The sequence below is a fragment of the Lepisma saccharinum genome, chromosome 14, assembly GCF_977018435.1.
Source record: "Lepisma saccharinum chromosome 14, izLepSacc3.1, whole genome shotgun sequence".
NCBI classification, from domain to species: domain Eukaryota; kingdom Metazoa; phylum Arthropoda; class Insecta; order Zygentoma; family Lepismatidae; genus Lepisma; species Lepisma saccharinum.
In genome coordinates, this window is record NC_139242.1 from 55228306 (window position 1) to 55288177 (window position 59872).

Below are 59872 nucleotides of genomic sequence, written 5' to 3' on the forward strand. Positions count from 1 at the left end.
CTTAGAAACCCACTTGGTGTAAAATTCTGACAGTTGGATACACTTATAGTAATTCTTATGGTAGGCGAGATGGGTAGAGAAAAAAGCAAAAGAAAAATCTCGGAGTTGTTAGGAAAGCAAATAAGGGAATGGGGAAATTCGTGCGGAGGAAAAAACAGCGTGGGTGTTGGCTGGATAAGAGCGCAGTTGACCTAAATGGGACGTTGCTCGTGCGTCTGCAGGATTTCTTATACTAGAGTTCTTACGGCAAAGCTTCTGAATAACACTGCGTGCTCTTCATGCTTTCTGGATTTTCTGTTTCGCTAAAATTCAGAACGGGACTCTAAGATTTGAAGGTCAAGTTTGAGTAGCTTTGACGAGCTTCGTCGTTGCGGGTGTTACTGAGATAAGTGAGTATGTAAGCTTATTGTTAAAGTCAACATTTCTGAACAATTACTTGTAATTTTATGTCAGTAAAGTAAAATTGAATTATAAAGGCAGTGGCGTTTGAACTAGGGAGTGCAGGGGTGCATTGCACCGCCTTAAATTTTGGAGTCCTAGGTGCTTAAATCCAAATCGTGCCTCTTGTACGTGAGGAGACCAAAAAATGTTTCTACCCTCACCATGATGTAGATGTGCTTGCTACAGCTCTGAAATTTTACAATTTTACAATGCAAGACTTTTCAGTCATGATTTTCAAGTCATTTCCTAAGTGAAGAACTGGTTTGCCGCCAATTATGCAGACTTCCACGAAGATGGTATAAAAGGACTGTTCAATAGATGTGAGAAATGCGTGGCAGTAGGAGGTGGATACGTGAAGAAAGCAGAGTCGTTGGACAAAAATTCAGCTCCTTAGCACAGTCATATCACAGTCAGAGTAAGAACTTCTTGGCCTTCCCTCGTATCCCCCACAAATAATTTGACAAACACAAGAGGCTACCGTTGAAATACTCACTCTAGAAAAACAAACTTTCATTTATCTCCGTTCTATTACTACCCAGAAGAAACCAAGCTACCATAAACGCACGTACTTACATTGTGGTACTGGATCTTAATTGATACTTGCTCTTGAAATGTTTTTAGAAGCAGTGAGGAATGGTTGAGTGCAAGGGGATAAAAAATGCTAAAGTTACATTTCTAAATTTTTAATTTTAAATTCTGATTTTTGTAATAGTAAGTTCAAAGGTTTTACAACATTATTTAAAAAGTGAAGTGATCCGAGGAGCATACATCTGCTGTTCAGATACGCAATGACTCATGAAATACAATAATCCTATAATCGTTCTCTCTCACACACACACGCATACACACATTTGTGTTTTGATTTGATTATTATTATTTAGTGCCGCTCTTCTGTCTAATCGCGACGGTGGGAATGAGTGATGATGAAATTGACGAAGAGACACTCACAAAGAACACTCATGCCTAAGCCTGGACTCGAACCCGGGATCCCTGGCGTCATAGCGAGCTGTGATAATCACTCCGCCAAGCACGTTGGTAGGTGTATGTGTGTGTGTAAGGTGAAATTTCTACCCTCAAAAAACAGAAGCGTTCCCGCGCCATTAATGAAGTTTCCTTTACGATTTCTTAGTTATCAAGGGGTCCCGGGTTCGACACCCAGTGGAGGCACATAGTGCTTCGGATTCCCCTTTCAGTTGGTTTAAACATGTCAGTGTTCGATTCCCCATTCATAAAACGGTAGGTCCACGGCTTATTAACATCTCTGCATGACGCTTTGGATCAAGCACTACTACAGGGTAATTTCATCGTTCAGATAAATCTAAGTTTATTCTCACTTTACAGGTTAATCGGACGGAACATGCTAAAATGGAAAAATAACAAGAAAGACATGCCTTCACAAACGGAACCAACATCCCTTGACTTAAACGCGATACCGTTAACCATCACTCCATCAAGCAATACGGATATTACGATGAAATTGTCGGTACGGACACGGTACGTGACAGACTGACTTTAAGGATGTCGTAAGTTCAAACCCCGTGCCCAGTCATCTTGTGTCGCTTTTTTCTGACAGTCCAGGCGTGTTTCCGAGGCGATGCCTTCATTCAAACCGCACTCTGTTTTCTTGTCCCTTCTTTGTATCCTTCGTTCTGTCGTATTCTCGTCGCGGATAATCATACGGTACAAATAGACTATGTTAAGTATGTCAGCCAACGAACCGGCAACAAGGACAGGAGGCAACGGGTCTTGAGTAAATAATTTGCTTCTTTATACACCCCCTTCTCCCCGATTCTCTCCGTTAACCTTTCCGAACAATGCTCCCTTATGAATGTTACCTATAGTAATGTTCAACTTACTGAACACTATCATCGAAATTCCACAAAAGTGTTCCCTTCCCCGATTTCTCTGTGTTTTTCTCGCTCTTGCCCTGTCTATGCTTCTCTTTTTCTCCCATTCTGTTGCCATTGTTCATTTTCTCTATTTCTCTTCGTATCTATATATCTCTTTCCCCTCCCTTTCTCTTCTCCCCCTCTGTATCTTCCCCTCTTTCTCTAACTCCCTAATGTTGTCTGTTTCAGTCTTTTACTAGTTCCATATTTTGCTTTCTCTCTTTATTGACCTCTCTATGTCTCTCTCTTCAACTTTAACTCTCGGTCTTCAAGTCTCTCTTTCTCTCCACCTCTCTAGAGCAGTGTCTTAGTCTTCTCTTTCTCTCTGCACGGACAAAAATGAAATGGTTTAGTTCAAGAATTATGATGAGGTCCTAACTTATGCCTCCAATATACAAGAAACGTTATTAACCCAAAAAGAATGCCATCATAATATTCCAGTGAATTAGTCACAAGCGTTAAAGAATGTGGATGTTGTGTTTGCACGTATGCAGCCACTCTATTGGCCACATATGAAGAATTAGGCACCATTTCAGTGTTACATTGCCATACAGGCCACGAATTAATTGTGGGTGCACGAGTAAAACAATGTATGTGTTCCAAAATATAGACTATATACATATAAAGTTTACGAAGCGAATCAACATGTTCATCTTACTACAAATCAATGTGCCCCTAGGGATACTCCTACACCCGGTTGAGAATGACTGCTGTGGAGTGGCAGTTTCCTCCCAAAATAGTTGGTACCTTATATCAAAGAGGCATTAATATTTGGAAATTAAAATCTTTTACCAAAGATATACTATTTCAAAATGTAACGCATCCTCCATTCAGAAAATATTTTCGTCCTCTGCTTCACCATTCACTTGTTGCTGGCCTCAATACTGCAACCAAGATTACCATCAACTTTGCAGAGGTGTAGTTCAAACATTGCCAAACTTATGATGTACCAATAATTTTTTGTCATGTTGTTACTGTCTTTTTAAATTACCTAATGTTATTGGAACGTCTAATGGGATTATTTTTACAATGTTCCTGTGTTTAATAAGAATTACAGCCCTAAAACTGCTTTGTTTCTTTCCAAGAAACTTGTAGGTTAGGTTTCGTTTCACAATGGTTTTTACCTGATAAGAAATGCTAAACAAGTGCAAGAAATCCGAACAATGAATAGCTTATGAGAAACGTGATTATGTTTTCAAATGGGAAGGGAAACGCAATAAAAACCGGGGGTCATCGAGCTCACACAGCACCGGGATGAGATTTCTGAATCTGTTATGAGGGCGTTCGTTGGTTGGTTCGTTAGAAATGCTTAACAAAGACGGTTAACCTTCAGTCCAAGTATTGGAAAGTTACAATTCGAATGTTTGACGTTTCATTCCAGCAGACGGTGCTCAACTTGCTGTAAAAGTAGCCGTAGAGAGAGAGAGCTTGCACGCCGCAACCAAGGTCGAACTTGACTGAGAGAGAGAGAGAAGGTTCCTTGCCATGGAGACGATAAGATGGCTGCAACTGTGCGTTTTCGCAACTGGTAAGTACCGTTTTCACGAATTATGTGATGTTTTCGTGTGTTTTCCGAATGCGAACGGTCGTGTTAAAGCGGATTAATGGAACGTCGCGGACCATAAGAGTGCGTAACTTCTTTTATTCCCCCACGAGAAATCAGGTTCGTGAAAACCTGTTGGAGTATGAAGCCATTCCGAGAAGAATACGAAATTGCTTCTCGGTCCGTTAGATGCTGATGAACCAAAAAGATCCTTTTGCAGGTTACTGTTATTTATGACAGTGATCTAGTTACTGGAATAAGGAAGCATTTTTGTCTTTGTGACATGTTATGTTGTTGCTCAGCGTAAAAATAATTAAGCATGCCTGCAATCTACTTCCATGCCATCATAGGGATTACTGCAATTTCTGAAACAGACCAGATCACTGTTAAGGAAGAAATAGTTTGTGCCTTTTTAACCCGTTCGTTCAGATGAGATTAAATATAAATTGATTCTTATTGATGGAAACATACGAAGCTAGTTTAGTTGGAAGATCTATCCTTAGATCATTCGAAATATTTACTAAACATTGCGGTTTTTATACAGTGTTCCAGTTTCTGAATAGTACCTGTGTTTTTCTAAGGTAATTTGGTTTCGAAAAACTGTTACTAATCTCATGCCAGACTTACTATTTTATCTTCCTTATTGTGCGTCTCTTTTCTGCCTCTTTTGGCTAATCGCGACGATGTAAATGAATAATAATTAAATGAATTGATGAATGAACACTCACACTCACGTACAGTCAACGGAAAAGATAATTGTGGGCAAAATGTTCATCGCTATTTTTCATTAATTTTTATTCTACGCATTGTGTTTCTTTAAGGAACAGAATTCTGTTGGTTCGAAGCAAATGTTGTCCTCTACTGCTTATGGACGTTCTAATTTCAATTCCTTATCATCACACTGTGGTAAACAGACTCGATGCATATGGTAATGGACAATTTACCTATTGTTTCTTTTGCCGTTGGGTGTACCAGACATGACGTACGGTGAGGAGAGTCGACCACTCAATGCGCTCGACCAGCGAGACAGTTCATATTAGTCCCACAGAATTCTTTCTAATAGTAACTATACATAAATATAAATGCTACGTTAATATTTTCGCATTTACCGAAAACCAAAACAAGTGTTTGTGAAGTCAAACAATGCAGTAAGAAGTAGTAAATATTAACCTCAGTAGAAACGAAAGTATTGCGGACGAAAATATTTTTCTCGACATAAGAAAACATTTCAAGCACGTAGGTATGATGTATTTTCTTATGCACCGAGTACGAAGGCGGGTCTTGGATGGGTGGGACATTGTTACAGTTCTTGCATTTGCTTCCGGGGTGTTTCCTGTGTCTGAAGGGAACGGCTAGTAGCGGAAGTGAAATCGTGAAAGGAATTTCCTTTTCTTTCATCAGGAGAAACGGGGAATGAACGTGTTCTAATTCAAACCACTAATAAACGGGTAACGGGATTTTTCTGAGATACTGTATTCTACGAGTTGATAATGGGATAATGGAAAGCGATATAATGATAATGTAATAATGTTAATAATTGTAATCTAGAAGTTGACGCATAAAGTTGGTTGGTTATGGAGAAATTAGAAGCTGTTTCCAGATCAAGCTGTAAGATATAGAAAGTGCATACTATACATATGCAGTGCAAATATGTTTAATATATCATATATCAACATTAGATTTGAAAACAAAGAACTATTATGTTAATATTCTTTTGAGTGTTCCTTTTCAGAACAGACACATATCTAAGAGTTTCTTAGTTGAATCAAAATAATACTATAAGTCTGTTTCGCTAGATAGACTACTTCTATCTTTGCACATAGTAACCGACGTACTATACAGAGGATCATACATTGTTTCAAGATTGTTTTTATTTTTAATATCCAAGCAAAAAAATGCTGAAGTTACAGTATTATTTGCATTTTCATTTGTCAAAATTGTTTGGTATTTTCATAGAGAGAAGAACTTCGTTCCCAAACTGGCTAGAAACTATTATTTTAAAAGTGTATTTAGGATCATGTAGTCAAGGTACTATCAAAGTTGCTAATGACATTCTATATCTCAAACGTACATATAGCAAGCTAACGTCGACCATTTTCCAAGGGTCAGTTTGATAAGAGATTCTATTGTATTCTATTTTGGACTAGACACATTATACAGAATGTTGCCGCACTACCTGGACAAACTTTCGTTTGCTCCCTGAGACCTTGTTCAGAACCCATGAGAAACGGCAGGTTTCTCCTGTGTTTATGCAACCACACATCATCATCAAGGGTTGCCACTATTTGTTCCGTCAGATTTGATTTGATTTGATTGTTGTTATTTAGCGTCTCTTTCTGCCACTATTGGCTAATCACGAAGGTGAGGATGACTGATTATATGATGAGATTAAATTGATGAAGGGACAATAACAAAGAACACCCATGATCAGGTCGGTATTCAAACCCGGGGCTACTGGCCTCTTAGCGCCACGGAGGATAACAGGGACGCTCTCATGTCAAAATCATGCATGCCTCACCATCTATCCATGTGCTACGTATCCCACTGTGTTTAAAGTGTCCAGAACTCTTCACATCCCAAAAGGCGGTCTTTATTGAATAAACAATTTAGTTAATTTTCCAATTGACAAAAATTCATGTAGGACTTAGGATAATTGTCTCCTATTGTAAATGTTAATCGATATTTCTTATTGCTTTTTGAATTTTTGTTTTAAGTCCACTTTATGCCCAGATAGGCTAATCGAGACTGAACCTACAGTTTGAACTGGGATCCTAACCATTATGTGCCTCTACCGGATATGAAACCCAGGACCTCTTAATTACAAAGCGACGGCGTTACCACTACTCCATCGTGGAGGCCCTCATATTTGCTTAAATTATATATTATGCTCAATCTATACTACGTCTACGTTAATATGTAGACCTTAAACATTTATTATTAAACTCTCTTAAGGTCGCACTAGTCAGAGGCTTTGGGGACATTTGTGTTTTGGAAAAAATTTTGTTATGGAAATGTTCTATTGTTTACACAGCTGGTACACATGACCTATTTTTGAGCTTCCTCCCCATTATCTCAAAGATTTCATGATTATTGGACAAGATATTTCGTGAAGGACATTTTACGACTTTTCCATGAAAATATTTTCCTTGGCTTCCATCAGTTTTCAGTTTGCCCTGTACCCATTTTATTTCATAATAAACAAATAATCTACGGTCAGTATTTGCTCCATTCTATTGTTTTTGACTTTGCGATCGGCACTTGTTTTCTTGAAAATCTGATTCTGGGTGGCAAATATTTGTCGAAAATGTTCTATTTCTAAACGATCGGGTGTTTTCTGTTCGTTTCACTAGCTCCGCCTGCGGCGAGGGGGGATGACATGTTAGAAGCAATATTTTCGGCCTTAATACGAGATTTGGATGGATTCCTGTGAAAAACAAAACATGTTGTCTATCGAGTAAATAACTTTCAAGTGTATCGAGTATAACTTTCAAATTTGTTCATTCTCACCTTTTTAATATCTGCAACGACCTCTTCACGGAATGTTCCGGGTTCGAGTCCCAGCTTGACATGTACGTTCCTCAGTTACCCTCTTCATCATTCATTCTCGTAGTCGCGATTATCCCAAAGAAGCATAAAAGCAACGTAAAATAGGAAAAATGCAACTACAAACAGCTTTTAGTCATCGGCACTCGACATGTAATCTGACATCTACTTTATGTTCGACGCTTAGTACATTTATTCAGTTTGGTCTTCATATTTAATAACCTTGCTCCAATAGAAAAAAAAAACCTTCGTGTGACCTTCAAGAAGGTCAACTGGTTCAAGCCTACATTACTTTCCTCCTCTCTTCTTGCCCCAGCAGTTCAATAACACAGAAACACGTCAGCAACAGAAATTTGAATTGTCCTCTGCCAGTGCAAGGTTAGAGGAAAGGCCAGTCTGCTTCTACCACATTCCAAGGGGCCAGAATTTCTGAACGAAATCTTGTTAGTTGAACGCATTACTGTCCTTACTAGAAAATGCTGCGAGTACCAATAAATACAGCAATGAAGTTATTTGTGTTGTGTAATTGATTGAATTAAAATTGTTGTGTACGTCGGCATATATGGCAATGTTGCACATTTCAATGTATACGGGGAAATACCTCCTTGCCTAATATTCTTACTTAAAAGTTTAAAAGAAGCCCATTGAGAGAAGTTTAAAGTGCTACGTTACAAAGGAACCTGCACAAGACAAGCACAAAACATTAAAAAGTAAGAATAAACAAAACAACTTCTTCACAGTCAGTGGAAGAGGCCAGCTCTTCGTAAAAAGCTAAATACATTTATTAAAACACTGGCGTCATCTCCCAACAGTGACAAACAGTTGGGAAGATAAAAAGTCTGCCTTGGGAGAGCAAAGTGGGCTTTTCAAGAATAATATGCCGAACACTTAAAACGACATCACAGGCATGGCACATTGGACGGTCTAGACCTTGCAGTAAGTGTCCAATACGCAGATGTTTGAGTTTTAAATCTATTTTACGCACAAGAAGGCTAATTGGGACTGGACCTACAGTTTAAAGTGGGATCCGAGCCACTTGTGCCTCCACCGTGTATCGAATCCGGGAGCCCTTGAATACGTTACCAATACTCCATCGGGCAGGCTCAATTCTCAGTAATATCGCACATATACAGAGCATTCCCTGACATTCGCTACGAGACTCGGCGGAAAGCGGCCCGGCGTCAGAGCTTGTCTTTCCCGGCGAACAGGGTTCGCGACACTCGATAGAGTCGGCTATTAAAATTACAGTTTTCATATTGTGTACTAACTTTGACTACAGAAGGTGTTGAAAATGATGTCCCTCTGCTTCAACACATTCCTCGCATCTCCGAAGGAAATTGGCATTTACACGTGCAAGTTCGTCTACTGTAATTCTCCCGATTTCTCGTACAATACTCTCTTTTAACTCACGGATGATGTGCAGATTGTCTTTGCATACTTTATTTTTTAGATTTCCCCATAAATAAAAATCGCAGGCTGACAAATCGGGGGACCTAGAGGGTTTATGAAACACCCGTTTCTTGTGAGAGGCGGCGGATAGATTTCCGAGGAGACTGTTCTAATCTTTGTCCTATCTCATCGAGTTTTTCCTAAGTACGTGGGTTTTTCTTTCCACTTTTATTCAGAACTGATCCTGTTACTCTAAACTTTTTACGAGGTTTAATATGGTGGTCCTATGTGGAACGGGAACACCAGGAAATTTCGTTGCAAAACGTCGTCGCACTTCTCCACAATTACTCTTTCCGAAGTAACGCTCGACAAGATGAATCCTTTGTTGTAAATGACATACTTTTTGTAGAATGCCTAAAAATAGGACAAGACTACAGGTTAGAAAGCTGATTTTATTGTAACCCATTATTACATTATTTATATATGCTCAACGAACAACTAGTAATAATCGTTTGAAATGCAAGATGCAATTTTTTCAAGTACGGAAATAGTACGCCTAAAATGACATAGTAAGTGATGGTAAAATAACATACTGTGTAATTTTGATTGAATTGTTGTTTAAGTCCACTTTATGCACAGAAAGGCTAATCGGGACTGGACCTACAGTTTAAAGTGGGATCTGAACCACTATGTGCCTCCACCGGGTATCGAACCCGGCACCCCTTGATTTCAAGGCGATGACGCTAAGTATAAGATAAATGTTTCCTCATTTTCTCTATTAGGGTAAAATGACATACTGTAATTTTAGACTGATCAGTAATGTGTCTTTTCACCCGACAACATGAAAAAAGTTATGAAGTGTTTTTCTCAGATGCCAATAGAACATTCCACGCAACAGTAAATTATCATTTAAGGCATTGAACACTATGCACAGCAATTCCTATTATTAATCCGATAGTGTACAGTTTAAGATGTGCAAATACATTTCCCGTTACTTGCAAGAGAAAACTTCACCACCTACATTTTCTCAAAATCACTTGCCAACAACAGCACACAGGATCCAATTTTTTTACATTGTGCATCGGAAAGATTGAATTGCCTTCGCCTGTAAACCTCTACATCCGAGAAACACGCACTATACCAATTTACCCGAGTATGTCATTTTAGGCCAGTCAATTTGTTCATTTGAAAAGCTTGGAATAAAATTCTGAACTGATAAGAATATTTTAATGAAATGCTAAGTATTTTTCAGTTCTTTCGCGATAAAATTATTGTGCATTAAAACGTTAAACAGTGAACAATATCGTACTTCTTATGGATTTTTATGACAAAATAAATTAATGTAGCCTTGTACGTCCATCTATGAAGCAAAAAAATAAGCTCGATATCTTAGCCGAGCTTTACAGAGTATAACAGTTGGGCTGAAAAGTTCGTAGGCTGACTCATAGATGGCGTTACTAGAATTAAATCCATGTGATTTTTACTTAGTACTAACCTTCAAAAGATACGTGTATAAATTTCACAGCTGCCGGGTTTGTGAGTGAAGCAGCTTTTGTTATTGTGAAAAAATGGATAAAAAAGAATTTCGTGTGTTAATAAAGCATTGCTTTTTGGCGAAAAAAATACTGTTGAAGCCAATGCTTGGCTTGATAAACATTATTCGGACTCTGCACCAGGAAAATCAACCGTTGAGAAGTGGTTTGCTAAATTTAAACGAGGCGAAATGAGCATCGAAAACGATGCACGCAGTGGACGCCCCAAAGAGGCTGTTACCGACGAAAACATAAAAAAAGTCCACAAAATAATTTTAAATGATCGTAAAGTGAAGTTGATCGAGATAGCTGAGACTTTAAAAATATCAAAGGAACGTGTTGGACATATTGTGCATGAATATTTGAAAGCTGTGTGCAAAATGGGTGCCGCGCGTGCTCACAATCGATCAAAAGCAACAATGTTTTGATGATTCGGAGCAATGTTTAGCGATATTCAACCGTAATAAAATTGCTTCCTCATCCACCATCCAGATCTGGCCCCCAGTGACTTTTTCCTGTTTGCAGACCTTAAAAGAATGCTCGCTGGAAAGAAATTTAGCACTGATGAAGAGGTAATCGCCGAAACTGAGGCCTATTTTGAGGCTAAAGAGAAATCGTACTATAAAAATGGCATCAAAAAATTGTATGACCGCTATAATCGTTGTATCGCCCTCGAAGGTAACTATATTGAATAATAAAATCGAATTTTGTCAAAAAAATATTTTTTACTATGTTAGCCTACGAACTTTTCAGCCCAACTGTTATTTATAATTGATTGTTAATTTCAGGAGGACTGATGGCGGGAATGAACGCCTGAAATTAACAGATCATGAATTATCATATTTTTTCCTGTTTCGGCTATTTTGCGTCGCATCAGGGGTGCCCACGGGAGGGGTGGGATTATGGTGCAGGTTGTGCCATCGAGATTTGGGGGGGGGGAGATTTTTTACCTTCAAATAATATAAATTTCAACATTTATATATTTTTCCAAAATATATGTAAAAATTGTACACCTTAAATGCACCATATTTAATCCATTATTAGATGAAGAAAAGAAAGTGTTCAAGGGTATTATCGAATGGGTGGGGGGAAGATATATCCAACTCTTACATATTAGGCCCTGGGGGTTGGGGGGTTCTGAATTAAACATTGGGGGGACAGTATCCAATTATTGGTCTTAGATTATGGCGGGTATTTTAGTTAGAGGGGATTGAGCATTAAATTGAGGTAGGGTATCCAATTCTTGTGTATTACTATTGTCTTATACTGTTGCGAAAATTCTGGTGTGGAGACTGTAAATTAATTTTTTGGAGGAGGCAATATTAACTCTTCAATATCAAAAGTAAGTCTAAAATTGGCATGGAAATTTTTGTCGGAGGAATGAGTATTAAATTTAAAGGGGGAGATAGGAAACCCTTGATAAAGTGTTAAATCTTAGATTGTCAAGGGATTTCTGTAGTGGAGAGAGAGTTCGAACATTACATTTTGGAGACTGTATTTAGTGACATGGTATCCACACGTTTTCGACCCCGAACGTGCCAAAAGAGAAGCTGAAAAAGACTAAATATTTCGAGATCCTAAGAAAGTATTGACTCCGCATTAAATTAATATTCTTGAAAGCCTGCAAAGAAATGGATGTAAAGAGTTTCTTGCCTGCTTCGCTGGCAATAGTGTGATGCGTGAATGCGTGTTTGGCGCATTACTGAAGTGAATGTGAAGTTTTATACTATAACTGCATTACAAGACATAAGCGACATTCTCGATGTTAATTAATAACATCACTTCTTAAGATATAATGCATTGGTTAGTACACTGCTTAGTTCAAAGCAGGTGCATCATTTGGAACAAAAATATATCGAATCCACATTTCTAACTTCATGTCACAGGAAAATTTTAATTTAACAAGTTACATTTGCACTGAAGATAAAATCCACTTAATTATTGTTATGAGTTACTAAAATATATGTACCCAAGAAAACTTGGCCGGGGAGGGGGGATGAGTTATTTGAAAGAAAAACCGTGTTATGTTATTTTGCTGAGCTTAAGAATTTCTAGCTAGGTTTCTGTAATGTCTAGCGAAACAGAATCGGTCATGAGGCTGGAGCATGTTATTTGGTTTGCCAAGGTTGAATTTTCTATCTTTATCTTAACTTGTGGAACGATTTCTGTTAAATAATCAAATTGTGAGTTTTATAAACCCACTCACAAACACTATTTATATGCATATTTACATAATTTAATTTACTATATTTAACCAATCAATGTGCTAGCTTTAAGTTTTTTCGAAAACCGAACAATAAAAAATCATGGACAGTTTAACATGGTATTTCATTCAAAAAGCATAATTTATTATGTAGCTATTCAACAAAAAATATTTTGGGGGGATTATGATGAACGATTTTAGGAGCTGTCTTGAGTGATGGGCACCCCTGTTTATGGAGCAGGGGCACATCAAGTGTGTTTAGTAAAGCTGAGAGAAAAGTTACTTTCGGTAGACACGCTGTCGTAATTAAATACTCTGTGGGGATTACGATGTGGTTTGAGGGCACGAATGATATGATTTTTGGGGTGGAGGGAGACATATGATATGATTTGCGGGGACGCATGACATGATTTTTGGGGGATGGCGCCATTGGCTTTGGGGGGGGGGGATGGGTACCCCTTCGTCGCTTTTCTACCTCTTGGGTCAACGATGAGAATAGATAATGAAATGGATGATGGAACGAACACAACGATGCACCCATCCATGCCTTAAACCTGAGCACTCTGGCTTCGCATCTTCAATTGACGAAGGGTAGTGTTACTTTGTGAAAGTGCGGCCCCCCACTCCCTGGTTTATTTCCGGCCCTCTGGATTACTTCCTTGTAAAATCCTTTCCAATCTCTCCTTCCACCTCACCCTGGGTGCCAAGAGAGCAGATTATAATAACGCCGGAATTACGAAAGGGGGGTTTCACATAACATTTATATTTTTTAGTCCCTGGTTCGTTACACATGTACAGAAAGTGAATAAATATTTGGTTTATAATGGACATTACTGTAATTCTTGGGAATTAATTCAGCAAATCATAACATTTGTAGTAGGATTATATAGGTTTATAATATGTTGCTATTATTTACATTTTTACAAAGTGTTTCCATATGTGCATTTACATAATCAACCAATTTCCTTAATTCAAGCAAAGGCGTAACTATGGCCTAACCATTGGTACTTTCATTAACACAGAGTTAGCCTCACTATCTCTGTGGCCTACCCTCGACTTACTTGATGTTCCGACCAGTCTTGTGTTTCCTTACGCAGCATCCTCATTCAGCCCGCAAGGCATGATGATGCGATTCGGCAATATCTTACAGATGCAACTCTTTTGCTAATTGGGAAACTTGGGGATTTCAAACAGGAGTTGGCTTTAACAAATGCTACATTTATTTTCCATCATTAGTTTAGCCACCATAAGTGGACTAAACTTTCGAAGTAGGTTCCTTAGCCAAAATGGTACATTAATTTCAGTCATGAGTCTAGCCACCAGTGGACCAGACTTTCGAAGAAGGTTCTTTGGCCAAATATTACATTTTGTTATCAATCTTCAGTCTAGCCACCCTGAGTGGACAAGACTCGAGGAAAGGTTCCTCGTTGTTTCGACGGCGTTAAAAAACTGTTTTTTCTAAAGCCCAAATGGCCTTTTTTTATAGTCGGGGTAAACGTCCGTGAACGTGGACTCCGTAGCACTGGAAAATTCCACGGCAACGGTCTTTTGAAAGACAGCTAGTTCCCCCAACCGGGAAGCTAAAAAACAGGGGAATCTAATATCCAGTAAAAATCACAATTCATTAAGCACATACACTTACATGCAATAATAACATAAAAGTACACTCATGGAAACATATTACTTAACTCTATACCTTGTAGCTGGCCAGCAATTAATTAATACAAAATACCAAAACCAGTAATGGTCAATCCGATAATCACTAGGGGTCTACCGACCGGGCAATCCTTGAATTACGGGAATCTTACCTGACATTCTGGCCTGCATTTGTGGGTCTTCAGACGTGTAAAATGACCATATTTAATTCAAAGCATAGTTTCACACTTTTGTTTTAGCAGTCGCCTTAGAACTTCATTGAAGTCTTATGTTATTCCTTTTATACGAAGTTGACAATAAAGGAAAATTAATAATTTACTTGGATGTTTTAAGGATAATCTGATAATTCTAAATGTGAAGGGGCAACTTTAAAAGTGGCAATCTGTATTAACACTTACATTAATTGACTATTTAATTTTGATTGTAGATAACTCACGTGAGGTAATTGCTTCAACGTCAAAAGGGGTGAAAAGTCGTCGATTGTCATATACTCTTAATTTCATTCATTTAATGACATTTATGAAACGACTTATTGTTAGTTTTTTAAGTTTTTTCACAATTAGTAATTCGCATATGTTTAATGTAAAATGCTAATACAAAATAATTTTATTGTAACAATTGCGCTTATTTTACACCTTGAATTTTTTTTAACATTCACCTTGAAGACCTGTAATTATAAGTGAATTTTATCTGTGTCATACAGTTGCCACACTACAATATGAAGTAGGATTTTCTTAGAAGTTCCGGTGCCTAGTAAATTAATCTTTTCACCTCTTCATTAAGGCGAGGCACCGAAGTCATAGGGTTCGCTTGTTTGTTTGAGTTTTTGTTTTAAGTACAGAAAGGCTAATCGAGACTTGACCTACAGTTTAAAGTGGAGTCTGAAACACACCGGGTGTGTAACCCAGGACCCTTTGTTTACAATTCAACGATGTTACCACTACGCCATCGAAGAGACCACAAAGTCACAGGGGAAACAGTATCGGCAGATCACGAAGTCCTAGTTAGAATCTGGAAGCAGTGAGTGATAAAATAAGTGGAAGACATCTCTTGAAGCTACTATCCGGAGAACTTGAAGTAGATGAGTTTTGTTTTTAAGTTCACTTTATGCACATAAAGTCTAATCGGGACTGGACCTACAGTTTAAAGTTGCATGGTTCCGTGATTACAAGGAAATCGTGTTAACCACTACGTTATCCATGAAAACCCTTCTAGATATTCCACAAAAGATGAAGCAGCAAAGATATGTTTCCCAACAGAGCACACCAACCAATGCCTTCACCAATGCCAGTGTACCGCGATAACACCTCGCACCCATCAAGAAAGAAAGCAAACTTTAGAAATATAATTTTCTGTATTGTCAATGCTTTATTTAACTAAAGCAGAGAGCATGGTTTCTTGGCAATATGAGAAAGACTATCCTATTAAAATGTTAGATCTAAAGCTACGTATTCAATTCTAAAGGTAGAATGAACCTCAAAGCATTTCGTGATAAAGAACCAGATCTAGCTTCGAAAGAGCCAAGTTGGCAGCAGTGGCTCCATGAAACAATTTTAAGTGTGGACTGAATTTACAAATGCCGAATGAAATCCACACTAAGAGTTCCCGATCCGCAAAACAAGACCAATCAAAACAAGCTACGTTTGTTATGAAAAACACGTAATGCGGCATTGCTTGTAATGTGGTCCAATGTAACCATGTATGTTTTGTGCAAGGGCAGGTTCTCAATACAAGCTTGTAAACGTTGGTCATCAATGTAGAAATTAGCCGAATCTTCTACTTTGATTCTCTTCTTATTGGACCAGTATCGTTTGCACAACAACTCGTCATACTTCTGTACAGATTCAACAAACTGTCGCTTCAGGAAAGAGGTCTGGTTGAAATTGCAGAACCTGATATCGAGACAAGGAATTAGAGGAAAAACAGATTCTGAAATCAAGTTCATGGTCATAAAAGCTCACGGTAATTGTTCAACGGTAGAATGCTACAGTTGTAAAGGAAATATGGAGCAAGTTAATGTGTTTGACAATGAAGTCTGGTTTTGCCATGGAGACCTTCTGAGAGGAGCACTATACTTATGCTTTAGTAATATAATTTTCCCTCCTCACTTCGCGGAATTATTTTTATTGAGATATCACATCCTAACTCACTAAGGTCACGCGCTTGATCCAGTTCTCTGCAAAAATCAAGTCTAAATGAACTTATTTTCTTTTCCGTAATTATTCTAACATAAACAAGGAAGCAAACTTGGATCTCTGTCCTTGATAAGTTCAATGTCAATAGGTTAATACACAACTGGTGTACACTTCTATATTCTACCAGTCTTTTCAGATATCTGGCGCTCATTTTTAGGAAAGTCTTAGCCAAAATGGGGGAAGTGTTATAAACTCCATCACTTCCCTTGAAAACGCCACTGATCATCTCGAAACGAAAACAAAATGCTCAAGAAAACCACGCATTGAAAGCTCCACCTATATTGTTTTATTCATGGTTTTTCGCAAACGGAAACTGTGTGTAAGGAATGGCCTACTTTGAAAGCACTAAAATGTCAACATCTCGTATTATACCTCGCGCTGCACTTTTCTTGCAGGTTGAAGAGGCTCTGGCGCCTGTACCTACAGCCAAGATCATTATCTATGAGAGTTGTGTTGTGTCTTTCATATGAGTTTGTTTGGTTTGGTTTGAGTTGGTGTTTTAAGTCCACTTTATGCACAGTAAGGCTAATCGGGACTGGACCTACAATTTAAAGTGGGATCCGAACTACTATGTGCCTCCACCGGGTCATATGACTTTGTGATTGTCCCTTCATCCATCTAATCATCGTTCATCCCCATCGTTGCAATTAGCCAAAAGTAACAGAAAAACGACATAAAATAATCCAATTCAAATTCTAATTAAATTCAAACAGAAACACCTGAAAAACTATTCGAAAAGTTAAAATTCGGGAGGGAAATATGTACACATATATAAAACAAGGAGAGAAGCAAAACTTGAGCTTGGTAAAGCACTCATTAGTGTTTTCCCAAACTTCCTTTCCTTATTCAGGTGCAAGAATGTGGAATGAACTCCCCTTCCAAAACGACCCTCACGAATCGTAACAAATTTAAAACGAAGTTAAAATTTTACTGTTGGACGAGCAATCTATATGTGTTGAAGCACAAGCTACCATCTCAGTCCTGACTTGATATTACTAACTAATGTTGTGTTTTCTTCTTTATTATTGTCCCCCTTGACATTACTTTATCCTTATTCATGAATATTTTTTGTTCTTAATAGTTTTAAAAAATTGTATCAGTGTCTTTGTTGTCATTTGTTTGGTATTTTTGTGGCTTTTTTCTCCTGTGTCTCTCTTTACATGTATGATATAGTCTGTTCAATGTGGTAAAACAGTCACGGGCTGTACCACACCCTTCAATAAAGGTGAACGTAAACTACTTTGAATTATAATGTACATTTTACTGTTAAACTACATTTCATGTATTTTCCTACGAAGAAAAAACAAAACTTTATCAAGTTTAGGACACATACCGAAAAATTGGATGTTAAAAAAGGAAGATTCATTATCTACTACCATTTAGCAAAATAATTGAAGTACACTGTTGGTCAAAAGCCCTTAAAAATGTAAATATTGTCGAAAAAACTGGATTCTAAATTCTATATTTCCAGAAAGAAACCAGTAACCCTTCCTGAGCTGCAGGAAGTCATAATTCGTATTTGGTACCACAGGCCATCAGTTAACAATCTTCAGAAGTGCTCCGAGTCTTGAGTTATTTTAGGTACACTTTATGCACGGTAAGGCTAATCGGGACTGGACCTACTATTTAAAGTGGATTCTGAACCACTATGTGTCTCCACCGGATATCGAACCCGGGACCCCTCGATCACAGGGTGACGATGCTACCAATCAGTGCCTTCACTGAGTGCTTATGTCACCAGGGCGAGACAAGGTTCAACTAAATATTAGTTTCACCTGATGTATCCAGCCTGCCTTCCATTTCAAATGATAAATGTGCGTAGGTTTGCGAGTATTATAGAACTTTCAGCCATAACTATCTTGTTTACAAATAATGTCGTATCAAGTTTGAACATTTTGCACTATTTTGAGAGCACACGTGCCAGTTTTCCTTGAACTAGAAGTATTAATAAATTTATAATCAATAGTTTTTGCTGTTATTGCTAATGCTAGACTGGTATTATTCTAACACGCAATTGAAAAGCATTAGAAGTATGATGGACCAGTGTATTGTACGCAATTTTTTCCCTCTAATTGAGCACAAGCTCTCCTAACCTTGACATTTTACTGAAATTCTCCATCAGAGGAATCAGAAGTATTTCCGAAGACCTTTAAGGCACGTAAATAATCATGACCTTTCTCTTATAGTGTTGATTTCTGGCTGCCTGTCCGCTAAGAAGAAGGAGGAAGAGTTCACCGATGAGTGTCCAGAGCCCAACGGCTTCTTCGCCGACGCCTACCAGTGCGACAAGTATTACGAGTGCCGGGAGGGGGAGATCATCGAGAAGCTCTGCCCAGACGGGATGGTCTTCAACGACTTCAGCCCCGTCCACGAGAAGTGCGACCTCCCCTTCAACATAGACTGCTCCGAGAGACCAGAACGACGTAAGTGGAATCGGAAGGAAAATAATGGTCCATACCGTTTACATGAAGAGCTTGAATCTGTTTTAGTTTGAAGTTTTTAAAAACGATCTCTTTACTAGAAAGCAAATAACACTAATATTTTAAATTCTTAGAAGTTTACTTAAGAGTTTTTGAAAATTGAAGTGTCTGAAGTTTTGTTATATGTCTACTACCGTGCGTCCATTTCGATCTTCAGCCGAGAGATCGGGAGAAGCGTGGCGGGCGGCGCTGACGGAGATGCCGACATTTGCGGCCTGTAATGCCCGCTCCCTTTCACAAGTCTCTGGAAGAACAATGGATTTTCTGAAGGACCTAGGGTTTCAGTGAATTGACCACCATCCTTACTCACAAGACCTTGTGCCCTCTGACTATTATCTCTTCCCTAGACTGAAACAAGTTCTGAAAGGACAGAAATTTAGAAGTGATAATGAGGTTATAGCAGCTGCCGAACAGATTTTTGCAAACCAGGATTTTTTTTTCTTTGGAGGGGTTAGAGAAGTAGGAGCAACAAAGTGCCAAGTGTGTAGACCTTCACCTTCGAGGAGAATATGTTGAATAGCCTGAAACTTTCGTGCCTGTAGCTGAAGTCCTTCTGGGTCGGGCCGAGAACTTATCAGCCCCCCCCTCCCCCCTCGTAACGTGAACCTTGCGGCTGGCATTCCAATCGTCTCACTGACACAACACACACACACACACACACTGCAATAACACAAACAAGTAACGGAAAGTGACCAAGAATAACACTCTTGCGCACAGTACGAAATTTACACGCTCTTGATTTACATCTGCTCGCCACTACATTCACAGCTCTGTCTTCATCTAGTCGCGAAGGAACAAAAAACTCGAGCTCGGAGATTACGGATTGCAAGGAAGCTCACGAAAACCATTGACTTTTAACGGTTTCGTCTACAGCGTAATCTTGATACAGTGTTGCACTTTCGAAACCTCCAAACGATCCCCATCGACACAAAACTCTTTCAAGAATATAAACTTAAGCAGGACGTTACTGGTCAAAACTATGATTAAAATGTTTTATTATCTGTGGCTCTTAACATCGTTTCTAAAGCGCATTTTTTTGAGTATATAAAGGCAGAACTTGGATGAATTACAGATGATGAATTATAACACAGGTTAGTGCTCGTTTTGCAATATTTCTATAAATGTCTGCATATGTCCATAAAAATAAGCGGGCATTACAGGCCTCAAATGTCGGCATCTCCGTCAGCGCCGCCCGCCACGCTTCTTCCGATCTCTCTGCTGAAGATCGAAATGAACGCACTGTATATGCACAGTTAATCTAATCGGGACTGGACCTACAGCTTTAAGTGGGATTCCAACCCACTCCGCCAGCGGACCTCTTGATTACAATACGCCATTGAGAAGAAACGAGTTTTTGATTGATTGATTTGGTTTATTTTACTTCGCCTTTCTACCACTTTTGGCTAATCGCGAAGATGAGGATGAGTGCTGATATGATGAAATTTATGAAGGGACACTCGGAAAGAACACCAATGTTCAGGTGGGGATTCAAACCCGAGGTCCCTGGAATCGTAGCGCATTGTGAAACAGTTTTTGAAAATTAAATCGTAAGAAAGCTACTTACTTAAAATAAATAAATCAACAGGCAAGTGAGTGGAGAAGGTTACATAATATTGAATGCATAATCTATAGTAATCCCCTCATACAATTAGAATAATTAAATCAAGAAGACTTAAGTGGTCAGCCCATATAACAGGCATGAGAGAGAATATAAAAGTTCACAGGACCCTTGTTGGTAAACCTGATGGTAAGAGATCTTTGGGAAGGCCAAGACGAAGATTTAATGACAATATTAAGATGGATCTGAAGGATGAAGAGTGAACTGATCTTTTCCAAAAAGAAAATAATGGAAAACATAGCTTGCCATATCAATACACATTTGGCTTTAGGATGTCAGAGACTTAGTTAGTGTACACCGAATCAGAATTCCTCACAGCCAAAGACAGCGCTTGAATTGGAAATTGTTAGATGGGATGTTGCTCATGCGTTGGGGATAGCTGGGCAGATGTCTTTATGACTTAATGTTCTGTCAATGAAATAGCTGGAGATTATCTACTTAAATTTTCCTCCCTGCGGGTATGCAATCTACTCTCATCCCTCCCCCTCCACTGCAAATTCGAAAGAATTGAACCAATTGCGATTAAGAAGTGAGGGGAGGATTATGAAGGTGCCAGTTTTCGCTTGAACAAACGGACGAGAAGCAGGATGGTTGACTGCGAGATTTCAAACTGCGTCCTTCCGAATACAATGCTGTAGATTACATTTGTTGTTGTCGAGACATATGTAATTTAAAACTAGCTGTGTAATTTAATGCGTAATTTAACCCCCCTCCCCTACACATACTGGATTTAAAAAGAAAATATCACACTGTAAGCAATTTTCTGAAATTGCTAGTTTTGCCTTTAACCCTCTCTCATCCCTAATTATCTTGAATTTAAATAGTATCCCTAATTTTGTCTTCTAACTTTCAGAGCGTCCTCAGCCATCCCTTCATTGCCCTCGCCAGAACGGCTACTTTGCCCATGAGGACGCCACAGTGTGCGACAAATTCTACTACTGCGTGGATGGAAAATTCAACATGATCACGTGTCCCGATGGTTTGGTCTATAACGAGAACACCGGAATTTGCACCTGGCCAGATGAAGCCAAGAAGAAGGGCTGTTCCTCAAAAGGTAAGTAGCTCTTTATTCTCAGTGTCCTGAAATACTGCACAAAAAACATGCTATTCATATTTTCCATAATTTTTTGAATGTTTACAGATATTGTTGAGTAAATAAGTAATAATAATAATAATAATGCATTTTGATCAACTGAGACAAAGCTTACTATTCTTTAAAGAGCTCTTAAAACAATCAAAAATCAAATACAGTAAGTGAGTAAGTAGGAAAACAACTCAATAAGAAATATTGCATTATTAGATAGAACTGCAGATTCATAGATGCGAATATGCAGTGCTTTTTTCCGACCGGAACGCACCAGAACACAGATAGACATCGTCCACAAACATGACAAACTGTAGAGACACACACAAAGATGCTAACCATATATTCTTTCAATGCCCAGAATATCAATAGGTCTTCAATATCGGATGGCTTGTTACAAACAGGTGGATAGCTTCCAGTTACAAACTGTGTATGGTAGAGCTTTGAACATCTAGTATTTCGCTTTAAACATGCAAGAACTGACACAAACATTGAGAAGAACGACTGATATGCATCTGAAGGTCTACAGCTGCAAACTTCATTTTACATTTAAGGTTGATGGTTGCTGAGCTTTTTTTTTTTTAAAAAAAAAATACTAGACAGAAATACTGACTTGTACACAGCTCACCAAGAAATCCTAAACCTAGTTGAAGTTTTTAAGCAAAGAAAAACCATTCCAGGGCCTGCTTACAAACAGGCTCTCCAAACTATCAAAAATCATCTGTTCATCTGTATAGGAGATAAAAAGCAGCAGACACATCTATATCTGCAGTGGAGATTTACGAAAATCTCAAAAATTCTCAATTACTTAGAGACTTCTCTTTCATGATGGCCTGGACATTGCTAACGGTTTGAGAATTTCAGATCAAAAGAAGTGGTCCCCAAAGACAAGAAGAACCTTCTATTTGGAGAAGATTTCCTGCCTAAGACAGAGATGATTCGAGCATTCAGAGAGTATTTGAAGATACCAGAAGAGATGCCCGAAAATCTCTTCAAGTTGAAAAACAATATAATTCAGTGAATGTGAAAGAACTGTGAATGAACTTGACTGTGACACCAGAGAGAACTGATATATTAATGAACGTAATTAAGAATGTGTTGTTGGCAAGGATTGTAGGACCACCTATAACATGCTTCGATCCTTCAGTCCAGTCATAGTTGCTACAAGGACTGCACTAGCTGTGATACTAAAAATAAAGCACTAGATAGGAAGAAAAAGCATCAAAAGTATGAATTTTTTTACGAAGACCAATTTTGAACACATACGTATGTTGTTAATTAGTAAGTAGTAAGCTATAATTTTTAACAAGATTTAATACTTCGTATTTTTATAAATAAGTAGAAAATTATTTAAAGAATGGTCTGAAAAAAAATAGAGTTTCAGTACTTTTATTGCAGAAAAGAGGCCTGCTAATACTTATCATATTTGCGTGGAGTCATAGAATATACTTGATAAAAATTCATGGTATTTTTCAATAGGAATTCACCTCCCAAGAGTAACAACATATATTAAAAATTATCACGAATACGTGAGTCAAATTGTAAGCGAGTGTAATCTTTGACTGTATTGAAAAGCTATAAGGATTAATAAAAAAATGGATTTGCTTATTTAGATTGTGGTGTTAGGGCAACACCTGCCTTTTCTTTTATTAAATCATGTGCACATAAGTATAAAACGTAGGCCTACATGGATATATTAAATATGATCTGCATAAATATTACAAACTTTCTATCTCTCGTTCTCTCTCTCACATACACATACACACACACACACACACACACACACACACACACACACATACACATGGATTAAATTATATTAATGATGATGAATTAAGTAAAGTTATTTGAAAATTAAAATTGCTTGTTTCGTTGCAGACGTCTTCAAGTTTGACTGCCCAAAATTGAACTCAACAAATTTGCAACACCCAAGATACGCCGACCCAGATGACTGCCAATTCTTCTACGTCTGCATCAACGGGGATATCCCTAGGCGGAACGGATGCACTCTGGGACAAGTCTTCAACGACGCCACTAAAGCCTGCGATTCCCCTAAGAACGTTCCCGAATGGTAAGTCGTGTTACTCACTTTCATCCCCATTATGGTGATTGGAGTCCGACAGCCTACCTTCCTCCCTTCCACATCAAACGAACGAACGGATGAACAAGTGTGGGTATTTTCATTTGCAGAGCACCACAATCAACACTTGAGTTTCTGTTGAAATGAGTTCCTATCTGGGTTCTCCTATGTACGTACATAAATTAAATTTCACCCAATTGACAATCCAAATCATAAACCAATCCTACTCACTTGCTGTTACTTTACAAGATTCTTGTGGTAAGATTTCCATAGGGTGGCCACTGCAAAGGTACCGAACACAATATGAAACGGACTTCAAAGGAACTGGGAGCCATGATATAAGTTGGAATTCATACTCACAATATGGACAGGTAGATAGATAGCTTACGTTATGGTGCTGCAGTTGATCCACATACCGCTAACACCTTCATCAAAAAGTTATCTCAATAGCCTCTTAAAATTTGCAAGTATTTTGTGATGCCAGAAGTGGAAGTGTGTTGTTAAGACAAAAATGATTAAGAAATTCCCCAATTTTTTATACTTGAGCCTTTTGTTATAGTGTTGTAATTTACAATGCATTTCCATGTCTAGAGCAAATTGTTCCATTTATAGGCCTCGTGTGTCAAGAAACAATCTGAAATGGTAGTCGCAAAAATTTGATTGAATAACATGAGGTAAAATAGTAAAAATTTTGTAAACAAAAAACAACAAAGAAAAATATGGCTAATATAATCTGAATTTAATTAAGATAATCCTTCACTTTTGAGTGCCCGCATGTCTTGAAAACTTTCCCCCCAAGTTTGGCAATTTTAGGTCATTATTTTCGCGTGCTACGAGACCAACTACCCCAGGGAGGAATCCAAAATAAAGCATGCTTTGTAATTGGCCATTTCATCTGTCAGTCGTTCTCATTGTCGCGATTAAAGTAGGCAGAGAGGCGACACAAGATAATTAGAATACAGTAAAATACAATACAAAGACATGTAAATAAAAATCGTCAACTAAAATTATGATCGCATTCTGTGTTTCACCTAATATATATATATATAAAATATCTTGTTAAAAATATGTTTATATTTTCTCTACTTTTCAGCAAAGAATGGTACAAAGGCGTCTTAGATGATGAGGAAATTGATCGCCTGAACATTAAAGCCAATGCTGCTCTTGCAAGCCAGTCAAACAGAAGGAAAGGACCCAGCAGACAAAGCAACAGGCCGACCACCAGAAACTAATAACACTAAAAGAAGAATATTTGGAAAATAAAAAAAATACATGACATGAAAGGATATTGGAAAACATGGCTCACGGATGCAATATTTGCGAAGCAAAGTGGAACTATTGCAGCAGTTCACTCGATCATTCATTATATGAAATGACAAGACAATTTTTATTAGTTCGTTTTGTATGTTGTGATAGGCGAAGAAATGGAGAATAACAGTAACAACTATCTATTGCATTTTGTGGAAGGCTACTTTATTAATATAAGCCTGATAATGTGAATCTTATATAATATTTGTTTGAAAATTTCTAGCATTGGATTGGAACTTTAAAATGGTTGATAGGAATATCAGCATTGATTAAACGTTAAAAATCAATTTATAGTTAGTTTTGGTTGTGGCATGTGTGTGTTACTTTTGTGTGTGTGTGTGTGTGTGTGTGTCTGTGTGTTAACGCCTAATCGAATATCCTTTCGTTTAAGTTTGGAGAAATACAAGTTCCTATTTGAATACTCTGTTATAGTAAAGTAAGACGGAAATGTTAGGAGTATATAATAATTGTGCTTGCAGTTATTGTTACATTAAGCATGCTAATACAATTGTTTATTTGAAACTTAGACAATATCAAACAGCAATGAAACAAAGATAGCAGTATATTTTCTCGATATGTTCAGCTTCTGTGTTGTTTGTTTCATTAACAATACTAATTGTCATATTATACAATCTGTGAATTCGTTATTTCAGCTGGTATAAATTTATTTTCGACTTTCATTTTATTTGAAAAAATATGAAAATATAAAAATTGTACAATTCTGTTCATAAAAATTGTGTCGTAAATACATTCTAAAAAGGTTAATGGAAGTACTTGTGCTGTTTCAAATAATTTTATACATAACCATGGAATGAAGGTCCATTCATTCACGAGGTAGCATGTTACAAAGTTTAACTATGACATATAGAGCGGAGGTGTCTAGAGTAGATACTATCTGCCTATAAACATAAAATAGGTATTCTATTCATAGTATATGGACACGAACACAATTCCAAGGGATCGACACACTAATGTAATAAGCAATAATCTAACCTACGCTTTATCTATCCGTTAAAACTTTTAAAATGGTACACCCAACGGCAAAAGAAATAGTGGCGAATTGTCCATCACCATTTTCACTCAGTCTGTTTTCAACAACGTGATGATAATGAATTGAAATAAAAACGTCAATAAGCAGAAAACAACATATGCTTCGAATCAACAGAGTTCCATGCCTTAAAACAACATATAATGTAGAATAAAAGAGAATTAAAATAGCGATGGGCAATTTGCGTACTGTTATCTTTGCCGCTGGCAGTACTTGTGCCCGACATTGTGTTTCTTTTACCAATATTTTCGTCACACTGAAAATTGATTTCAGATGTAAAGTGTTTGTCGTAGATTTAAACAATACTGATTTTATTAAGAATTACAATATGTGCTACAGAGAACAACAGATTTGGTTGTACAAAGAGCTAAATGTCCTTATTGTATTACAAAGTAACGGCAACGATAATTTATTACTTTGGAAGCAAACTAACGGTAACAGTAACGCTTTATCTTTGGAAGCAAAGCAATGGTAACTAATGCGTTATATATTTTAGTGAACTCACCTAGCTCTGGGTTCATGCGCATTTGCACAGTGGTTCGGATCCCCTTTAAACTGTGCTACCAGTCCCGATTAACCTATCTGAGCACAAAAGAAACTTAAAACAAATTTTGAGAAATAAACTATTGACTGGTTCAATGTGATGTGATTAGTTGATGTGATTAATCTCTCCCTATCTTTGACACAGTTTCTATACAAACACATAAATAAATAAAACGATGGTTGAATATAGGACAGACTACTAAAAGAAACAAGAGATAACCCTTTCCCTTGCTGTCATACTCCTACATCCTAGAAAATTCTTCGAAAGCCAGCTCGGAGTCGATTGAGTGGATCTTCTCACGATATCGAGTCCAAAGTGTATCATCGTAACAACTTCAATTGGAATTTCTATTACGTCATTTCTGCCTCTTTAAAGTAATCACGACCATGTGGATGAATGCGATGAAACTGACGAAGATACACTCACAGAGGAACACACACGGCCATGTCAGGATTCGAACCAGGAACCTCCTGTGGCGTGATCATGAGCCCCATATTTAACGCTGTCATACATCTAGGCGACATCATCTCTTTCTAATCATCATTCAACCCTATCGTCCTCATTAACCTAAAGAAGTTTAAAATCAACGTGAAATAAAAGAAACCGAAATTACATGGCACTTGACTGGCTATACTCAGCGAACTTGTCTTGCGGCCACTCCATAATTTCACGCAACAATATTCACTACATGGACTGATCAAACTTCTTCAATCAGTGACCTTTTCTGTGAGCTGACGCCGGAAGATACTTGTCGGGTACTCACGAAAGGTTACTCAAGAAAACGAACACGAACTCTTAATAAATATCAATGCTTCGTGAAGACGTATTATTTACAAAACTCTAGTCCTTGTGTGATAGTACTGTAACTGCCCTCAGGATATTTTCTCACAGTACTGGAGCATCTTGGATGTCAGGAATGTCATCTTCGTGACTGGTCAACACAGCGCCAGAGGGAGTTCAGTTGACCACCGACTCTCAGCAGTCTGTACAGCCTTATCACTTACTTAGATCACGTTTAACTCGGTCTTCTGTATAAATACAAGTTTTTCTCTTCACCTGCCTTATCCCCACCAATTATCCAATCTATGTAATTTTCCGTTCTTGCCTAGTCTAACCATGTCGAGGCACCAAGATAAGCAGTGTTGGTTTGAGAACCGAGTTAAATCATACAAAAATGAAATTAGAATACACTATCAAGTCTCTAGATGAACAAAGGCCACTGTTCATATTGATTAGGGATAGTACAAAACCGAGGTGGTGTGTAAATATGGAGAAAATAACTAGAACGAGACATGGGTTCAAACCTTGGTCCAGTATGGGTACTCATTGTCTTTGTCCTCTCTCTAATTTCATCATGCATTCTCAACATCACGATTAATCAAAAAGTCAGAAAAGCAACGTAAATAACCAGAATTGAAAAAAAATGTAATGCTAATCCATTACTGGTAACAGTCAATCTGTAAAGAATGGTTGCATTCGTTAAGGATAAAAATGCCAGGTTTTTGAGGGTCCATAGCGTCGAAACGAGACTTCATTCAGAGAAATATTTGTCTTAATGATTTTTATCTACGTTGTGAAAAATCTGTACGCAAATGCTACATATTTCGAGACTCCAGACGAGGCCGATTCTTGTCCTTCGAGAACAAGAGAGACTTCCGCGCACACGAGACGAGACGAGACTGCCAAATCTCGTATCGTCTCGATAGCATCCCTAATACTGATAGTAATTTGGGTTTTGTTTGCTCGTCTACTTAACCTCACTTTTCTACCTTGTTAGGATAATCACGACGATAAGGAAGAGTAACGATAAGGTGAAATAGATGGGAGGGGGTTTCGAACACACAACCTTCGGTAGCCAGATCGAGGTGACGTCAGCAATTGAATCTGTCACATGAACAAGATTGTAACCGATAGAGATGGCAGAGATATTAAGTTGAAAAAATATGTTTTTGGTTTTTGAGAATATAGTAGAGACACGTTTTATGAACAGATGAGTTTTCTATACCGTGGAACTTCCTATTTAAGGGAAAAGGTATAAGAGAAATCAACATGACTCAATGCTTTGTGTTTTCTGTGGCATTGGATTTTGTTGGATACAAAGTTGTTCGTGTGAACGGTTCAATTTTTGACTAATTGGTAAATATACTTGTTACTATTGAATTCAAACACACACGCATACAGGTGTATCATAAGTAATAGCGGAAAAGTCATTGGAGATCTCATTGCTTTTATTGAACATTCTACTTACTTCAACAAACGTTAGTATGTTACATGTTACAATTACTGTACCCTCGTACCTGTTAATGGAGGTGTTCAAAGTGTCGTCCTTGCATCTGGATGCAATACTGTACGCGATTCCGCATTGAGTTTCGAATTCTTTCGAACACCCCCGGTTCATTTCGGAATTGGTCACAAGCATGTGCAATTCTCTGCACTGATTATATCCATCCTGTTTGATTACAACGCCACCTCTCGGAAATGTTCTGTTTTGTAAACAAAGAGCAAACTTCGGAACGCGCAAGGAGTAAAGCACTCGGTGTTTACAAAATTCAATCAGTGACGGCTTCTAACCACACATTCGCACCAACTAGGACGCGTTTACAAACACTGAAGTCAGTGGCGGCTTGTAACCACACATTCGCAATTATCTCGAAAACGACTCGTTTCGAGACCCATGTTTACTGAGACTTTTTTGCTTCTATTATCGTGTACTTTCACCTGTGTCAGTTTGCGCTATTACTTATGATACATTCTGTATACAGGGTGATGATACAAACTTTCAGGGATGATGGAGAAGAACACATGTATTAATTGCAGATAAGGAACCCTGGTCCGGAAACGACTTAGTCGAAAGTTATAAGCGAAAATGTGCCCTCCTCCATCATCCCTGAAAGTTTGTATCATCATCCCGGAAACACCCTGTATATATATATATATATATATATATATATATATATATATATATATATATATATATATATATATATATATATGGTCTTCGCTGAAGTGAATCTACATGTACAAATATGCAACTTGAAGGAACCATGACTGGTGAAACGCAATGAAGAAGAGCTAGAAAGCTCCTTGGTGAGTATTGTGATCGTGGGAGCTGCAATCCTGCAAAGGGGCAAGATTTAACTCCAAAATAGCCAGGTTGGCAGTACTGAGCCAAATTACAGCCCAACAGAATTGTCCAAAGCCAAACATATTATCGCGTTTCCTTTGTTTGCTTCCCAATCTCATTTCGCTCACGGCTATTCTATTTTTTCAATAGGGAAACAGGCTGCATGAGAAAACGGAACTCTTCAGAACATGCCAAATGGAATCAGTACCTCGCTTCTGGGCAATATGGAGTTAGCTGACGTGAGAGATTGCATTAAGAAATTGTAGACGCGCCCGTGTAAAATGCCGTCTGAATACACAATAGTTGCTGAAGGATCATGATAATGTTGTGGATATGGGGTGGGCGTAAGATATCTACAAGGCTGCAGGCTTCAATGCATACGTGCAAACGCCTGTCTCGACTATGCAATGTGGCCACCTCTATTCACATGTTCCTACACGAAGGTATTTTTACCATCTTTTGCAGGTGTGAGAACAATTAACCGTATATCTCTTTCCAGTTGATTTTTGAAATCAAATAATCCTATGAAGCTCTAGCAACAAGCACCTACGAATCGACTCTTCCTAAATTTTAATTCTCTTCTACCAAATTATAACATAATATTCGAAATGGGGTTACCACAACAAAAGAAGATTAAACAAGTAGGATAGGAACCAATAATTTATTATTCTTCCAGATCATATACAACTTTTGATGAAGGAAACCAACCTATGACATCAAAAGTGGAAGCAATAAAGACACAAAAATATGCTTATATTAATCATTGGACATTGTCTTTATTGTTAAAAGAATATGGATATAATGATACTGTGCTTTAATAGGTTCTAGGAAAGAAACGTCTGGATTCGGACCGTTTCACAAAGATTTGTAAAGTATTACATTACCTTCTTTATTATTCCTGTTTTCTGTAAGTGGGTGTAATTTCGTGTACATTTGCAGCCTGCCTACGTGCTGTAGTCGTTACCATAACACCCTGTGCAAACTTACGTGGCGGAGTGGTTGCACGGCGCACTACGACCCCAGGGATCCCGGGTTCGAATCCCGGATGTTCTTTGTGAGTGTCCCTTCATCAATTTCATCATAGCATCACTCACCTTCGCGATTAGCCAAAAATGGCAGAAAAGCAAATTATAAAAATAAACTAAATCAATCAATCAATAACACTCTGCTAAGAAGCGACACGTGTTGGAATTCCGGGCAAGCTATCGTTGTTCATTTAAATCCATCACTTATAGAGAAAGAAACGTAACACAAGATTTTTGTCATTATTTTTCCATGTTGACACATTAATCAAACATAGTTGGCAACGTTGGTGCAAATGCCATTCCCGCCAAGTTGCTTTCAATTTGTGTGTGCGAGGCTGAGTATTCCTGCCTGTGTGTGTGCGAGTACCGTTTTGCCCGTCGGTTCTTCAACTGGTTGCAGGCAAGGGGGTCAGTTGGAAAGTCGACGAAAGGAAAGAACTGGTTGCAGGCACTTTACAGTCACTTCGATTCCTACGATGATGAGGGCGGCGTGGACGTTGTTTCTTCTAGTTCTGCCGGCAGTCAAATCGGCCAGTGTCGGTAAGTTCTAATTTTTACTTGACGATCGAGGATCTTCGCGACTGTGGTACATAATGGTCCACCCAACGGAAACGAGAAATGTTATTGCCCTGTTTTTCGTACAGGCATTACTATTCAGTTTCCACAATTAATTGATACTTAAACTTAACTTGTGATGTGAAACTGGCTCCGAACTGTTTGCGCGTACCGCGCATGAACTTTTAAGTTCAGATATTACCCGTAGTTGATTCACTTTCTCTGCAACGATATGTTCTTGATCTCGGCTAGATATTTCATTTCCGGTTTCCCATATCCCCGATAAATTTTTCCCAATTTTCACTCTCGAAACAAGAATTACCCTGCCACTTTATTTTTGATATGTAAAAAAACTTTTCCTTGTATTAATGAGTAATTATATTTCTGAATATTTCCTATTTTATGCCGTTATTCTATCTCTTCACGATAATTGCAAATTGTATTTATAATCGCTGCGTCAGAAGTCATATAGTTTCGTAAATTAGGGACACTGCCGTACGCAGGATTCTTTTTCTGGAGGGGCTCGAATTGTATAGATGGATAGTACGTACATAGCATCTGCTTTCAGAGGCACCAACTTATATGCACCCGAACCCACTTAATAATTTGTCGTTTTATTATTATTATTATTATTTCTTATTGTTATATACTGCTGGACAAAAAAACCCGGACACTTGCATTTTTTGTGATAACGCAATGGGTCGATAAAAGCTCTGGTACAAGGGCTAACTAAATGTTGCAGAAACTGAATTAAGTACGAATGCATAAACAAAGTCCGAGCCTATGAATGGTGCATATGGTACTACATGATCTGCCGAACATTCTGTAATATACCTGCGAGCTGTTATTGCAATTCAGATGTCAAATATTAAAGTGTCCGGTTTTCATTGTCCAGCAGTATATATATCTGCTTTTTGATAGGAGCTTTAAAATAGTAAGAATGATGCATTGTTGATCTGTATTAATATCATTATAGGGCTTCCCCGAGGGTGCAGTGGTAGCGTTGTCGCCTTGTAATCAAGATTCCCCGGGCTCGATACCCGGTGGAGGCACATAGTGGTTCGGATCCCACTTTAAACTGTAGGTCCAGTCTCGATTAGCCTTGCTGTGCATAAAGTGGACTTAAAACACCAAATCAATCAATCAATTAATATTATTATATATGGAAGGGGGAATTTGTGAGATTTTTTTTAACTGATATGAATCCAATGTTTTTCAAAAGTCTGCAACCCTGGCTACTTTGTAGAGGTTGGCATACATAATAAGATATTTCGTATATTTAGAACTTTCAACTCTTAAAAATGGCAATTGGGAGTTATTGTATTATACTACTCTGGTTTTCCGAATCCTTCACAGCTTTTATTTGAAAAACTTGATTTTGCTCAAAATTTCGGAGGCGGCTGTAGCCGCATCAGTTCTTCATCTGCGTACGCCAGTGATTAGGGGCTAATTTCACGCAACTCAGCGATTGAAATAGAGAGTTAAGAGGTTCTGACTTCCAAACCGGAGCTAGGCATGGGTATTTATGTTCTAAAGTTCACTTCCTCATTCCTATTATCTGTTTCCGCCATTTCGATCAGACCGCTACTAGAGGTACATAAATTATTGAAATTAAAAACAAGTATCTGGTATAATTATGTTGAATTGTATTATTGAATAGGCTACATTCTTGGCTGAAATGAGCTACGAAAAAAGGATAGCAACACTGATTAATGTCTGTCTCGGAAAATATATCGGTTAGTTAGTTATCTTTTATTTCCGTTTGACAATGTTTCAGCTACAATAATAATAATAAAAAAAAACTAGTTAAAGCTACTGAATGTTTGTAATTTGCTTAATTTACGTTGTATGTGTATCTTCTACCTCTGTAGATTAACGATGATGAAGAGAACGAGCAAGGAATTGAAACGTAAACACAAATATATCTCGCCCAAGATTTGAACCTAGGTTCCTGATTTCGCGACGCGCTACGCTCTACCACGGGATTCCGGTGTTGAGTGTTTAGTCTTACAAGGGAGGTTATCTAAGTGTCCCCTCCGATTTTCATGAAACTTGGCAGGTGTATAGAGGGGCCCAAAGGAAGAAATACGTTTTTTTTTTGTTTTGGCTAAAAAAAACTGTTCTAGGGAACAACCCCCCCCCTCAAATGTCAAGATGAGGACAAATTTAAGTGGGGATCTGATACCTGTGTCCCCCTCCGATTTCCATGAAACTTGGCACGTGTATAAAGGGGCCCAAAGGAAGAAACACGTGTTTTTTTGTTTCAGCTAAAAAAACTGTTTTAGGGAGCAAACCCACCCTCAAATGTCAAAATAAGGACAAATTGAAGTGGGCATTTGATCCCTGTGTCCCATTCCGATTTTCATGAAACTTGGCAGGTGTATAGAGGCGCCCAAAGGAAGAAATACGTGTTTTTTTTGCTTCGGCTAAAAAACTGTTTTAGGGAGCAAAACCCGCATCAAATGTCAAGATGGGGACAAATTGACGTGGGGATCTGACCCCTGTGCCCCCCTCCGATTTCCATGAAATTTGGCAGGTGCCAAGTTTCATGGAAATCGGAGGTGGACGCTTAGATAACCTCCCTTGTTAGTGACGTAATAAAAAACTGCTACGAAATTATTGTAGGGAGCAGTGGCGGCGATTGGGTTCCAAAACCTGGTAACAAGGTGCCAAAACTGAGGGGGGGGGGTAAAGACAGTATATTTCTCTTAGTAGATAAGGTTTGATTGATTGAGTTGGTGTTTTAAGTCCACTTTATGCACAGATAGGCTAATCGGGACTTGACCTACAGTTTACAGTGGGATCCGAACCACTATGTGCCTCCACCGGGTATCGAACCCGGGACCCCTTGATTACAAGGCGACGACGCTACCACTGCGCCATTGGGGAGGCCTGGTAGATAAGATTTAGCATAGTGCCGGGCTTCCTTAATCGCTGCTACTGGTAGGGAGTTTCGTTCAACGAAATGTATTGCAATTTCCAAGTATTCTATAGATTCATCAACGGTTCAATATTAGTAAATAGACTATATTATTCCGTGGTGTTACCATACCCTGGTCAGAAACAGCAATAAAATTTTGGCCATAATGAATAACCACAGCACCTTATTTGGGCAAACATATAAAGCACATATCGTCGCAAGGAGAGGGTGGGATCTCTGCATTCCATTGTACTTAGGATCACCCGCCACTCCCTAGAAAAGTCCTTGGAATAAACAACTGGTTTACGATTCTTCGAATTCAGGTTCCAGCAGAACATTCTGGAAGCTTTTTGGGTGTGGTCGACAAACATCATGCTGCTTGTGACATCAATTGCTAATTGCCTTATGTAATATACCCCGTAGAAAGTTTTGTCAAGGCCCATGTCGCATTTATAACATATCCGTGGCTACAAATTATATAGTGTTAACCGGAAGAAACAGATCGATATCAAATTAAGATTGCCACATCACTATGCCTCCTTGAAGTAGACCGATGGATCTTTCTCAAGGGAGACGAACTAAGCACTGTCTATCCAAAATGAAAAACAAACAACACCAACACCCGATGCGTCGGTTGCTAGGCAATCTCAAACTCCGTAGGTTCGATTCCGGGTTCGTGTGTCTACCCTGGGCACGATTGGCCCCTTGTGTCTGTCCATCTACCGTACGCAGAGGGGAAGGGGGCTGATGGGACTACGGCCCCCGCCGAAATTTTGAGAAAATCAACATTTTCAAATAAAAGCAGTGAAGAACTCGAAGAATCTTCTCTTTAAATGACCCACGATTGCCATTTTTGAGAGTATAAAGTTATAAATATACGAAATATATTATTGTGCATACCGCTCCGCTAGAAAGCAGCTTTGCAATATCCATGTTTACAATTCCAGCCCTCCGAAAAAAGTCCTGCGTACGCCAGTGTTCATATCTTCTCAAACAACCTAAAGGATGAAAATATGACCGTAAAGTAATTCCAATACAGAAACATTCCCATGCAGAATAAATGGTTGTCAGCACTGGCACTACTTCTACATAGGGTACATATACATCACACCCTGTCTCTCTCAGACATAGCAGTTTCTCCTCTCTTCACATCGCGACGATCAACTCGGATAGACATGACTCTCCCCACCTTGAAGGATGTGTTTCTTACGGTGATAATCCCAACACAATTATTATGCGCCTAGAATTATTTTAACTTTACGATTTCTAACATGATGTGTCTCAGGTTAAGAAATTTATAATCTAATTTACGTTTAAGAAGTTTTTAAAGCTTATTTTTGCGATAGGGCAGTTGGAGGGGTATGTATTTATAAAATACTTTTATTCTACTTATTGCAGAAGGATATACGCGTATGCATGTTGATATGTATATATATATATATATATCGTTAAGTGCACTTTATACACAGATAGGCTAAGCGAGACTGAACCTACAGTTCAAAGTGGGACCGGAACTACTATGTACCTCTACCCGGTATTAAACCCGGGAAACCTTGATTACAACTACTACACCATCTGGGAGGAAGTATATACGGATATGTATATATATATATATATATATATATATATATATATATATTATATATATATATATTATATATATATATATATATATATATATATATATATATATATGTGTGTGTGTGTGTGTGTGTGTGTGTGTGTGTATTATTACGAATTTTCTTACATCCAATTAGTAAAAATGGACATTCTGATCAGACAAAAGTGGAACGGTTCTGACCACTTTGAGTCATTAAGATATAAGCCATATAAAGAACAACATATACTCCTTCTTTGAACATTCAAAATGAGACAAGAATGCTGTCACGAAACATAATATTAGAATAGATAAAGCCTGAAGTAGACCATTCCTAATGTAAAACTAAGATTTCACACTAGTAAAGAAAAAAATAACACTAACATTCATGCAAGTAAGAGTTTTCTTACATTTTTTTAGCTTTATTAGATAACAAACTCGCTGTACATTCGTGGAGTTAGATGTACAGTAAACCACAATAAAAACGAGACACATCTTGAAATACTCGTTTTTTTGCATGGCGTAATGTGGGTTGCCTAGCCCTACGTCGATGAGCAAAGTTTAATAGCAAGTCTAATAGGGGCATTCTATTGTCACGGGTGGGACACGTGGACTACATTTTTTGATATTAAAATAACTATTCTGCTGATAATTAAGCAACATTTTTCTTGCAGTTTCTATGCAAACTTAACACTGTTGATTAAACAAAACTATACTTAAAATACTTTACCAGATTTGTAGCTACAGGTGAACAATTTTATGTCACGGTTGAGACAGACGAAACATCACCTCTTCACTTAATAAGAATTTAATTTAATTTCTTTGAATTTTCAAATTATGAAAAATAAATTATTTTAGACAAAGAGAGAATGTAACTGACGTTTGAATATTCTAATAGAGTTGAGGCGGAAATGTGACAGATAAGGGAGAAGTTAATTGATTTTTCGAGTCATGGGTGGGACAAAATACAAAACACAACTAAATCAAATAGTTAAAATAAAGTAATGATGTGTAAAATACCTTCTACTTTCTAACTTAAGTATTTATAATACTTGAATTTTTATCCAACAGACAATTTTATATTGGTCACTCACAAGATATGACAAAGTTACAGCATTGCATTTATTTTTTAATATTGAGGTTCAGGGCACTTTCACATGAAAGGCCCCAAAACCAACTTCTGCCATCGCCTTACAGTTAGGCAACACTTATAACGCTATGCAAGGAAGTGAGACTATTTCAGTATATAGGTCTCTCATATTTATTGATGACGAATGTACACTTCCAATGCAGTTTGTTCCTGTACCTCATGCGTAACTATACTGAACATGCTTGTGAACATTTTTCTATTTTCATGAATAGTTAATATTTATCTCCAAGTAAATACTTATAATTGATTTGCTTCTTTCCTCGACAGGCAGCAATGATGAATTCCGGTGTCCGGACAAAAAATTCGGCCTCTTCGAAGATCCCTACCAATGCGACAGATACTTCGAGTGTGACAACGGAGAATCCACTGCCAAACTATGTCCGGATGGTTTAGTGTTCGACCCATATAACAGGAAAACCAACAAGTGTGACCAACCCTTCAATGTGGATTGCGGAGACCGAACGGAACTTCGTAAGTGAATTTGAGCTTTGAAAAATTAAGCAAGATACAATACTTTTTAAATGTTCTATCATTTTAGATAGTTCTATAATTTTAATTGGTGATTTTCCTATTTTTTGTTCAAGCAGATGCTGGGATGTTACTTCCCCCTACACCTTCCATCATGCACGCATCCCATTGCCTGCACAAATAAGCGACGTTAATTAACTCAATCAGCCGAACAACTTTTAAATATTTAAACAATGTTACACCTTAAACGTTAATTTGTAATTTGACAAATGACAAATATCCATGTTATATTTGTTAAACAATTTGCAAAAAGACACACTCCTTGAACACTCCGGGACATATGATAATGTTGTGATACCACCGTTTGACTTTAAGAAAGAATATAGTTGCCATGACCCAACCCTCGTATAGTTTAACCAAGTGGAAAAAGGATTCAAAATTACTCCTAAGACGGGTACCCAATACCAGTTTCTGTATTGTCCATATCAATTTTAGAAATATTTTCATTGTATATTTTTTCCTAATTGATAGCATGGTTCTCCTGCTAGTTCCAGTGCTAGCTGAGAATTAGAACTGGTAAGGAACCAATCCCAATGCTCAACGCCAATATTTTAAGTGTCAGGACCAACTGCAGGGAAGAGGCAGCTTAAACAGCACCAATGCATTAAGCTGATTCGAAATCTTGATCAACAGGTCTGGTTTTCTAGAAGATTGTATAAGCCACATCAGAAATGCTTAGATAGCTTTTTAGTAGTAGCAGAGAGTAGGTGGTAATTGTTGACAAAATGGCGTTGTATGGCCATAATAGGACGAGGGAATCAGTAAAATTGCATTCATACTTGATTTGACCAATATGAAGTATAGGAATCCGCGCCAATATCAAAACAATATCCCTTCTTTCCGAATTACTGACATGTGTCTCTGATGTGGTTTTTGCCTTTTCGATTTCTTCAACTGTAGACTTTAGAGAATTAAAACTGTCCAAGAACAATAGAGATATTCACTTAAATAAAGCAATATCTGAAATACTTTAAACATGATTTGAATTAAAATAATAACTACAAAACACCATGCACTTTAATAGAACATGATTACACCCTTTAGAGAACATCATTCTTGTTGTTCTCTAATTGGTAGCCTTGCAAGCATGTAACATATCAACAAATACCAATGAAAATTGAACTCAGGACCTCACTATTACAAGATGACAACGTTAATATAGGACTATAATTTCAAGATATTACACAATGCAATATTTGAAATAACGACATGCAGTTTTTAAATAGTTGAAATATTTGCAATTACTGGAATTTCTCATCTTCAACTTTCGACACAAGAGCTACTAATTCTACGCATTGCACATTACATTCTTGCATATAATTTTGCTACATTAAATATGGGAATTACGGGAAAGCAAAATCATCAATGGTATGCCGAGACATTACGTTTATTTCAAGGCAATGTAGTTAACCAAATGGAAATGAATTATTCATATCAAGGTAATGCTATTTGTCGTGAAATTCCAACACTTTTTATGTTTAAGTGTTCTCTCCAAATAAATACAACGCTGTGAACACTAAAACTAAGAAAGATGCTGAGCGCTGCATAGTTGGCATTTGATTGATTTGGAAATGAATTGACACATACACCAAACGATTAAGACAATGCAATGAGATACAAATACTTTGTGCAGTTTGCATTTAATACATATAGTATACGCATCAACGATTCCCCATTAAAGAAATTATCTTTCCATCTTATAGGTTTTTTAACATTTTTAACGCTGTAACCCTTACATTAATACATATTACAATATTGCTATTTTAGAAAGTCTAAGTTCGAAAGGGACTTCAATCAGGACTGTGGTTTCTTCAAGTATCAATGAACGACTCTGTTTTGATTTGCACAAGAAAATGTTTGTTATAATTTCATTTGCTGAAAACTGTACAATTTTCGGACGAAACAGATTATTGAATCGTAGGGATACCCAGAGTAGAAGAAAATATGATCTCCGGAAGTCACTGACCTCCGTGACGGAGTGGTTAAGACAGCTCACTACTTTGCCAGGGATCCCGGGTTCCAACCCCGGTCTGGGCATGCGTGTTCTTTGTGAGTGATATGTAGACAAGCATTATAGCATATAGTGTATACGTGTGTATCTATCTATCTATCTATCTATCTATCTATATATATATATATATATATATATATATATATATATATATATATATATATATATATATATAGTGGCAGCTATTTGGGGGGCTTGAGGGGAAGTTGCCCTAGACTTCTTTACCACCTTTCCCCCGTACTATGACCTCTTAATTCTTGTCTACCGAGAGAAAATAATTGTCCTTGCTCCCTTCCCCTTCCCCCAGTTTTGGCACCCAATCGCCAATACTGGTCAGAAGTATTCGAATAGTACTGAGTTTCGCAAATTAAAAATGTTTTCAAATTTTCTTTATTTTCTTATACCAGAGCCATTGAACAGCCACGATAATTCTATGTTTAGGAAATAATATGTTATTTATAAATTAAATTATACGCATTAGCAATGATTATTACAATAAATAATTCTAAATGTGAGTTAACACATATCTCGGTACAAAGGGTCGTAGCGGGCTTGGTTAACAAAAAAGAAGAAGAACAAGAGAGAGAGAGATTTTCACCTGGTAGCCTTGTATCAATGGTTATAAAACTAAAAATACCCAACATTGCAGAATACAGACTTCTGGAGACATCCTCTCTACACAACAAACACATCCATTTATTCAAGAACAAAATTGAAATTTTTACATGTTTGAAAAACCGTCGATGTTATTTTTATAGCTTTTTATAGGTTTACATTTTAAAATTCCATAGCTCGAAAGGGGGTGTATGGCCCCCATTCCCCCTCCCCTGGGTACGGTCCTGGTCATTTTGTTCGCAAGATTCCGCGTATAATACTCTGCTTCTACTCCAAATTTCAATTTGTCACGTTCAACAACAGATCCCAATCCCTCTTTTGGACAATACAATTTCCGCTGGAGTTTTATGCTTCCGAATACTCACGCCAGATTGCAATAATGACTCGTTATGTCCTTCTTACAAAATCATTAACCTCGATTCCACGAGTTACTGAATGACTTATTATACACGGTTTACTTTAGGAAATTTATCTCATATAATCTGCCATTGTGCGAATGCTTCACAAGTTCAATGACCTCGGCATAACTGTGTGGTCGACATTTGCTGCACACAGTACATTTGCAGATATGACACATATATCCATATACACCTTCCATAACAGCGTTCTTCTTTTTGCTATGTCAAGAAAGGTTAAAAATTAATACTTGCAAAGTAGCTACTTCTTCTCTTGAATTTGAGTATATGCATAAACATGCTAACTCAAAACTGTAACTTTAGTTTAAACTGGAATTAGGAACAGTTAAATATGTCCTCACCAGGGATAAAACCCGAGGACCCTTGGTGGCTTGGTACCAACGTTAATTCGCACGCTATAAAGAAGTATCTTTTCTCTAAGGAACTTAACAATTGCCGATGGAAGTGAAACATGTCATATTTTCAAGTAAAGTATCTTTATAACAAACCTTCTACGACTAAACTATAATTTACAGAACTAAAATGAAATTTCGGATGAAAACTGATAGCTCAACAATTCATTTACAGTTATTTGAAGCTGCATTTGTTTCGTTTCGAAGAGCTCGGGAGTAAAACATGGTAAGTAACATTGGTCATTATTGAGTTTAATATGCAGGAAGATTATTAGAAGTTATACTGTGGATAAATTCTTTTCGTTTTGTGTTTACCAATTTCAGAAGAGTTCAATGAGTCCAAGGCAAATTGCAAATTCCAATTCACGCGAAAAATCATGGATATCTCTTATTACTTTCTAACTCAATAATGAACAAAATATGAATTACCATCTGTTACTTCCGAGCCCTTCAATTACAAATCTGTAACTCATAGCCATGCATTTTATTAATGATGGTACATATTATTTACCTTTGGTAAAACGAGGATTCAACATTTTCTTGCCAGGAAGATTATACTCGATGGATCAGTGTCACAGTTAGGTAAACCTCAGAATTCTATTATAAACATTCAGAAATTCCGTCTCGTAATGCTCCATGCAGTATACGCCTTGGATGTACGGTATCACTGACCTATGAATACCATGGCATTCATTGCATTTTTTATGAGAAATGGTATATAATGCAGAAATAAATTTGCATATTCGGAGAACTAAGGGAAACATATACCGGCAAAAACTACTGCATAAAAATATTCATACGTTGCACTGTTTTCTTTATCCGTTTGGTTTCATGCGCTGGCAATGTTATTCATATTATATTATACTCGTTCAGAACTTTCTCAGCTGGTGTGTGTTCACCAGGTAGAATGATTGGGAAATAATGACAAATAATGTTCCTCATTTAAAAATATGACTGAGTTGCAGTTCCTCATTTCAAGAAATTAACTGAACTGCAGTTCCTTATTTCGGAATGTAACTTGCTCAGTGTTTATTTCATGCCGAAGCAATAAAACCTCAACGAAAATCGCTCCTGTAACCCTCACCATGTGTGCATTGATCCTAGTAACAATTTTACTTCCCAACAGGGTTCAATATTGATAAATTTCCATAAAGGCGACAGCCCAGCCCCGAGGTTTAAGTTTACACTGGTCCTGTTTCAGCAATGATATTTTAAATTATATATATGTATATACACATGTATATACATATCCCATTTGTAATAACCAAGTTAATATTCTGCATTGACAAAAAGAGATGCATGTAAAATAAATCTTGGAACTTTCCTGGCGACGAATGATGCCAGATTATTTCGGACTATCGACCAAGTGAGTTCTTGAAAACTTCCCGAGCTTTCGAGAGCTAACATCACTCTCGACTTCAGGGTAGAATATAAGACTGACGTTAGCTCGCAAAAGCTCGGAAACCTTTCCAGAACTCACCTGGTCGATATCCCGAGAGAATCTGTTGATCAGATACGTTTTAAGTTCCTTATAGATCATTGAGGAAACTCATAGTATTGATTCCATTTGTAAACCTACTTTCTATTACAAATATCATTGTCGACCATAGCAAAACCCTTGACCCCTAGAATAACAATCACGCCATATCCATCGTTCATCTAACTCCTTAACTTGGACTACAATGAAACTGTTGTCTAAATTGTTACGATAATTTCCATTGAATGCAGCACTTCGTTTGAAACAAGTCCAAAGATTTTCTATCGCGAATGCGGAAGAAAAATATAATTAGGTATTTTGTCTGCTTCATTGTGATCTATCTTACAGAGCCACCTAAGTCGAACAAGCTGTGTCCCAGGAAGAATGGCTATTTCGCCCACCCTGAAGCGGCTGTGTGCAACGTCTTCTACAACTGCATCGACGGCGAGGCGACGGAGATCGTGTGTCCGACTGGTCTCCACTTCGACGAGTACTCCGGGACGTGTGTGTGGCCGTCGGCGTCCGGTCGATCGGGATGCGGAGCAGGTCAAAGTAAGTGGCACCAGAACTCAAAGACAAATGGATGAAATATGGATATATCACAGAGGAACTTTGAATGCGGACACAAATTAAAATCATATTTCAATTTTTAAATATTAAAACTTAAATAATATCTTATTATAAATTCAAATTTGTCCTTGTGCGCAGATAATAATATTCTGAAAATAGAAAAATAAAGTTGTATGTTACCAAATTTGAGTAAATAATAGCTTAAAACATGCTATCAGTAGATAACCTAACCGTAACGTAATTCTAATAAAGTAGGTAACTGGCATTATAACAGGATAAAATTGCTCAACCTAAATTGATCTTTAAGCTTTAGACATTTGATCCCGAAGATGATGTCAAAGAACATTGATTAAAATTAGACATTGTTCAATTTTTTATATGTTTTCTTGCATTTAATTGATTTAAGCAAGATAAAAAATATGATAATTCTTGTATTAGCACCAATTTTTAATTTTTGTAATCGTTACCTAATTGTTATTATGTTAGCCATGCGAGTGGTTGTTTAGCGTGGAATATTTTTTAAGTAAAATTGTTTACTTGATCTGAACAATTAGGACATTTCTCAAGTCAATCTGAATTTGAGATGTGAAACTGTAATGGTTGTACACTCACCTCATTTAGTACTCTGGCAGTTTGTTTCTTTTTACAGTATATTTGCAGAATATACAATTCAATTCAACCTACAAGTGTATCAATATACGCTGTATAAAACACACTTTATTATTAACGTCCTTGACCATGTACACTCTGGTTTAATATTAGGTACTAGGGACTACATACAAACATTTGGAGATGAAGGAGGTGGCCAGAAAGGTTACACGGGACGGAGGTCCCGCTTACTGTCTAATGGTTGAAGAATTGAAGACTTTTACATCAATCAGTCCTTTATTATAGACATCCTCAGCGTTTAAACGAATACATATAGAATTAAAGTCGTTTCAACCCAGTTGAATCCATCTTTTTATTTTCAGAGTTGTCTGATGGCTTCTCGTGCCCGAAGGATCAGCAAGTGGATGTTCACGGTCAAACTGTTGCTCACCCCAAATACGCCCACCCAGAGAATTGCCAGAAGTTCTATGTCTGTCTGAACGGTGTCATGCCCAGAGAGCAAGGGTGTGCCTTGGGGGAGGTGTACAACGAAGACACGAGTACATGCGATCATCCTGAAAACGTTCCTGGATGGTAAGTTGAAGGGCCGATTCACACCTCTGTTGCCCACTCTTTCTTTAGCTATTTGCGTCCAAAGCTCGTCTTTTTATAATAGTGACTTTTTTATGTTTGGTCACCCACTATCCTTAATATTGTCTGACTGCGTCGAGAGACAAAAGCAAGCGGTGAAATGCTGCTGTGTGGCTCAAAGTTTGTTTTTAGTTCACTTTGTGCTTAGATAGCCTAATCGGGACTGGACCTACAGTTTAAAATAGGAACCGAATCAGTGTGTGTATATTGTTAAGATTTCTCTTTAACGAACTGACATCTACGTACTAAACCTTGTGGATGTAAGGGGTTCTGAACGACCAACTGATTGACATTTTCCTTGTCCCACAGACCATTTATTTACAAACTTCTCTTATAGAGAGACACAAAGTGAGCCATAAAGAGAGAGAGAGAGAGAGATAATTCACTTGGATTTTGTATATTTGCTTAGTGTGTTGTTTACAGTCCTCAGTGAGCCTAGGGGTATAATTCGGTTTTAATTCCTATACCGTTAACCCAGTTTTATGTTTATCATATTACTGGCGTACTTTTAACTGAAATTCGTTCTGGATGTACCGGAGAATATCCGGTCTGTACTTAAAGCTTGTATCCAGGACCAAGTGTTCTAACTTTAGAATGATTTTAACACTTTCAGAATTATCAAGACAGAATAACATAAGTAGTACATTAATCTGAATATATGATCATGAGTTACAACACAATTCATTTCTATCCAGACGCTATCATGAACAAAATTGTTCCTTAAGACCATAAATTACAATCATAGGTAAAATATTGATATAAATATTCGTACGTAATGACCAGAGTAATATGAAAAATTACTATTCCAATATAAAGAAAGATCAACTATTGAACATAGTTAATAACAGATAATTACTGTTTTCCTATTATTTCTAGTTATGAACACTGGCATGGAAAAGCAATTCCCGTCCTGAACACAAAAATTGCCTTCCAGGGTATTGGGCTGCGTTGACCCATGGGTAATTACGGGATACAAAATACACTCAAGGCAGAATTTATTGTAAAAATCACACTATAATCGTGATGTTCAGAGTTTGAGGAAGACCTTATTATGAAGTTAGAACGTCACGTTTATAGTATGTTTCTTACAATAAATTCTGCCTTGGTCAGCATTTATTAATCATGGAAACAAGACTTAATAGTGTTACCATTACGGGACCTGTTTACAAATCTACTAACGCCATCCTAGTTTCTGTACATTTTGCCACATTGCTGCTCTTGTTATCTGTAGCCCACGTACTTTTTCCTTGTCATCAATTACCACAGTAATGCAGTAAGAATGCATTTCGTGATACCTAGAGGCATACATAAATCTCTTTACCACTAATTTACACACGACTCAAGCGATCTTACACTGACATAAACCTACTTCTTCAATTTCAGTGAGGATTGGTACAAGGACCAAGACTTCAAGACACACTATCACGACTCCGATGGTGATGGAAAGAAGGACTATGGGGGGGAGAGGATCGTCCAGGTGAACAACAGGAAAAGGCAGCGAAGGAGCTCGATACAACGGCAATAACTTGGAATTATTTTACACCTTTCTCATCATTTCAAGTGCAATAAAATAGAAAAGGATCTCACAGAAGCAAGGCATTTGCGTCAGCTGTCTTTCGAGGATTAAGTAGCGAAGGGTTCTTCTTGCAGGGTTTGTCGGTTTCATATGAGACAGCAAAGATGTGGTTTTGGGTTATTTACATGTTTTTAAATTCACGTATGCTACAAGGAATACATCCGAATTGAAATTGAAGAGTGTAGATTTTTTCGGAACTTGAAATGCTGATTGTCTTTTATGCACCTATAGAGAAAATTTTGAATACTTTTCTTACAAATATTGTACTATTAAGTCAATAAATACTTGTTTTTCTAATGTTCAGTTTCTCATTTACTGTATTTATCATTCAGAAATACCCAGGTTTCGATGCACCGTACAAATGTTCAGTTACGACTGCTTAGGCTTAGTGTAAGTTACCATTCCATCTGGTGTTACTGAGGAATTGGAGTTGTACAGTCACGAACACTTCTGGGTTGTAACGACCCCATTTACTTTCAATGTAATCGTTACAATCCAGAAGTGTCCGTGACTGTACAGCAGCTCTTTGGTGGTGTCTTGTTACGCCATTGACTTTCGAGCGACACCAAAGTGTGGAATGCTGCCACACTCGAATTAGGTGTGTTATACTAATTGTTGTGGCTATTACTAAAGTGTTTGCACAAGATGACAATGCAATCCAGTTAATTCGCACCAGAAGGATATATTCGATTATGTTATGGAGAAGGGATAAGAGTTTTCTTTTTCTTAGTTCAAATTGATATGTCTCTCTGTTCCACATGCTACACAATTCCAGGCAGCTGCAACTTTCAGTTTTCATAGTAGCCGGTCGGTGGCCGCCAATGTCGATCTCGCCACCGAAGTTCCTGGATTCGAGTCCCGGTCTGGGCATGGGAATTTATTGTTTTGCTATATTCATGGTATAAATTTCATGTAATGATCAGTCATCATCGTCGTCACACAGAAAAGTGACGCTAAATAACATAGATCGTTTATGGATAGAACAAAATGCCCCAAGATTCTTATGAAATTGGGGCTAAAAATTCCAGTATATGGTGTTCAAATAATAAAACTGTATAAACAATGTATAAATATAATGGAAAGAAATCATTCTTACATAATCTAATAACTCAGTATAGTGTCACTAGAAATAATTAAATGTATACATATTTTGTTTGGATTTTTCATTCCTTTAAAAAAAAATACTTTAACATTATATTATTTTACACTAGCCTTCACATTTTTATATCATTCTTGTCCTTGTCAAACATCTTATATTTTATTATTATGTGCATTTTCTTTCTTTACTTGGTGACATTTGATTATGAGCGTATCGGTAAAAGTGCAGTACTTTGGAATTTTCTATATATAACACTACTAATACTTTTTAAATAAAAAATAAGCAATCTTAGGTCAAAAAGTGACAAAAAACAAAGATAACTGTACTTTTTCGGTGTAAGAGTTTCCAAGACATTTCTCTGGATCAGGAATCAAGTTCTAAAGCCATACCGATTGGCAGCTTCCAGATAAAGGCACCCGACTCCGACTGCAATAAAAACTTCTTTCCCAGACTGTACAAGGAAGTACCTTCGGATGTGGTTACCTACGTAATGAGAGAGCTTAAGGGCATCTCAAGTATAGTTCAGTGTTTGAGAAGGCAGAACAGGAGATGCGAGACACGAGATGAAGGATGACGATGCCTCGCACCATTGATTCGGGATCATCTGGGTCAGAGATTCCAAAGAGCGGATGACGTGGCTGTTTGAAACGGCAAGCTAACGCCCTTGGACCGACTCTACACACTTGAGCAGCGCGAAATGAAAGTTACCAACCGAGACTTCTTCTTCTTCTTCCTACTTTCACCGCGTGTGGTGAAATGTCACCTGCAGAGCCGAGCAAAGCAAACGTTGCCCACTTCCCTCCACCCCCAGTGCCAAAACAAGTGGCGACTCTCATAAAAACAAAATTCCTCCATGTGGCGCTTGTTTAGGAGGAGACTTGTTTTCCTCGCGTTGTTTTTCGGGGTTTATTTTTAGTAACTTCCTTGTCTCCTGGAAAAACTTTCTACCAAAATTATGTTAGAGCAGGTGTGCAGTATGGCCTGTTCTATTCCGTGTTTCGACACCAATGTTTCAAGTAGACAACACTGGATGCATAACAAGTGGCGAAATTTCTATTCAAAATATATTTTTATGGTGCTTTGTTTTTCCTCAAGCTATTCTGACCAACATGAATGACATTAAAACCACTTCAAAATATCTGATATGGAATTTATGACCATTGTTTTTACGGTTATTGAATTTTATAAGAGGAAGAATTACAACTTCCGAAACGCTCTCTTTGGAATCTGAGCCTAGGGCAATGCATCATTATCTAGTAGCAGAATGCGGCTATTCTTGCCATCAACACCCATCCACCAACGCATGAGTTCGATTTATTGATTTGGTTTATTTTACTTCGCTTTACTGGCTAGTGTCGAAGATGAAAATGAGTGGTGATATGATGAAATTTATGAAGAGACATTAGCAAGGAACAACCATGCCAAGACCAGGATCCCTCGCATCGTAGCGGGCTGTACTGACCTGTCACGCATGAGGCCTCTACGAGTCATATTCCGACTGCTCCTCAAACGGACGCCTTACATGTCACTCTTTCTAACTAATTCAAATTTACAGAAATTCTCATACTCTCCTGAAAAAGAAATGGACAAAGAAAGTATTGTTTCATTTGGCTAACATATGCTAATTGCTAAGCGTTGCACTATTTTTTTTTCAATTGATGTATCTCTATCCTTGAATTTTATGCAACCTAGCATATTCTTAGTGTAATTTGGGTTGCCTTCTTACGAGGGATTGAAAGTATATATTGAGCTTCCTAGTCCTTTGCGAAGTTTGTCCACTCAAATAAGCTAATCGGTACCGGACCTACAGTTTAAAATGGAATTCGAACCACTGTGCAATTTGCCTCTGCCAGAATCGAACTGGGCCTTGTTGATTATGACAACCTTTTGAGATGCTTTTCATTGGGTAACGCTTGGTCAGTGTTTTGCCATTGTTCAATTGAGAGGGTCAGCGCAACAGTGGTCTAAGCCACATTTTTTTAAAAAAATAGAGAAACTGCAAGTTAAATTTAGACAATTGTGTTTTTTCTTGGAATTTAGAAATCCCAATTTTTTTGGTAGTGGTGTGTGCCATGATGCTTGGTTAACTTAACTACAATGATATATAGTGTTTTGTTAAGTAATTGTACTCCCTCTGTCCCATAATTATTGTCCGGTACACCTTTGGTTGTTGTCTCATAATATTGCCCAATATTCAAACTGTGACATTGATGTATACAGGAGAAGAACATGAAACAAGGGAATGAGTCATACAACTTTACTACTCAAGGATCAGTACAAATTGTGCTTTCCATCTGCCTCTTCGTCTGTCATTCCTGTACTACCATTTTGGCATACCGGACTATAATTATGGGACAGAGGGAGTAATTTTTATGAGGAACCTGCAACACCCTTCCTTGGTTAGACCACTGACATGTGTTTGTACATGAGAAAAAAGAAAATAAAATATTTGAAGAAATGTAGTGGAAAGAAACATATCTCCATCCTAATATTTTGTTTATAAGTTTTAATATTATTTAAAGTGATTACATAGTACAAAATGTAGTTCTATTAATAAAATATTTAAAGTATACACTGTATCATTACAAGCAAAAGCATGACAGTTTTGCATACAGTTCCAGTATGTTTTGTGCATAATTACACAGTACTACACATAATCAGGAATGTCAAATATGTCTTCACTATCATCCTCCATCATATGTTCTATATTTTCATCTTCCTCAGTTCTATTTTGAGATTCCAGACTATTGTAAAATGAATGGTGAATGGGTGGAACATATTTCAAAAGGTCATGAATATCTTTAAGACTCTTTGGGTTTATTGGTCTTAGATTGGAATATTTTGGTATTAGCTGAACACGTTGTAGTTCAAGAGTGTGTTTATCCCTACTCTTTTGTCCTTTAACAATATTCACATATGTATCTTGCTCTATAGCATCTTAATAACAATACTTGACACAACATTATTTTCCTCCTTTTCATTACTCGAGACATAACTTTCACCCTGAACGTCAGCCATCTTTGATGTCATTACACTGACCTATCATTGGCAGTTTGAGGTTGGACCAATTTTGCACTCAAACAACACGGAATTTTGTTCGGGGACAAAAATAAGTGGCTTCTAACCAGGATATACGTGGTGAATTGGTCTAATTTACATGGTAGGAAGATAGTTCACCTCGATTGTCAACAGATAGCAGCATTATCTCATTTTGCCTGTTGGAGAGGGTTAGACCACTGTTGCACCTAGCATAGGTGCAACACCTAAGTCCATTTTGAGCACAGAAAGGCTAATCGGGACTGGACCTACAGTCTAAACTTGGATCCGAATCACCATGTGCCACCACTGGGAATCGAAATCAGGACCACTAACATCTAATGCGAGAGTGCTAACCATTGGACGGAAGCTAACGTGGTAGATCTTGACTGAACTACAACCGTTTAAACGGTAAAGCTGACCTGTAAACGTTCACGTAATTCGTAAAAATCACGTGTTACACATACACATTCATTTCAGTGAAATTTGAGTGAATATAAAGTTCAGCAGCTACTTCAAATCCAGTGCATATTTATACGAGGGTCACTATTTATATTTTGAGCCTTGGCAACACTGATTGAAGTTAGGCGCGATTTGCCGTTTGCACGGAATCGTCTGGCATTATTGACCATAACGTACTTCAAATGTTTTGTCAATAGCTTCATTTGTGTTGTTTATGTTGCCTTGGAGATTGCGCGACAACAATAAAATGGAATTAACTCGTGAACATTTTCGTGCGATGATTTTTTACGATTTTCGACGTGGATTATCAAGACAAGAGTGCATCGATCAACTTACTTCCACATTTGGCGATGAAGCCCCATCCTTTGCCACTGTGAAACGCTGGTATAACGAATTTAATCGTGGCCGCCATTCGCTCACCGACGAGATTCGCGAAGGTCGTCCAAAATCAGTTGTTCTTCAAGAAAACATTGATGCTGTGCAAAACCTAATACTGCAAGATCATCATGTGACATACTGTGAGATTGAGGCAACCATAGGCATTAGTTCCACCAGCATATATAAATATTACATAATCATTTAGCTGTGAGAAAGGTATGGTCTCGTTGGATCCCACACAATTTGACAAAAACTGAAAAAGACGCTCGCGTCAATTGGTGCAAACAAATGCTCAATAAATACAATCGTGGTGCTTCAAAGACGTATATAAGATTGTAACAGGTGACGAATCATGGATATATGCATATGAGCCGGAACGTAAACAGCAGTCGACTGTATGGGTGTTTCAAGATGAACCCAATCCAACAAACGTTGTTCGCGCTCGAAGCACATCGAAACAAATGGTCGCCTGTTTTTTCGGGAAAACTGGTCATGTGGCAACTGTGCCTTTAGAGGAACGTAGAACGGTCAACTCTGAATGGTACACAACAATTTGTTTGCCAGAGGTCTTCGGTCAAATACGGAAAACAAACAAATGCCGTCAGATCATTCTTCATCAAGATAATGCCAGCTGTCACACATCTAACAACCGACTTTATGAACAGTGAAAAAATCGAATTGATGGGTAATCCGCCGTACAGTCCTGATTTGGCACCCAATGACTTCTTCTTGTTCCCGAATGTCAAGAATAAATTGCGTGGACAACGATTTTCGTCGGCGGAAGACGCCGTTGATGCGTTCAAAAACCATATTATAGAGGTGTCTCAAGAAGATTGGAAAAACTGCTTTGACAAATGGTTCGAACGAATGCAAAAGTGTATTGACCATAAAGGAGAATACTTCGAAAAACAATAAAGCAGTTTTCAATGCCAAATTCCTGTTTTTTCATTGTTAGGCTCTAAATATAAATAGTGACCCTCGTATTATTAGTCAGACTATGAATGTGGCTGCAACAAGCATTAGATTTCGTTTTAGTGAATTTGGATCACTTTGGACAATATTTCTAGTAGAAATTTTCAGCGAAAAATGCATGGCGACAGCGATTTCGACAGCGATGGCGAAAGATCAAGTGAGGTCAGGCCGGCTCGGTAGCTCAGTGGTGTCGACCTCCGTGGCGGAGTGGTTAGCACTAGTCTCGTGAAAATGCTGTCTCGTCTCGAAAATATTCGTTTGTTTTATGACACATGGTCAATCTCGTCTCGTCTCGAATTTTTAAAAGCCTGTCCCGTCTCGTCCCGTGGGCAACACTAGTTAGCACAGCGAGCTGCAACGCCAGGGGTTCTGGGTTCGAGTCCCGGGTAAGGCATGAGTATTTGTGTTTGTCCAAAGACGTGAAAAACTGAGAATACTGTAAAAATTGAAAAGTGTAAAAGTTGAAAAAGTGTGAATGACGGGGGATACCACCGAGTAGGGGTATTCCTTAAAAAAAAAGTGGTTACAGCAATGGCACGGTATACCAGAGACCCGGGTTCGAGTCCTGGTTGAGACTGCATTTTTCGCTGAAAATTTCTACGTAGTACAACTCCTGTGTGTGCCTAATCTACAACATTTCTAGTGTATATAAGTGCATTAGTGAGGGTTAGTGCCTGTTTTAGCTTTGTGTGTCAGGGTTACCTTCAGCCTTTTGAGTTATCTGTATTAATTTACAGTTCACAACTATAAAATGGATCAAGCGCAACCAGAAGAGGTGTCGCCATAGTGGGTTTAAAGGTGGGCTCCCATCTTGATCAGTTTTAGCCTGCTTTTATGCCCACTCGAATAACCTTATAAAAGGAATTATTAGCCATTCGGAAGCAAGAACCACTCTCATCGGATAAAGAGATAAAAAGAAATAAATAATGAGAGACAGAACTAAAGAGAGAAAATGAAAGAGAAGGAAGAAAGAATGAAGTATAGAGAGAGAGAGAGAGAGAAAGAGACACGTAGATACAAAAACAGGCAGAATAAATTTGAAAGACTAGGAAGAAAGAAATTGAGAAACAGAAGAATAGAAAGAGAGGGGGGGAAAGAAGCAGTAAAAGGTTGAGAGGAAAAGAATGCGAACGAAATGTGAAAAGAAAGAACAAGAAAGCTAGAAAAGTGAAAGGAAAGAGAAAGATGGGAATAGTGACCACCGTAGCAGAAAATGAAAATACCCTGAGCCCACGCATTGTAATTCTAAGTCAGTCCAATATATGCACAGATAGGCTAATCGGGGCTGAACCTACAGTTTAAAGTGCAATCCAAGCCACTATGTACCTCCACCGGGCATCGAACTCATTGCCCTTTGATTACAAGGCCACGATATTACTACTGCATCATCGGCGAGTCCTTGAGATTTATTTAAAACTGTATATCGTACATTATAAATAGAAATAAAGAAATGGAATGCCTTAAGATAAATTCACAATAGTTAGCCACATTTTATTTGCACATTTACTTTTTATAGCTATGGTTGATGTATTTTTCGTCCGCTTGACCTAATAATCTGAAGATATACCTTATCTTAGAAAACATGTACCCGAAGGACTGCAAGAATGTATATGTTTATACACCATCACTACCTTGTGCCATTGTGCTTATTTTAGACAGCACGCAACATAAAGTTCATTTTCTTTAATATGAATTAACTTTGCATCATTTCACACTTGCCTTATAACTTTTTCTGTTTAAGTTACGGCACATATACACATTTAAATATTTTGAAAACATTAATGCATGTAAGTGCATATTTGTATGCACATTTTACCGGTTTTAGAGCATACCAGCCCGCTCTCTGTACAAAATAACAATTCTCCATGGATGAGGAATGCCCATTCAAAGCTATTTGCTTTCAAAACGCATTTTTGAACAGTCATAAACTTCTTGAAAGTATGCTCGCAGTTGACAGGTATGCCTTTCCTCAGCTTCAACAAGGGGTCGGGGACCCTTCCTCGAACGAAAGTGAAAAAAACAATCTCCACATGCTAATGAGTCTTTCATTCGCAATCGGTGTTGAAGTCACCTGGGCGACAAGTCCTAACTAACTTCTTTCTGCCTGGTAAACAATGACGAGCAGTTGTTGAGGATAATTAATACGGCAAGTCCTCTCCTGAATATTCATATTCATAGCAACTGAAATAATATTGCGTCTGACTAGTTTACAATTTAACCTAAATATTCTTAATGAAGAATGAAAGAAAAATAATATGGAAATAAATACGGAGAAAACTAAAACAATGATAATTAGCAGAGAAAAGACAAACCATAAGATAAAACTGAATAACAAACCTTTAGAATAAGTAACAAATTTCAAGTATCTTGGAGTAATTATAAACAGTCAAGGAAAAGAAGAGGAAGAAATAAGAGATAGAATCATGAAGACAGGAAAGCTATATCAAATGATAAACCGAGGATTTATGGGCAAAAAAGAAATATCTACCCAAACAAAATTCACTGTATATAAAACAATTTATATACCAACACTTACATATAGCAGTGAAAATTGGACAATGACTGGAAAACACCTGCAAAGTGTACAAACAATGGAAATGAGGTACCTTCGAAGAATAAGTGGGAAAACCAGGAAAGATCGGATAAGGAATCAAACCATCCGGCAATCTTTAAATGCTCAGCCACTACAAGAAACAGTTGAACGTAATCAACTCAGATGGTTCGGCCATTTGAGCAGAATGAGTGAGACGAGACTGCCAAAGCAGATATGGGAAGCACGTCCACAAGGAACAAGACCAAAAGGAAGACCAAGAAAGACATGGAATATGAGTGTCAAAGAGATTTTGGAGAAACGAAGCATAAGATGGAAAGAGGCACAGGAAAAGGCGATGGACAGAAACGTCTGGAGAACTCTCTGTAACCCCTCGACACCGGCAGGTAGAAGAGGACGCGACTAAGTAAGTAAGAAATGATATTGATGTTCTTAAGGCTAGACTGGATCTTTGGAGGCCAGCGAAGCCGATTTCGAAATATTATCTTCTTTCGAAAACTCACTATGGTATCCCAAATTCTGAAAAATTACATATGCTTGGAATTCCCTGCAGAGCATTTCCAGTGAATCTTCGTGTGGTTTGTTTTCGATGTTGTGTAGATATACGCGATAGTTTTGTGGCTACGTAAGTCAAACTATTGCAAGTATCTAAACAACATCTAAAGCAAACGACACGAAGTTTTACGAGAATACTTTACAACGGGGTTCTCAAACTTATTTTTCATTGTACCCTTTATTGATTGATTGATTGATTTGATGTTTTAAGTCCACTTTATGCACAGTAAGGCTAATCGGGACTGGACCTACAGTTTAAAGTGGGATCCGAATCACTTGTACCTCCACCGTGTATCGAACCCGGGACCCCTTGATTACAAGGCGACGACGCTACCACTGCGCCATCAGGGAGGCCCCTACATTGTACCCTTTAGTTGTAACTAAACGTCTGATGTACCCCTCCCGCACCATAGGTTTTCTCCGAATAGTGGGTTTTAGGGAATTGTGTTTGGCTGTCTGATGGTTGGTCGTTTTTGATATGTTGGAACCGCGTATCCGCAATAGAGCAAAGTTTCATTCGGGCTGTATGTGGAAAGATGGTAAACAAATGAATATTAGAATCCTACGTTTGTTATTTTATTGGGTGTTCCTACGTTTACAATCTTTATGATTAGTTGCAAGAATAAAAATGTGAAACACTTGCATGCTAAGAAGTATGAAAAGAACTTTAATTTTCATATATTTTTCCAGAGGTGTTGGAAGAAATGTAAAGGACAAAAATAAGTTTGTAAACTGTCAAGCACAATTTTGGAGTTTCTTTATTGTAAATCCTCAGAGTTTCTTATGAGAAGGATGAGCCTTCATAGCCTGGCACAGTTTCTTGATGTCTAGCTGTGCACATGAAACTTTCAAGCGGAGATTCGGCTCCAAATTGAGACTATTTAGATTTCGAACGAGTATTTTATTTCAAAACATATGAATAGAGATAAGAGTGTCAGTGAAAAAATCAGCCTTATTTTCTTGTTGAGTGTTTTAAGCTGTAAAGTCTGAAACAATGAAGTCTGCTGTACATACCTGCAGCAAAAATGTTGCCGTGTGGATATTCTCAACATTTCTCTTCCGAGCCGATCGCGTACCTCAGGGGTGCCTATCCCTCCAAGGCCAATGGTGCATCGCCCCCCAAAGTCATGTCATGCGTTCCCCCAAATCATATCATTTGCGCCCTTAAACCAAATCGTAATCCCCACAAAATATTTAATTACGACAGCGTGTCTACTGAAAGTAACTTTTTTCTTAGCTTTACTGAACGCTATACTTGATCTGCCCCTCCTCCATAAACAGGGGTGCCAAGACCACCCATAAAATCGTTCAATATAATCGAGAATATGGCGTGATCCCGCTTTAAACTCTAGGTTCAGTCCCGATTAGCCTTAGAGTGCATAAACTGGACCTAAAACACCAAATCAATGAATCAATCAATCGAGAATATCGCTTGTCTTGTAATGCAGCTTTAGTACAAAAACTTCATATTCATCTCACTAAAGCGCCAAACACACATCGTAGGAATAAATGATTGCGAGCGAAGCGAGCTAGAAAATTTTTACATCCATTTCTTTGCAGGCTTTGAAAAATATTAATTTAATGTGGTGTCAATACTTTCTTAATATCCCGAGATATTTAGTCTTTTCCTTTTCCAGCTTTTCCTTTGGCACATTCGGGGTCGAAAACGTGTGATGCCTTATCGCTAAATACAGTCTCAAAAATGTAATGTTCGAACTCTCTTTCCACTAAAGAAATCCCTTGACAATGTAAGATTTAACACTTTATCATGAGCTTTCTATCTCCCCCTTTAAATTTCATACTCAATCCTACCACCAAAATTTCCAGGCCAATTTTAGACTTACTGTTAATATTGAAGAGTGAATATTGCCTCCTCCAAAAAATTAATTCTCATTCTCCATACCAGAATTTCCGCAACAGTCTAAGACAAGACAATAGTAATTCACAAGAATTGGATACCCCCTTCAATTTAATGCTCAATGCGTCTCTAACTAAAGTACTCGCCATGATCTAAGATATAGAGTTGGATACTGCCCCCCCACCCAAAGTTTAATTCAGAATCCCCCTCAGAACCTACGTGTTAATTAAGACATAATATGTACGAGTTCGATATCCCCCCCCTTTTCGATAATGCCCTAAACACTTCCATTTCTTCATCTAATGGATTAAATATGGTGCATTTAAGGTGTAACATGTTTACTTATATTCTGGAAAAGATATAAATGCTTGATTGAATTGTTGTTTTAAGTCCACTTTATGCACAGAAAGGCTAATCGGGACTGGACCTACAGTTTAAAGTGGGATCCGAACCACTATGTGCCTTCACCGGGTATCAAACCCGGGACCCCTTGATTACAAGGGAACGACGCTACTACTGCGCCATCGGCGAGGCTCAAGATATAAATGTTGAATTTTATATTATTTGAAGGGAAAAAATCCCCCAAAAAAAATCTCGATGGCGCAACCTGCGCCATAACCCCCCCCCCCCATCCCTTGTGGGCACCCCTGGCGTACCTCCTTCAAGTCGTTCATGTACCCCTGGAGCTACGCTAACCACAGTTTGAGAACCACTGCTCTAGAAGGAATTCTAAGCAGATGTAATTTTCAGAATTTGGGATACCATAGTGGCATGCTTGCTGCTCTCAACGGGGAAAAATGAGTGACATTAGAAGTAGAAAGATGAAGGAGAAAGATAGAAATCGACAACGGAATCATCCTGAAATAGACATAGAGTTAAAGAGAGAGGGGGGAAGGGTACAAATAAGAGATAGAAAACGAACCAAAAATATATCAAAAAAGACAAAGGGAATACGAAAGAGTAATCGACACTGAACTAGAGAGAAGGGGGAATTAAAGAAACTAAAAAGAGACAAAAATAGAGTGTAGAGATAGGGTTAGAAAGAGGAGGCGAGAATGAGAAAGGTAGAAAAAGAATGAGTGAATGAGAGGGGAGAGTGATCTCACTGTGTGTTATCACTAGGGAACGGAACTTTATGTGCTAAAAAACTCAGAATTATTTCTTTCTTTATGTGTCATAAATGTTGAAAATATGTGATAAAAACAGGAAAATATGTGACAAAAATAAAATAAAAAATTTGGTAAGAAAACAAAATATTACATGCATTTTAATACCTGAAATCAGTTTCTAAATGCTTACCACTTAGCGAGCTATTTTTTGGAAGAGTTGCAGTGGATCACCATAGTTTCTTCCAAATTCTCCATTGTAAATCTTTGACGATTATCTCTAAAAAGCATCTTATATTGTAAGAAAGATCGCTCCACGTCACAAGAAACAATTCTTGCATATTTGAAGCACGAAATGTCACTAATGCTGAAGTTTTCCAAAGCTTCCTCTTTCTTTATTTCACCTTCTAAAACACGTGCAATTTAGCACAAAGTTTGAAATCCTTGGTTTTGCCGAAACATTTCTGTGCATAGGATCGTAGGCGAGGCGCCAGAGGTCTTCCAGCGAGCGTGTTCAAAGACAAAACAAACCTAACACTCTCGATATGAAAAAGGTGCGTAGAATAAACATTTTTCTTCGAGGATTACGAGGTAGCTGAAGTCAATGAGCGATTTTATGTTTTTAAAATGAAAATTCGCAAAATATGTATTTACATACGAAAAAGTGGACAATATGTGTTTTTATGTAAAATAAAATTTGCTGTCTTGACATATAAGACTAACTTATGATCAGAATGTTGGCAAAAACGAGGGTTTCTATCTTATCGCAGCAGAAACATTTATTTACCTAAAGTTCCGTTCCCTAGTTATCACACACAAATAGCATTAGTTAAGTCATGTCAAACATTTATGCTAAAAAGCCATAATATTTATGAATGATATATTTAATCCACGTTCTATCGAATTATACACCCAGAATGTTTTCCGTACAGAATTCATATTTAATTCCCATAAGAATCCCAGAATTCAAGGCAATTCTCGGTCAGTAAGACATTCTGTGAAGATCAATTGGAAGTTTCATTCTGTAGGGAAAACAGTAGGAAAAGCGCATGTACGACAATCAGGCCATCCTTCCCCTCTGTAGTTCTAAGCTCAAAAATGTGCATTCATAGCAAGATGGTTCTCTACGCACAATCATCGAATGTTCCCAAATGAGTAACATTAAGGGTGTGAAATCTCGGGTCCACAACGAAATGTTTTCTCAGTTTATCCCGTGTTTGTTATCAGATAACCTTCTTATATTGCACGACCTACTAATATTTAGAAGAACATTATCTTTTGTTTCGCACCGAGGATTTTACAATGCTTTGTTTTCGCAAGCAACATTGTTCGAGCCTTGACACTGTAAGCGAAACACATTTGCCCGACCCCTCCCACTCACTCCACCCTAGCTTCTGACCTCATTGCATATGTGATAGAGGCCAAAACAAATTGCAAGACAAATACATTCTAAATGAATGAGATTGTAATCTGCATTATTTTCAGTGCTGGCAAGGAACCAGGGTGTTTCAGAGGGAGTGAAAGAAGAAGGAATGGTGTGGAAGAAAGGGAGAGAAAAGTGGATGAGAAGACAGACAGAGATGGAAAGAGACAAATAGAGATAGATAGAGAGAGATGAACAAGAAGCAGAGAGAAAAGGAAATCATATACATAGGGAAAGAAAGAATGGGAGAAAGAGATATGGAATAGATAGAAAAAGAGAGATCGGAACAAAGATTGAATAGAAAGATAAAAAGACAGAGAGAGAGGCCAACAGGCCAATAGAAAACCAGATAGAAAATGAAAGAAACATAAAAATTGATGCAATAAATGGGGGGAGAGAGAGAGAGAGAGAGAGAGGAGAGAGAAAGATGGAGAGAAGTAGAGCTATACATAGCAATGATAATGGATTTATTGATTGATTAATTTGGTTCATTTCTTCACTTTTTTCCCACTTTTGGTTAATCGCGAAGATGAGGATGAATTGTGATCAGATGAAATTGATGAAAGGGCAATTACAAACACAACACAGGCACCCATAGGATTATACTGACCGTGCGTCCAGTTGCCAGAGCCTCGTTAGTCTGCAACAATTCAGTCTAGGGCGTACTACGTGGAAGGGTAACCC

At 37.8% G+C, this 59872-nt stretch overlaps 2 protein-coding genes across 2 annotated transcripts; both read left to right on the forward strand.

Annotated features, from left to right (window-relative positions):
• Nucleotides 1–298: 298 nt before the first annotated feature.
• Nucleotides 299–25724, forward strand: obst-B (obstructor-B). The gene is made up of 6 exons (XM_083134965.1): nt 299–389; nt 3712–3858; nt 18578–18814; nt 21343–21543; nt 23452–23644; nt 24747–25724. Exons 2-6 carry the CDS (start codon nt 3816–3818, stop codon nt 24883–24885), a joined length of 813 nt encoding a protein of 270 aa, XP_082991091.1. The 5' UTR covers nt 299–389; nt 3712–3815; the 3' UTR covers nt 24886–25724.
• Nucleotides 25725–31041: 5317 nt separating this feature from the next.
• Nucleotides 31042–46045, forward strand: LOC145998541 (protein obstructor-E-like). The gene is made up of 5 exons (XM_083134966.1): nt 31042–31242; nt 37192–37395; nt 42712–42915; nt 43905–44115; nt 45556–46045. The coding sequence occupies exons 1-5, from the start codon at nt 31179–31181 to the stop codon at nt 45695–45697; spliced, it is 825 nt and encodes a 274-aa protein (XP_082991092.1). The 5' UTR covers nt 31042–31178; the 3' UTR covers nt 45698–46045.
• Nucleotides 46046–59872: the final 13827 nt, after the last annotated feature.

Bases quoted from the DNA above. Each gene is read 5' to 3' on its own strand.
- obst-B (XM_083134965.1), top strand. From the start codon at position 3,816: ATGGAGACGATAAGATGGCTGCAACTGTGCGTTTTCGCAACTG. The intron at 3,859-18,577 runs GTAAGTACCGTT...TTTCTCTTATAG, and splicing joins ACTGTGCGTTTTCGCAACTG to TGTTGATTTCTGGCTGCCTG. The intron at 18,815-21,342 runs GTAAGTGGAATC...TCTAACTTTCAG, and splicing joins CTCCGAGAGACCAGAACGAC to AGCGTCCTCAGCCATCCCTT.
- LOC145998541 (XM_083134966.1), top strand. From the start codon at position 31,179: ATGATGAGGGCGGCGTGGACGTTGTTTCTTCTAGTTCTGCCGGCAGTC. The intron at 31,243-37,191 runs GTAAGTTCTAAT...TTTCCTCGACAG, and splicing joins AGTCAAATCGGCCAGTGTCG to GCAGCAATGATGAATTCCGG. The intron at 37,396-42,711 runs GTAAGTGAATTT...TCTATCTTACAG, and splicing joins CGGAGACCGAACGGAACTTC to AGCCACCTAAGTCGAACAAG.